The sequence below is a fragment of the Salmo salar genome, chromosome ssa08 (assembly GCF_905237065.1).
Source record: "Salmo salar chromosome ssa08, Ssal_v3.1, whole genome shotgun sequence".
Lineage (NCBI taxonomy): Eukaryota > Metazoa > Chordata > Actinopteri > Salmoniformes > Salmonidae > Salmo > Salmo salar.
In genome coordinates, this window is record NC_059449.1 from 1,791,852 (window position 1) to 1,863,940 (window position 72,089).

The 72,089-nt window shown below is 42.7% G+C and overlaps 1 protein-coding gene across 1 annotated transcript; it reads left to right on the top strand.

Annotated features, from left to right (window-relative positions):
- Positions 1 to 12,258: 12,258 nt before the first annotated feature.
- Positions 12,259 to 52,374, top strand: LOC106610026 (neuromedin-K receptor). The gene is made up of 5 exons (XM_014209136.2): positions 12,259 to 12,796; positions 18,136 to 18,324; positions 19,231 to 19,381; positions 50,165 to 50,361; positions 51,928 to 52,374. The coding sequence occupies exons 1-5, from the start codon at positions 12,423 to 12,425 to the stop codon at positions 52,232 to 52,234; spliced, it is 1,218 nt and encodes a 405-aa protein (XP_014064611.1). The 5' UTR covers positions 12,259 to 12,422; the 3' UTR covers positions 52,235 to 52,374.
- Positions 52,375 to 72,089: the final 19,715 nt, after the last annotated feature.

A 72,089-nucleotide genomic window follows, 5' to 3' on the forward strand; every position in this document is an offset into this window, starting at 1 on the left:
AATAGTTTTTTTATTTTTAATTTTGGCTTATTTATTACAAATAAAAAACAGAAATATTACATTTACATAAGAATTCAGACCCTTTACTTAGTACTTTACTGAAGTGCCTTTGGCAGCGATTACAGCATGAAGTCTTCTTGGGTGTGACGCTACAAGCTTGGCACACCTGTTTTTGGGGAGTTTCTCCCATTCTTCTCTGCAGATCCTCTCAAGCTCTGTAAGGTTAGATGGGGAGTGTTGCTGCGCAGCTATTTTCAGGTCTCTCCAGAGAAGTTTCATCAGGTTCAAGTTCAGGCTTTGGTTGGGCCACTCAAGGACATTCAGAGACTTGTCCTGAAGCCACTCCTGCGTTGTCTTGGCTGTGTGCTTAGGGTCGTTGTCCTGTTGGAAGGTGAACCTTTGCCCCAGTCTGAGGTCCTGAGTGCTCTGGAGCAGGTTTCATCAAAGATCTAACTGTACTGTGCTCTGTTCATCTTTGCCTTGATCCTGACTAGTCTCCCAGTCCCTGCCGCTGAAAAACATCCAAACAGCATGATGCTACCACCACGATGCTTCACCGTAGGGATGGTGCCAGGTTTCCTTCAGACGTGACACCCAAGTGTCATTTAGGCCAAAGAGTTGGTTTCATCAGACCCGAAAATCTTGTTTCTCATGGTCTGAGAGTCTTTAGGTGCGTTTTGGTAAACTCCAAGCTGGCTGTCATGTGGCTTTTACTGAGGAGTTGCTTCTGTCTGGCCACTCTACCATAAAGGCCTGGTTGGTGGAGTGTTGCAGAGATGGTTACTGTTCTGGAAGTTTCTCCCATCTCCACAGAGGAACTCTAGAACTCTGTCAGAGTGACCATCGGGTTCGTGGTCACCTTCCTGACCAAGGCCCTTCTCCCCCAATTGCTCAGTTTGGCTGGGCAGACAGCTCTAGGAAGAGCCTTGGTGGTTCCAAACTTGTTCCATTTAAGAATGATGGATGCCACTGTGTTCTTGGAGACCTTCAATGCTGCAGAAATGTTTTGTACCCTTCCCCAGATCTGTGCCTCGACACAATCCTGTCTCGGAGCTCTATGGACAATTCCTTCGACCTCATGGCTTGGTTTTTGCTTTGCCATACACTGTCAACTGTGGGACCTTATATAGACAGGTGTGTGCCTTTCCAAATGATGTCCATGTCACACCCTGATCGGTTTCACCTGTCTTTGTGCTTGTCTCCACCCCCCTCCAGGTGTTACCCATCTTTCCCAGTATCCCCTGTGCATTTATTACGGTGTTCTCTGTTTGTCTGTTGCCAGTTCATCTTGTCTTGTCAGGTCTTACCAGCATTCTTTCCCATCTTCCAGTTTTCTCAAGTTTCTGTTTCCTAGTTTCCCCAGTTCTGATCATTCTGCCTGCCCTGACCCCGAGCTTACCTGCCGTTCTGTACCTTTCTGACTCTGCCCTGGATTACGGACCTATGCCTGCCTTTACCTGTCTTTTGCCTGCCCCCTGTTTGGGTCAATACACATCTGTGATTCTAGCTGTCTGCATCTGGGTCTTATCCTGAGTTATTGATAGTCTGGGTCTTATCATCTGGGTCTTATCCTGAATTCAAGTGATAGTCCAATCAATTGAATTAACCACAGGTGGAATTCAATCAAGTTGTAGAAATCTCAAGGATGATCAATGGAAACAGTATGCACCTGAGTTCAATTTCGAGGCTCATAGCAAAGGGTCTGAATACTTATGTAAATAGTTTTTTTTTTAATGCATTTGGTAACATTTAAAAAAAAAATTGCACTTTGTCATTATGGGGTATTTTGTGTAGATTGCTGAGGATTTTATTTAATCAATTTTAGAATAAGGCTGTAATGTAACCAAATGTGGAAAAAGTCAAGGGGTCTGAATACTTTCCGAAGGCACTGTATATGCTGCTCACATAGCCTCCAAATGTTCAAGCCAAGATATAACAGAGCGTTACTTTAAATCGCATAGTATAATGACCTCTACCTTATGGTACTGCTTCCATTTTTAGTGTAACTATGTTCAGCTCCCCTCCCTTCTACTGTCATGCTGTATTTGGCCAATAACTTTAATGTGTTTAGAGGCAAGAACTGATAAATGGGAGAGAAGAGAGGAGAAATACTAAAAACAATTACCCATGACGACAGACGTGACACAGGGCATTAGGTCATGTCTCACATCTCATGGGAAGCCCAAATATGAATCTCATTAATTAATCTATATTCTTCCTCAATTGCCTTGTCATTATTCATAGAAACCAGAGAAAGCCCTTTGGTTCAATTAATTGTCTTATTAAAGTGTACTGTGAGGGAAAAAAAGTATTTGATCCCCTGCTGATTTTGTACGTTTGCCCACTGACAAAGAAATGATCCGTCTATAATTTTAATGGTAGGTTTATTTGAACAGTGAGAGACATAATAACAACAACAAAAATCCAGAAAAACACATGGCAAAAATGTTATAAATTGATTTGCATTTAATGAGGGAAATAAGTATTTTACCCCCTCTCAATCAGAAAGATTTCTGGCTCCCAGGTGTCTTTTATACAGGTAACAAGCTGAGATTAGGAGCACACTCTTAAAGGGAGTGCTCCTAATCTCAGCTTGTTACCTGTATAAAAGACACCTGTCCACAGAAGCAATCAATCAGATTCCAAACTCTCCACCATGGCCAAGACCAAAGAGCTCTCCAAGCATGTCAGGGACAAGATTGTAGACCTACACAAGGCTGGAATGGGCTACAAGACCCTCGCCAAGCAGCCTGGGGCTCCATGCAAGATCTCACCTCGTGGAGTTGCAATGATCATGAGAACGGTGAGGAATCAGCCCAGAACTACACGGGAGGATCTTGTCAAGGATCTCAAGGCAGCTGGGACCATAGTCACTAAGAAAACAATTGGTAACACACCACGCCGCGAAGGACTGAAATCCTGCAGCGCCCGCAAGGTCCCCCTGCTCAAGAAAGCACATATACATGCCCGTCTGAAGTTTGCCAATGAACATCTGAATGATTCAGAGGACAACTGGGTGAAAGTGTTTTGGTCAGATGAGACCAAAATGGAGCTCAACTCGCCGTGTTTGGAGGAGGAGGATTGCTGCCTATGACCCCAAGAACACCATCCCCACCGTCAAACATGGAGGTGGAAACATTATGCTTTGGGGGTGTTTTTCTGCTAAGGGGACAGGACAACTTCACCGCATCAAAGGGACGATGGACGGGGCCATGTACTGTCAAATCTTGGGTGAGAACCTCCTTCCCTCAGCCAGGGCATTGAAAATGGGTCGTGGATGGGTATTCCAGCATGACAATGACCCAAAACACACGGCCAAGGCAACAAAGGACTGGCTCAAGAAGAAGCACATTAAGGTCCTGGAGCGGCCTAGCCAGTCTCCAGACCTTAATCCCATAGAAAATCTGTGGAGGGAGCTGAAGGTTCGAGTTGCCAAACGTCAGCCTCGAAACCCTAATGACTTGGAGAAGATCTGCAAAGATGAGTGGGACAAAATCCCTCCTGAGATGTGTGCAAACCTGGTGGCCAACTACAAGAAACGTCTGACCTCTGTGATTGCCAACAAGGGTTTTGCCACCAAGTACTAAGTCATGTTTTGCAGAGGGGGTCAAATACTTATTTCCCTCAATAAAATGCAAATCATTTTATAACATTTTTGACATGCGTTTTTCTGGATTTTTTTGTTGTTATTCTGTCTCTCACTGTTCAAATAAACCTACCATTAAAATGATAGACTGATCATTTATTTGTCAGTGGGCAAACGTACAAAATCAGCAGGGGATCAAATACTTTTTTCCCTCACTGTACATAGTAATGAAGAAAGTCAAAAGACTGGTGTGCATGTGTCTGTATATGTATATTATTTTGCACTTCACATGAATTTTTACAACAAAAAAATCCCCAGCAAAAAACATGTACAAGTACATTGCTTTACATGGTTACACCCTGGCTGCATTCTTTCCTGTTTAAGGAAACATTTGATTGTTTATTCTACCCTGGCAGTAGGCCAGATGTGTGTGTGTTTGTTTTATTTCGGTGTGTGTGTGTGTGTGTGTGTGTGTGTGTGTGTGTGTGTGTGTGTGTGTGTGTGTGTGTGTGTGTGTGTGTGTGTGTGTGTGTGTGTGTGTGTGTGTGTGTGTGTGTGTTGTCTGTGCAGATGTGTGCAGGTGTGTCCATTGCTTTTGTCATTAGACAATACATTTTCAACACTGTGTGTTACAGACATGTGTAGGCAACTTTAGGACAAAGACTATGAAAGAAAACAGCAAGAAAGAGTGATTACCTCTCCCACCACCACTGAAATAAAACGCAATTCATCAGTGATGGTATCGCAACTCTGCTGCACTGCCAGGGGGTTTACCCAGGGGGTCCACGCCATGGGACCAAAAAACTAATGGCGACAAAACTGATAGCCAGGTTCTTACTTTCAGATCTACACTAAACAAAAATATAAACGCAACATGTAAAGTGTTGTTCCCATGTTTCATGAGCTGAAACAAAAGATACCAACAATTATCCATACACACAAAAAGCTTATTTCTCAAAAATGTTGTGCACGGATTTGTTTACATTTTAGTGAGAATATCTCCTTTGCCAAGATAATCCATCCACCTGACAGGTATGGCATATCAAGAAGCTGATTAATGTAAAACAGCATGATCATTACACAGGTGCACCTTAAGTTTTTCTCTACCATAAGCTGCCTCTAATGTCGTTTCAGAGAATTTCGCAGTACGTCCAACTGGCCTCACAACTGCAGACCACGTGTATGGCGTCGTGCGGGCGAGCGATTTTCTGATGTCAACGTTGTGCCCCATGGTGATGGTGCTGTTATGGTATGAGCAGGCATAAGCTACGGACAACGAACACAATTGCATTTTATCTATGGTAATTTGAATGAACAAAGAAACCGTGACGAGATCCTGAGGCCTATTGTCATGCCATTCATCCACCTCCATCATCTCATGTCTCAGCATGGTAATGCATGTTGCAAGGATCTGTACACAATTCCTGGAAGCTGAAAATGTCCCAGTTCTTCCATGGCCTGCATACTCATCGGACGTGTCACCCATATTTGGGATACTCTGGATTGAAGTGTACAACAGCGTATTCCAGTTCCTGCCAATATCCAGCATCTTCACATAGCCATTGAAGATGAGTGGGACAACATTACGCTGGCCACAATCAACAGGCTGATCAACTCTTTGCGAACGAGATGTGTCGCGCTGCATGAGGCAAATAGTGGTCACACCAGATACTGACTGGTTTTCTGATGCCCTAAATTTTTTTTAAGGTATCTGTGAAATCCATAGATTAGGGCCTAATTAATGTGACTGATTTCCTTGTATGACTGATTTCCTTGTATGAACTGTAACTCAGTAAAATCTTAGAAATTGTTGCATGTTGCGTTCATCATTTTGTTCAGTATAGATAACGGTAGCCTACGTGAGTGCAGCCGAGCATCGACTATGAGAGAAATAATGCCCATTCCATTTAACAGCCTATTTGGACAGTTATCCCTGATTTCTCGGCAGCTCGAAGTGAGACTCCACCAACAGAGTCCCTCTTCATCAATCAGACTGGTGATAGCAGCGCCAAACAGATATTAGCTCTTGCCAAGAAATATCTCATACCCTGTAATGAAACAGACAGGAGACGGACTCTAATTGAGCATACACAATTTCCACTCACCAATGTAGCATTTTAGCTTCCTAACTGAGCCACAGTAGGCCTAATAACTAACCACAACGGCACATAATTAGAAGTAGGCTAGCCTAGGCTAAAGGTAAGATAATGAAGCAGACAGGCGAAGGAGCCCACACAGGGACACTCATTTCATTCCACAAATGTATCGTTTTGGGGGTCGTTTGAGACACAGTAATAACCACAGCAGCACAAAATGAAAAGCAGCCTAGAAGGGAGTCTTAAGATCAGTAGCAGATATCAGTTGGGGCCAAGTGGGTTTCATATAGTTCTCTGAGTTCATATAGAGTCCACCCTTAGATTGAGTGTATGTGGTTCTTGGAAGACCCATATGCCTCCAATGGGAAAAGGGTTGTGTTCAGTAATGCATACCGTAGTAAAACCTTTTAAGAACAAAAAACATTTCTTAGTCCAGGTAGCCCCTCCCTTTTTCAGTCCGCTTTCTTCTGTTTGATGCCTGATGAACACAACCCTTATGCTTGACTACCTCTTTAATAAGACCAATGCTATCATAGATGCTGTATGTAGGCTTACAACTGGGCTATACAGTTTACATGCCCACATACAGTACACACAATATAGAAAGAGGTAATTAGTTGGCTCTGTTCTAGCCTATTTTTCTGTCCTTATTCTCATCACACTAAACTACTTTTTTTTCATCCATATAATCCTGCCTTGATGCAAAGGACCCAAACCATTTAAATCATTTTGTGTGTTGGTTAGTTAGCTAACAATGTTTCATTCGCACACTCCTTGTGGAAGGCCTTTGTGTTGTTAATAGAGAAATGCCCCAGTAGACCAGAATCGATTTAAACCATGGTGAGTGAATCATGGCTTCTCTAGAGTGTGGATAGGATAAAATGGTATATACAAGGTGATTTCCCAAAGGAGACCTAATTGCGTTCTCTTACAGTATGGATATGATTTGGTTTTGAGAGGGTGTTGGGTCTAGAGCACTACAACACCATTGGCAATTCACATTGAGGTAATACAGTATTTAACACCATGTATCCAATATCCATTGCGGAATATCTGTGAGAAAACCATAGTTAACACACACCGCTGCACAATATGGCCTTGGGCTTGTCATCGGTCTTAAATGTATTGAATGAATATAACATGACCGTAGCATTTGGGAAGTGAACTGAAAATCTGATCTTTGTAGTGGGGAGCAAGACCTGTAGTTTTAATGGCATCTCAAGACCAGTTAAGCCTTGTTCACACTGCAGGCCTTAATGCTCAAATCAGTTTTGTTTTTCAAAACCGTTTTGGATTACTGACTGTCCGAACAGCAAGTTACAAGTGATCAAATCGAAATTGTGTGTTCAGACAGCAGTCATTTGTTGACATGGCTAAACTAGTTGCCATAGTAACAACGGGTGTGTGCACAGTGGTGTAGGTTGATTGGTGGTGGTACTTATGCTTCCTATCATACAGAAGTTAGGTGACAACAATGCCTGCCATGGACGTTTCCCAGTAGCTTTGTATGTTCAAAAACCTAGTGTAAAACCACTTTTAAAGCCTCAAAGGATAAGATGATCCCACTTTTTTTTCATTTTTGGCTAGCCACAGCAGTCAACTAGCTATCTAGGTAGCTGTTTCGCTTTCTAGCACATTCACTTATTTGTTTGTAAACAATTAACAAGCTAGTTTAGCTACCACATGTTCTTGTCAAAACTGTCAACAGAGTAAATAGTAAACAACAAGATATGCTAAAAACCACTTGAGAGCAAATAAATCAGATTTGACTGTTCAGACAAGTCACACGGCCAGGAATCAGATTTGTATCTGATTTAAAACCACCTACGAAGGTGGTTTGAAATGTGGCTTGAAATATCTGATTCCATGTGCTTTTTGGCTGTTCAGACTGCTGAAAAAATAACAGATTCTTATCAGATTATTGTATTGTCCCTGCTTTATGCAAGTACAGAATGGCTTCTTCCAAGTGACCTGGTCCTTTATGGACTACACATTGACCCTGAAGGTATGGGTTTAAACCCGACAGCGCCACTGCAGCAAAATAAGTGGGTATTAAATCAGGGGGTTTTAAGCAATTATCCTCCTAACTCCCCTCCACTTTGGCGATTTCCATTTTGGGTAGTCAGTGCGTAACGAACGAGACAGGGAGGGAGAAAACTCTTGGCCTCATCAGAACCCCAAGTGACAGCCATGAAATCTCTGCCAATGCTGCTGTCACTTGCATTTACCACAGCGTTTCTGAAAGGAGGGGAAGCTCCCACCTCACGCCGCTTGGCATAAAGCCCTTGCTCACAGGTCGTCATGGCAATAAACCTTCCACCCAACGAGTCCCGAGCCAGTGCAGGTGCGCTGCTTTACAAAAGTGCTTGATGATTGGTTTTCCTCTTACAAATCGTGTAGCTTATGGTTCAAATCATTACCATCGAACTGTTCCCCAGCAATTACTTTGGATACTGTTCGAAAAGGCATTTGAGCCAGTGAAACATTGATCCCTCTTGTGTAATCATTCAATTAATGTGAGCATCACTCCTGTTATACCGAATGTGCGATTGTAATTAGGGTAGGCTACTCAGTAATTGTGTTTGAAAACAGCTGATGCATTTTTTATGAATTCATTAAGTCCGAGTTAGGTGAAGTGAGTAGACCGTATTCTGTTCATCAATTTATTGGTTCTGACCTGTTGCATCCTCTATTACCACTGTGATTATTATTTGACCCTGCTGGTCATCAATGAATGTGTTGAACATCTAGAAGAGCAATCTACCCTTAATGACCATGTAATCTTAGAATCTCCAACCGGCACAGTCAGAAGAGGATTGGCCACCCCTCAGAGCCTGGTTCCTCTCTAGGTTTCTTCCTAGGCTCCAGCCTTTCTAGGGAGTTTTTCCTAACCCCCGAGCTTCAACATCTGCATTGCTTGCTCTCTAGGGTTTTAGGCTTGGCTTCTGTGTAAGCACTTTGTGACAACTGCTGATGTAAAAAGGGCTTCTAAATACATTTGATTGACTGATTGGTGGGGAGACAAAAGGCGGGAAGAAGAGATGGAAGTAACGGAAAACATAATAGGCTTGACTTCAGATACAGAGATTGTGATATGTAGGCTATATGATATTCCCTCCAGGCTACAATATAATGTCCATACTTGCATAAACCTACCACATAGAACGCAGGGTCCAATACATTGCTTCCCTCTTAGGTAGTGTTATTCAAAGTTGGGGTCACGGGGGAACTGCAGTGAGGTTGCCAAAATAATTTAAAAAAATTACAATTTTATTGATTAAATGTATTTATTGGTTTCTTTTCATTTTGATAAGCGATTAAAATGCTGTGACAGCATGGGCAGCGCCATTGGGGCTATTTTAAAATATTCAATTTTCTTCTTCTTCATTGGCTGATTGCTCCCAACTCATAGGAATCCCCACCCAGTTGACTACTTTAAAATGGTGAAGCCCTCAATGGAAATGTTCATGCGATGAATTGGTGTGCCTGTTGTCATAAAGATTGATAAGTTATATGCATGATAAGTTCTCTATCTATCTCTATGACAACAGGTCCAACCCCAATATAATGTTATTTTTTTCAAAGTTGCCGAAATGCCACGTGTGTCCACTTACATCAGTGCATTCCTAACAACCTAACCATTACGAAACTTCTATTCGATCAAATGAGCCTCGCGTAGCAAATTAGCAATGACATTTTTTGTTGACCAAATTCGACCCTCTAGCATTGACCTCCATACAAAAATGAGTCACTTCGTGGGCTTATTTTGGTGGACAGATTTTGGGCGGAGTAAAACCTCTCAACACTATATGCCTGTAGTATATGCATAACTGGTTTATGTTTTGATTAGACAGCCCCTACCACTGATAATGGACCACTAAAAGGTGTTATTGTCTCCCATCCTATGCTTCTTCTTTTTCTTCTTAGCTCACCAACTTTCTAATTTCCAATCGTCTTTTTCGTAACACTTTACTTGACACCTAGCGTCATAATACGGTCATAGCCATGTTATAACAACTGACATAGCTTGTCATAACCTGTTATAATATGGTCATAACACTGTCCTGACACATATATTTAGCCCTGTTGTGACATATATTGTGTGATTTTATGGCTGGTTATGACACCTACATAAGAGTGTAAATCCAACAAAACCTACCATGGTAGTTATTTTACGGCTGGTTATGACACCTACATAATTTTACCCACAAAACTTACCACACAAGGCAAAACATTCCATTACACTATAGCCTACTTGTCAACAGTATGTTAATGTTATATACAATTTTCTGAAATTGACCATATTAAAATATCATTGTAATTGCGCACACATTGAAGGAATTTCTGGATTAGGACCTCTTCTGTTAGTGAGCAAGCCATTAGAATAAGTACACTGTTCTACCAGTGTACTTATTCTAATGGCTTGCTCACTAACAGAAGAGGTCCTAATCCAGAAATTCCTTCAATGTGTGCGCAATTACAACATTAACGTACATTGAATTCTTTTATTTAATTGTTCTTAGGCTACTAGGGTATATTCCTTAATGTCACAGTAAGTTGTACAAACTCCTGAGAGAGAAAAGCAGGAGTTTCAGGTATGAACAGGGAATAGTATTACTTTCATTGTAAATGTACCTCAAAGTCACGGCGTGGTTATTGTAATATACTATATTGTCTATAGGAACAGATAACTCATTTAGTGGAGAAGCGCCTATACTGTGTCTGGATTGGTGTACATGTAATTGAATTCTACAGTACAAATGCATTATCTGTTTTCAGAGGGAAACAGTTATGTAATAAGTTAACTGCACCAGTTAGTTGCAGTAACTGCATAGGCCCACAGGTTTTCGGGATCCTAATGTAAAGTGTGACTGGTATCCACAATAAAAGAAGATTACAGAAACTTCACATGCAGACCCGCATGCACATGCATGCATGCACGCACTTTCCTCACCTGGCATAGATGCACTACTCTTCTAAGGATTACTCTTGGGTGAGTGTTGTGTTCAGTATTCACACACCATCAAATGTTATTTTGGGTTTCATTATCAGGCAACTTAACAGCAAAACCCCATTGATTCAGTACATCATGAGGAAATCTTCTGGCATCAACTATTACTATGTCTGTCTAAACCTGGGTTCAGATAGTTCTTGTTTTCTTTCAAACACTTTATCTGTGCTTGATTGCGCTTGCCTGGTGCAATAGAACCAATGCACTCATCCCAAAAGTGCAAACCCCACCTATCTGAATCTACAGGCGGGCTAAATGAAACTCTCCAAAAGTATATAAAAGAAAGCAAATAACTACTTGAACCCAGATCATGTTTATCACGCTCACTCAAACCTTGTCATCCTAAAAGCAGTAACCCCTCACTCTGTTGGACTTCTTGATGATGTTGGAATAATACTGAAAAAGTTCAGGCCCAGAGTAAACATAACGGTACACTCGCAAAGCCGACTGAAAACGAGGGCCGGGGGGCTTACTTGCAAACTTCCCTTGCTTGGCTAATCATTTGGACCGGTCTCCAACATGGCGAGGGTAAGTGGACGAGGGTGTGTCTTTTAAGTGTTTGGACCTGAACCAAATGCATTTGTTTTCACGTGATTTTGTTGACGTTTCTTTTTTTGTAAGGGATGGGCTGCATCAACCTAAAAGGAGATTCATACCATGGTGGAAACATTTAAGGTATATAGCAGGCTACTGTTTGCACTTTGATTAGAACTGTTAAACATCCATATCTTTCCAAAGTAAATATTTGCAAAGATATCAGTAACAAATCGAATACCTAATTGTTTGACAGAATTAATCAAATGTAGTGAAAAGATAAAACATTCGAAATATGGATTTGCTGTCTGATATTTGAATGCTTGCGGAGTGATTCCCAAATATTCAAACATCGTGTTGTCACTCGGGATTGTGTTTTTTAGGTTCACTGAGCGTAGGCAGACGCCTGATCAGACCTATTTGTCCCTCACCGAGGTTAAAACCAGCAGTGCCAGTATGAATCGAGCTTTCTAGCCTGTTTGTGCCAGCTGAAGCTGGTGGTACGTCATTATGTGTGTGCACAGTTTATACTGCAGAGGCTTGGGGGCTCCGCCGTCCCATCGCGCTCACATTCAACAGGATGCGCTTGGAAACTATACTTCGCATCTTGCCATCTTTACCGAAGTAGTGGCGTGCACTCAAAGCTAAAATTCTAAATGGGATGCGCTCAGGCGACTGCGGTGCAGTGGCGGTTCTAGACCATTTCAACTGGGGGGGCCAAGCTGGGGCCAGTTGTACTGTTAGAGGGGCCAGTTACATTAGACGTTATTGTTGTCGTATCATTTTCTTCACTGCATTGCAGGCATTAGCAGGCAAAAGACCATGTTCATAATCATTAGTGTTCCGCGTTGCCACTGTCTAATAACGGATGTAAAAAAAGAAAGATAGCAAAAATGTGTTATGTAAAAACTATTTCATACTCCACATTTAGGGGGGCCACAAGGGGGTCCAAAATTGTTGTCACAGGGGCACTCACAGGGGCACTGCCCCCCCCCCCACGGAACCGCCCCTGCTGCGGTGGAGTCGAAGGTGACAGGTTGTTTTATTCAAAGTTGAGAGTATTTTTACTGGCGTTTTGCAGAGAGGTGCGTTGCGCGCGCAGTGGTGGGGCTATCTACTCTTTCTCCAAACATTTCAAGGACACAGCCTGAAAAAACGACCTGTTCCACAGTAGGAAGTGAACATTGAAGTCAGAATGGCAGCTGTGGCACTCAATGGATCGAACATAACTACGAGGAACTTTACGAATCAGTTTGTTCAGCCGCCTTGGCGCATTGCCCTGTGGTCGGTCGCCTACAGCTCCGTTTTGGCGGTGGCTGTGTTCGGAAACCTCATTGTTATATGGATAATTCTCGCCCACAAACGAATGCGGACAGTCACCAACTATTTCCTTTTGAACTTGGCATTTTCGGACGCATCCATGGCCGCCTTCAACACTTTAATTAATTTCATATACGCTGCCCACGGAGACTGGTACTTCGGAGAGGCTTATTGCAGGTTTCAAAACTTTTTCCCCGTCACCTCCGTGTTCGCAAGCATCTATTCGATGACTGCAATTGCCGTTGATAGGTAGGCAACTGATGCTGATCATGCCTACTTTTTAAATCACTAACGGTATTTATTTATTATGATATGATGATGATCTATAAACGTTATTATTCAACACTTCTCATGATTCTTTACAAGCATTTTCTACCAGTAAAAGAAAACAGGATTTACTCTACATGGTGACGCTGATGAGGTTCTGGAGAATTGGTATCCCTCTGTCTCCCTTAAATTGTTATTGAATTGAGATCACACACCATGGCTCCATTTTGTCATGTTTAAGGAAATGTGCATTTCATTGTTTATTCTATCCAGGTAGTAGGGTGTGTGTGTGTGTGTGTGTGTGGGGGGGGGCGGGGTATAGGCAGTATATTTCATGTGTAATCATGAGTATGTGGATGCCTGCGAAAAAGCATGTGTGTACGTTTATACCTTTATGTGTATGTGTGAAGCAGATGAGTCAGTGGAGAGGTTCAAAGCAGCACCGACCACAGAAGATAATGAAAAGATTAAAACTATTAGTAACCGTGAACTTAGTAATGCTTTTCATCTTATTCATGGAAGTCAGGGGAGGTGAAAAATATTATATTCCATCTTAACTTACCTTGGCAGTCATATCAAGAGACATAGAATATCCAGACTGCTGACATCAATCCAGAGCACAGCTATATTACAGGTTGTGTGTTGGAAATGTCCTTGTGATTCAAACTGTAAATCTAGATGAAGCTGGTGTCAGGCTTCTGTAGCATGTTCTGGCATATTAGTAATTGTAGGTTTGTCATCATTACGGCCCTGCTACACTATAGCCATCGGATATCTGGCGTTGCCATCAGCCATTGAGGGAATGATTCCTTTGAAATCAATGAAAGCTGCTATATTGTCCATGTTGTGCTCACTTTGCGTCACATCCAATGGCAGCGTCCAAGCTCAGGAATCTCTGAGGTTCAGTTCTCGATGGCTGACACACGTGTTAATTCTATCTTGTGAATTTAAATAATTAGAAATAAAGTTGACCTTGGTTGCGTATGGCCTCCACTAGACACCATTGGCTATTTTACTAAGATTTATGAAGCCAAGAAAATACTAGTGAGAAGAAACTCTAACTATCTAGCTACATAGATTATTTTCACATTGTATACAAAAGAAACTTGTATAATTACAGGATTGTTTAGTACAACCACTAGCAACAAGTTAATGAGTACTTGCATCTGTGTAGTGTGTGTGTGTGTGTGTGTGTGTGTGTGTGTGTGTGTGTGTGTGTGTGTGTGTGTGTGTGTGTGTGTGTGTGTGTGTACACATGCTTGTGAGTGCTGTGTGTGTAGGTATACACTCATATGACCAAAAAGGAAAAATACATTTTTCATCACAGAAATACCAGTATCCACTTTACTTACACTCAAGGAAACCAAAACCTACACATGGAAAACGCCCGGCCAAGACAGCTTGGAAATAACAAATTAGTCGTTTGACAAATAGGCACAAGCCCGCGCTATTATTGCTCATTTTCAGACGCTAATAACTTATTAATGGCGTCTTCAGGGGGTGTCACTGGGGAAGCCTACACACATCCATTCCAGTAATGGAGGTGCCTCGGAGGGTTGTGTTATTGTGCCTCCACTTCACATCAGTTGACCGTGCAGAGAAACACTACCCCTTAGATAAATGTGTGTATTTATAGTATGCTTCGGATCTGTGCTTTCTTGTCAACTCCTATGGTCATTGTTATGCCTTTGTAACCAGTGTGAAATGGCTAGCTAGTTAGCGGGGTGCGCACTAACAGTGTTTCAATCCGTGACGCCACTCGCAAACTTCAGACGGGCATGTATATGTGCTTTCTTGAGCAGGGGGACCTTGCAGGCACTGCAGGATTTCAGTCCTTCACGGCGTAGTGTGTTACCAATTGTTTTCTTGGTGACTATGGTCCCAGCTGCCTTGAGATCATTGACAAGATCCTCCCGTGTAGTTCTGGGCTGATTCCTCACCGTTCTCATGATCATTGCAACTCCACGAGGTGAGATCTTGCATGGAGCCCCAGGCCGAGGGATATTGACAGTTATTTTGTGTTTCTTCCATTTGCGAATAATCGCACCAACTGTAGTCACCTTCTCACCAAGCTGCTTGGCGATGGTCTTGTAGCCCATTCCAGCCTTGTGTAGGTCTACAATCTTGTCCCTGACATCCTTGGAGAGCTCTTTGGTCTTGGCCATGGTGGAGAGTTTGGAATCTGATTGATTGCTTCTGTGGAAAGGTGTCTTTTATACAGGTAACAAACTGAGATTAGGAGCACTCCCTTTAAGAGTGTGCTCCTAATCTCAGCTCGTTACCTGTATAAAAGACACCTGGGAGCCAGAAATCTTTCTGATTGAGAGGGGGTCAAATACTTATTTCCCTCATTAAAATGCAAATCAATTTATAACATTTTTGACATGCATTTTTCTGGATTTTTGTTGTTGTTATTGTGTCTCTCACTGTTCAAATAAACCTACCATTCAAATTATAGACTGATCATTTCTTTGTCAGTGGGCAAATGTACAAAATCAGCAGGGGATCAAATACTTTTTTCCCTCACTGTATGCACTGTATGACAGAGTCATCTCGGCTCTGCTCTTATTTTTATAAGTGATTGGTTGCAGTGAATTTAAATGATTCACTCATTTGACAGCAGATTGATTGGAATTGGCATTTTAACTGAATAGTATTCACTCAATGGGGTGTCAGTCAAACACTATGTTGCTGTCCTTCTGTTGACACCATTCTTCGATGGTCTGCTAAAGAGATGAGACAGACAAGACAGGAATTGTTTCCCAACACCACAAGCCTAAAGGGTTGTTTATACCCTAGCCAAAGCCAGATGCCAGACTTGGCTTGTAAAAATAACACACACACACACACACACACACACACACACACACACGCTTGCATTGACTACACACACATATACGCATGCACACACACACACTTCCATCAAAGGCATGCACATACTCTTGCATCAAACACAAGTGGCTTGGCACACACAAAACACGTACACATCCCTCAATGACTCTTCCTCTTCTGTGGTGTCACTTAATGAGATTATCATATCAAATGGGACTCTGGCTGATTCGATATTGATGAATATCCCTATGTTACATCATATACTGTAGAGCTATGGTGTGATAATGGAGAAGTAGTGAGTGTGAGGCGCTGGTATCTCCTGCAGCTCTGCGACAACACAAAAGGAGCACCCTTTAGGCTCTGCTCTCAATGACCTTCCTGCAGCCGAGGCAGACAAATTCCATCTTTTTAAGTGTCGCTTCGATTTCATCACCCAATACCAGAGGTAAAGAGAACAAGAGAACATAGATTTGATCCAGATTGAAACACATAACCTCCAGTCCTACTTGTTTCATGGCTGAACTGATGCGCAGCGCAATCCAGACAGTCTGTCGCCTTGGAAATGGCACCGGGTTGCAATGTGGGGGCCAACCCTACATGTGCCCCCCTTCCACCCCTCCATCCCTATTTCCTGTGGAAGTGAAACGCATTTGCTGTGTGAACAGCACTTCAGATAAGACTCCTACACACACCTTTGATTAAAAACGGCAAGACATCCTCCCACACACTCGTTTGGCGGGAAGAGTGTGACGAGGTGCCAGTCTGTCAGCAAGTGTATTTTTTGAGATGGGACTGATTTTAGATTTAACATTGTTGGTAGTTGACACTCTTCAAGCAAGTCTCACACTTCATTATTCTTCGTTATTCTTAGATGGTCATGTTAGGCACAGTAGCCTCTAACTGATGTTAATGGCTGAGACTATGCAAGTTTCAACTCTGAAAATCATTAAAGATCCAATGCAGATGTTTTTATCTCAATATCAAATAATTTCTGGGTAACAATTAAGTACCTTATTGTGAATATTTTCAATTAAAATGGTAAAAAAACAAAACAAGAATAGCTTCATAATAAAGAGCAAGTTAGCTGTTATTGGCAGAGAGGTGGTGTCATCAGGCAGGCCATCCTCCATCCTGCCAAACAGGCTGATTTCAGGCGGTCTTTTCAAACAGCTCTTTCACTTAAAGGTCATTGTCATCATTTTCACAGTATTATTCCAACCTCATAGTGTGGATATATATACATATATATATATATATATATATATATATATATATATATATATATATATATATATATATATATATATATATATATATATATATATATATACGTTTTTGACTGCACTGGGCCTTTAATGAATGAAACTCTCAAATTCTTGAATTGCTAATTTTGTGATGCAAATGAGGGGAACACAATTTGGAAGACGGATGTGTAGGCTAATGCAGTGTTTTCAACCTCTAGCCTTTTCATGCATTATTTCCATCCTTTACCCCTTTTATGCCTAAAGAAATGACTTAAATGCCTTATTTCAAGTATCTATTTTGGTCTTGGATGCCCTTGGGTATTGCTTTGTGGTACTTTGTACCTCACTTAAGACCTCAGGAAAACACCATCATGAGATTTCTGTGATGAAATACAATGAAGCACTGAAAGAGCATCCCCCTGCGTGGCACTGCACTGCACACACACTGCTACTGAAGTATAATTGATCAATTCTGAATTCCTCTCATCTCAATACCAGGACCCAAGTGCCACTCAGACTAAATACCAAGTGATTTCAGACGTGTTGAGGGAATGCTGTCTGGCCCTTTGGGAGTTTTCCAACCGTCATTGAGATGGCAGCCAGGGCTCTGAAAGTTATCAGAAACAGAGTCCGAGGTGCATCATTCAAGGAAAGGAGATGCTAATTATCATTAGCATCAACAAGCCGTGGCTCTCAGTAATGGACAGTCATAAAGTGAGGCAAACAAGAGGATGCAGCAGCATAATAAATTGTGTCCCCAGGCTTACAGCGTGTTCAGAGTAATCTCCTACTAATTTGGACGATCCATTGATTCAGCTTTGTCCGTGGCTTTGCCCCAAAGCCTCTTGTTTGATATGAATGAATCGACAATAGAAACTGCCAGACCACAAGTGGATTTCTGAACGTCTTTGTGTTTTGGAAACACAGGAGACAAAGACAGTCAATTCCTTCTCAATTCAGTACAGGAATTGAATTAAATAATTCAAATTGCATGTCAAAAATGTAAAATAACATTCACACATTCATTTATGTAATTTGCCACTACAAAAACTAAATTCATGATTGGGACTTCCAAGACTCCACACACCCTGAAAGAGAGGACTTACTCTGATTCAGAGGGGTTGGATTAAATGCGGTAGACACATTTCAGTTGAATGCATTCAGTTGTACAACTAACTACGTATCCCCCTTTCCCTTATCTTATGTTTGACCTTTGACCCCATTTCAACGTCTTGACCCCTGCAGGTACATGGCCATCATCCACCCTCTGAAGCCCCGGTTGTCGGCTACAGCCACCAAGGTGGTGATCATGTGTATCTGGGCGCTGGCCGTGGTGCTGGCCTTCCCACTCTGCTTCTACTCCACCATCCGCATCCTGCCCCGCCGGACCATCTGCTATGTGGCCTGGCCCCGCAAGGAGGACGACCCCTTCATGTGAGTAACAACACCTTTAGCCCTGTAGCCTCCTTTGTAGACTAGCCTCCTTCAAGCCGTTAAAAAAGTATACAGTATATATCTTTGAAGTATTTTGTTTTTTTATTGGATAGAGAGCGATAGAGGTGAAAGGTAGGAGAGTGCTGAAAGAGCAGTAGGCCAGATCTGAACCCATGCTGGCAGCGGTACATCGCACCAGGCCACCTCATTCTAGACTTCTATACGACTACTTCAAATGAGACATGTTTATCACACTAAGCCTCTTTTATCATCATAAGCCTCTTCATTTCACTCAGTTTTACATGGTTACACTTTATGGCAGCTTATGTATTATGGGAACACTGCCGCTAACTCGCTCTCCAACCAAGGCAAATTAATTAAGGAGCAAATTGAAGTGAGGAGGATATTCCGCAACTCTTGGAGGACAGTGGAAGTTGATAGAAAAGCGTATTTATTGTTATTTCAGCTCGTGGCCTTTTTCAGGGTTGTATTATGGAAAGATGTGACTGTACCAGTTGAGAGAGAGATCATTAGCTTGCCTGCTCTGGGCTAGCTTAGCATAGCCATTCTTTTCACTCCTCTCTCTACAACTCAATGTGTTATCTCACCTCATCCCTTTTTGTTGTGTTACAGTATAAACACATCATCTGACTAGCACTCTTCCCTCTTCCCTTCTGCTTTTCTCCTCTCTGGAAGTGCACACAGGTCCTCTCTCTCCTCTCTCTCTGAGATTTTAACTGCTCTTTTTATCATGCCTGTCTAGTTTGCCTCACTCTTATTTTCCTCCTTCCTCTCATCCCTTACTTCTCTGCCTGCATATCCACTTAAAAAATGGGCCAGTGCCATTTTGCTCATTGTTGTTTCATCTTTGTTTACATTCTGTTTTTTTCTCCCTGTCGTGCCCAGGTTTCATATCATTGTGATGGTACTGGTCTACCTGCTTCCCCTAATGGTAATGGGCATCACCTACACCATCGTCGGGGTGACTCTGTGGGGGGGAGAGATCCCAGGCAATTCATCTGACAACTACCACGGCCAGCTCCGGGCCAAGAGGAAGGTAAATCCAGAGCTGACCCGAGATTATAACCCACGACACAACGTACTTACGATGCTCTGTCGGTACCACTGACCCAGAGAAGGTATCTTTGTTTCTGGGGTGACAGCGCTTCAGGTCTCAGGAACTTTAAGGCAATAGCGATGCTATATAAGCCATCCACTAGGATTTTCAGAGATGGTCAAAAACCCATTACATAATAATCAATCGATCTTCAAAGTGCCAAAAAAATCACTCCAGTGAGTTGGTTAAGGGTTAGTGTACTACGGGACATATAATTCATCAAAACACACATACTACATACATACTGTACTATGGGTACAAACTCGGATTGCGTTTATAGCAAGATAATGGATGATTTACTGTGTCTTTATGTGTTTCGACATTCACAATAACTATTACGTTACATTCTGGGTCTCCTAATCCAGCACATTGGTCAATCTCTGCAGACAAAAACCTATCAACACAACCTAATCGCCAAAACACAGCACAGACCTTTAAGTCTATGAAAAAGGAATTTGAGACGTTTGTTTTTTCTGACCTGTGGTCACCGTTCCGCCATCGACCCTGTTTTTTTGACGTAGTGGCTTTTTGACATGCAGCGCTAGCTCTGAATGCTAATGGCCTCCTAAGGCACTGCGAGCTTGGCCCTCCATCTCGTACTGATGTCAAAAGTCAACACTTGGATATACTCTCCGGACTGTCTACTTTGTGAGTCACAGGCATACTCAGACAGTCAGAACAGGTGACTTGTCAGTGTAGGTTTCTGGTTTTGAGAATAAAACGTGCTTCCTAAGAAAATAGTCGTGTTAAACAGAAACCGGAAATGCGGCCTAGGCAGAGTTAATTGAAAACTGGTCCAACATTTCGGTACACACTCCATATAACAGATTACATTTTGCTTTGGATTTTGACCCATTTTGTCCCTAAGAAGCTTGTGCCAATACAATTCAGTATCGACCACAGTGGGTGGGTCAGGCCCTGTCCATTCTGGCACTAAGCCTAAGAGGCTCACTAAAGGGGCAATCTGGGATTCAAAGAACACAGCTGACTCCTTGCCACTTTTTTGCTAAACAGCTAAGAACTGGACATCCATTTGAATTAAAACATGTATGTACTAATTCCAGATTGCCCCTTTAAAGTCGGAGCCCTGCTGGGTAAATGACCTTAAGCCGACAGGAAATATGAGAGATGCACCTCCACTGGGAATGAATGAGTGATAAGGATTGGACTGGAGGCACTAGAGTGTCCACACTCTAAAGACCACAGAGACAAGAGAGCTGGAGTGTGAAGTTGGCTAAAACACGAACGGACTGGAGCACCAGGCTAGGCTATTGTATGTGAAGAGACCTTTCTATCTATTAGAACAATACCTCTGCATAAACCATAGAGTTTCAATAGTAAGAAGGTCACCTCCACACCCCAGGCACATATTCATACAGCATCTCAGAGTAGGAGTGCTGATCTAGGATAAGTTTTGCCTGTAAGATCACAATGAACTAGATGGTACCTTTACATGAAGTTAAGTTGTGGGACTTGCTTTAGCTCTTTAAAAGTATTTTTGTGGTAGTGGAAGAAGTTTTACTTGACTATGTAAAGAAAAGCAGTTACTGTACATATAGGCAAAGTTAAATGTAGAAAAATAATTGGTCTGATTTACGTTGATATACTACTATATCAACCTTGTTAGGCTGTATCCAGGCTGTATCACAACCGGCCGTGATTGGGAGTCCCATAGGGCGGCACACAATTGGCCCAGCGTCGTCCGTGTTTGGCCGCTGTAGGCCGTCATTGTAAATAAGAATTTGTTCTTAACTGACTTGGCTAGTGAAATATATTTTTTTATTAAATATTACTTTGGACTGTGCGGCAGTTAGATCACACATTCAATCAGAAATAACTACACTCTGACTACTACACTTGTATACACTCTGCTACTAGAATATGACAGTATATCTAAACTGTAATAATACAGCACAGAAGACAATGAGGCATTGTTTAACTTTTTATAGAAATAAACAAAAATGTCACAATGTATTTGGATGACAGCGAAGTCCTGTCTAGGCTGGAGGGAGATCAGTGAGAAGAGGACCCACTGGCCGGAAAAGGGGAACCCCTTCCCTCTGAGCACCTTTAAACCCAAGGGGGACACACAAGTTAACTGAGCATAGCATACATAGGGCCCTATAAAATCCACAACAATGCTTAAACCCACATCAGGGGCCGCTTTTGAGGTCTGGGGAAAAATAGAAATGTAGATTTAGGGTGTGTTTTGCATGAGTTTGCAAAACAAATGGCCATTTAGATTGATTTAAATAATCATATCATTCTACCAGGTATGCATAGGCCACTTCGTAGTTAGCATTTTAATTGAGAAGGTTTTTGGGAAAGCCTTTCCATCTCTACCAGAAGTAGTTTATCATTAGCATCATCGCTAACGGCTACACAAGTGTAGACCTACACGCACACTGCACACACACACACACAGACCGTGACATTCCTGTGCCGTTTCAGAAAGAAAAATACAAATCACTGATGCTGACCGACTGAACTGAATAGGCTACACAACTCTCCTTCATATTAAAATCTCAATGTTGATGCGTGTAAAAACAGACGTTTTCACACGCAATAAAAAAGAAAATAAAAAACTGGAGAAAGTTTCCCTACGTATCAGATTCTAGTTTGTTGTTGTTGTTGTTGTTGTTAGGGGTGTGACAACCTGGCTATACTCTTATTCGTAATCGTATCCATAAATTGACAGTTGATACTCGTGAACAGGAAAAAACAGAAGTGTTTTATTATGCCTAAGTAGATGTTGGCCAAAAACCTATTTGCAGATTTATAGAACAAAAAAGCTGCAGATTAGGAGCAGTGTGCAGAGGTGTGTGTGTGTGTGTGTGTGTGTGTGTGTGTGTGTGTGTGTGTGTGTGTGTGTGTGTGTGTGTGTGTGTGTGTGTGTGTGTGTGTGTGTGTGTGTGTGTGTGTGTGTGTGTGTGTGACTGTCTGTGTGTCTTGTACTCAAGACATAATATATGTTGGATATAATTCACATTGATAGCTGCTAGCAAACGTCCTCGCCTGATGATTTATCGTAGTAGCAGGCTGACAGGAAGCCGCAGTAATCTAAATGATTAGACCGAAACATGCGATCGGAAATGATTAGGTGAAATATGAAGCGAGTGAACGGAGACGGCTTCGCTCTATCTATCCAATCAGGGTAGCAGGACCAATGTACAACCCATCCTTCTCTTTACAGACAGGAAAACTAGCCAGTTGAGTTATTTAGAGCATGATGTATGATCCTGAGAAGGAAGTAGCTTCTTTCTTGGTGTTCACAATTGTTCATCGTCATTACACTATTGTTCTAAATTCAATCACACACTTCACCCTCCTAATAATATTTGCCTTCACTGCCCCATGTGCTCCTCTGTGTGTGGGAGAATCCATAGCAACGGCTCTGTTTGGGATCTCAGTGAAGAGACAGAGAGCTGTTCGCTGACGTTTGCTAGCTACTTTTCATCACTTTAAACTCCGACAAACTGCTGTAACTTTTGATTGTCAGCAGATATGTTTGTTCCGATTTGAATAGTAGAGAATTGGAGTAAGATTGCATATGCTCTAACTTTTTGCCTAAGTGGTTGGCAAAGAGGTAAATTTTACAGTCAATAAAATAGAATATTGGAAGTGATGTCACAATGGGGCCTTTAGAATGTTGAAGACAAAAAGTTTACTTTAACCTTTTCACATGTGAGTTTCAAATATCTCTAACGGTCGCCCCAGTGTGAGCTGTTTTATCCACTTGATGTCAGAATGCACTCACTGTTCCAAACTGTGATTGTTACGCAACAGGACAGTAAACACTTGTTACTTGCCAATTTCAAATTATTTTCTAACACGTTTTATTTTCTAACAATAGTGTGAATTGAGGTGTGTTCCGCCTCCTCATTGATTCACATAAAATTAGCCCATTTCAGTGTTGAGGACAATTTGTTAGGTTTTACTGAGCCAGACAAACTTCTCTCTTGGAGGGGAGCCCAAGCACTTCCTTAGTGTTTCCATAGATCAAGTATGCAGACATTTGAGGTGAAGGAATGGTTCTCTCATCTTTCGAGTAAACTTCTGGAATTGAATGAAGGGAGGTGAATGATCGTAGATGACACACCCCCTTCAACATGCATACTGGAAGCATCAAATTGTATTTGTCACATGTGTCAAATACAACAGGTGTAGACCTTATAGTGAAATGCTTACTTAACCAACAATGCAGTTTCAAGAAAAATAAGTGTTAAGTAAAACATGCAAATAAATAGTTAAAGAGCAGCAGTAAAATAACAGTAGCGAGGCTATATACAGGGGGTACCTGTACAGAGTCAATGTGGGAGGGCACAGGTTAGTCGATGTAATTGAGGTAATATGTACATGTAGGTAGAGTTAAAGTGACTATACATAGATAATAACCAGAGAGTAGCAGCAGTGTAAAAGAGGGTGTGTGTGGGGGTGGGGGGTGGGGGACGACAATGCAAATAGTCTGGGTAGCCATTTGGTTAGCTGTTCAGGAGTCTTATGGCTTGGGGATAGAAGCTGTTTTAACCTCACTAGAGTAGGGGGCAGCATTCGGAATTTTGGATGAAACGCGTGCCCAAAGTAAACTGCCTGCTACTCAGGTCCAGAAGCTAGGATATGCATATAGCAGATTTGGATAGAAAACACTCTAAAGTTTCCAAAACTGTTAAAATAATGTCTGTGAGTATAACAGAACTGATATGGCAGGCGAAAACCTGAGGAAAATCCATCCAGGAAATGCTTTTATTTTGAAATGGCTGTTTTTCCATTGAAAGCCTATCCACCATACAAAGACTTATGACCCAGTTCACGATCTCTATGGCTTCCACTACATGTGGCCAGTCTTTAGGCATTGTTTCAGGCTTTTACTCTGAAAAATGAGGGAGAAACACAACTTTCAATGAGAGGACAGTGGAAATTTCCAGCGCGTGACCGGGAGTGTGCTTTTCTTGTTTTTCCTTTTCTATTGATGAAGTTTTGTCCGGTTGAAATATGATCGATTATTTATGACAAAAACAACCTGAGGCTTGATTATAACATCGTTTGACATGTTTCTACGAACCTTTATGGTACTTCTTTGATTTTTCTTCTGTCTGTTGTGAACACGCTTTGTTCTATTGGATTACAAAACACACCAACAAAACGGGGGGTTTTGGACATAAAGAGGAACATTATCGAACAAAACAAACATTTATTGTGTAACATGGAGTCTTCGGAGTGCAACCATATGAAGATCATCAAAGGTAAGTGATACATTTTATCTCTATTTCTGACTTTTGTTACTCCTCTTCTTGGCTGCTAACTGTTTGTAATGATTTGTCTGCTGGGTGCTGTTCTCAGATAATCGCATGGTTTGCTTTCGCTGTAAAGCCTTTTTGAAATCTGACACAGCGGTTGGATTAACAAGAAGTTTATCTTTAAGCTGGTGTATAACATTTGTATCTTTTATGTATGTTTATTATGAGAATTTCTGTTTTGTTGAGTTTCACGCTTTGCAATTTCACCGGATGTTGTTTGAGACAGTGGATTACTGAACAAAACGCGCTAACAAAACTGAGGTTTTTGGATATAAAGAGGGACTTGATCGAACAAAACAAACATTTATTGGGTAACTGGGAGTTTTGTGAGTGTAACCATATGAAGATCATCAAAGGTAAGTGATCAATTTTATCGCTATTTCTGACTTTTGTTACTTGTCTACTTGGCTGGTTACTGTTTGTAATGATTTGTCTGCTGGGCACTGTTCTCAGATAATCGCATGGTTTGCTTTCGCCGTAAAGTCTTTTTGAAATCTGACACCGTGGTTGGATTAACAAGAAGTTAATCTTTAAACCGATGTATAACACGTGTATGTTTCATGAATTTTTATAATGAGTATTTCTGTTTTTGAATTTGGTGCTCTGCAATTTCGCTGGATGTTGGCCAGGTGGAACGCTAGCGTCCCACACCCCCTAGAGAGGTTAAGAAGTCTTTTAGACCTAGACTTGGCGCTCCGGTACTGCTTGGCGTGCGGTAACAGGGAGAACAGTATGACTAGGGTGGCTGGAGTCTGACAATTGTGAGGGCCTTCCTCTTACACCGCCTGGTATAGAGATCCTGGATGTCAGGAAGCTTGGCTCCAGTGATGTACTGGGCTGCACACACTACCATCTGTAGTGCCTTGCGGTCAGAGGCCGAGCAGTTGCCATACCAGGCAGTAATGTAACTAATCAGGATGCTCTCGATGGTGCAGCTGTAGAACCTTTTGAGGACCAATGCCAAATCTTTTCAGTCTCCTGAGTGGGAATAGTCTTTGTCGTGGCCTCTTCGACTGTGTTGGTGTGTTTGGACCACGATAGTTTGTTGGTGACGTGGACACCAAGGAACTTGAAGCTCTCAACCTGCTCCACTGCAACTCCGTCGATGAGAAAGGGGGTGTGCTCGGTCCTCCTTTTCCTGTAGTCCACAATCATCTCCTTTGTCTTGATCACGTTGAGGGAGAGGTTGTTATCCTGGCACCACACGGCCAGGTCTCTCCGTATAGGCTGTCTCATCATTGTCAGTGATCAGGTCTACCACTGTGTCATCTGAAAACGTAATAATGGTGTTGGAGTTGTGCCTGGCCATGCAGTCATGGGTGAACAGGGAGTACAGGGGGGACTGTGCACGTACCCCTGAGGGGCCCCCGTGTTGAGGATCAGCGTGGTAGATGTGTTGTTACCTACCCTTACCACCTGGGGGCAGCCCATCTAGAAGTCCAGGATCCAGTTGCAGAGGGAAGTGTTTAGTCCCATGGTCCTTAGCTTAGTGATGAGCTTTGAGGGCGCTATGGTGTTGAACGCTGAGCTGTAGTCACTGAATAGTATTCTCATGTAGGTGTTCCTTTTGTCCAGGTGGGAAAGGGTAGTGTGGAGTGCAATAGAGATTGCATCATCTGTGGATCTGTTGGGGCAGTATGCAAATTGGAGTGGGTCTAGGGTTTCTGGGATAATGGTGTTGATGTGAGCCATGACCAGCCTTTCAAAGCACTTCATGAGTGCGACGGGTCGGTAGTCATTTAGGCAGGTTACATTTAGTGTTCTTGGGTACAGAGACTGGTGGTCTGCTTGAAACATGTTGGTATTACAGACTCAGTCAGGAAGAGGTTAAAAATGTCAGTGAAGACACTTGCCACTTGGTCAGTGCATGCTTGGAGTACACACCCTGGTAATCCGTTTGGCCCCGCGGCCTTGTGAATGTTGACCTGTTTAAAGGTCTTACTCACATTCAATCTTATTCCTGTATTGATGCTTTGCCTGTTTGATTGTTTGTCGGAGGGCATAGCGGGATTTCTTATAAGCTTCCTGCCCCTTGAATACGGCAGCTTTACCCTTTAGCTCAGTGCGGATGTTGCCTGTAATCCATGGCTTCTGGTTGGGGTATGTACGTACGGTCACTGTGGGGACGACGTCATCAATGCACTTATTGATGAAGCCAGTGACTGATGTGGTGTGGTCCTCAATGCCATTGGAATATGTTCTTGGATTCTTCTGGTCTGTGCTCGCAAAACAGTCCTGTAGCTTATCATCTGCGTCATCTGAAAACTTCTTTATATTGACTGATTCACTGGTGCGTCCTGCTTTAGTTTTTGCTTGTAAGCAGGAATCAGGAGGATAGAATTATGGTCAGATTTACCAAATGGAGGGTGAGGGGGAGCTTTGTATGTGTCTCTGTGTGTGGAGTAAAGGTGGTCTAGAGTTTTATTTTGATTTTTTTTATCCTCTGGTTGCACGTTTAACATGTTGGTAGGAATGAGGAAGTTTCCCTGCATTAAAGTCCCTGGACACTAGGAGCGCCACCTCTGGATGAGGTCTCTTTCTCCTGCGAATGACGGCCTTGTTAGGTGTCTGAAGTAAATAATTTGCGTCCGACTCTTTAACCTCTATGGGCTAGGTGGGACGCTTGCGTACCACATACGTAACAGCCACTGCCAGCCTGTGGCGCGATTTTCAAAACCTTAAAAATCCTATTACTTCAATTTCTCAAACATATGACTATTTTACAGCCATTTAAAGACAAGACTCTCGTTAATCTAACCACACTGTCCGATTTCAAAAAGGCTTTACAAAGAAAGCAAAACATTAGATTATGTCAGCAGAGTACCAAGCCAGAAATAATCAGACACCCATTTTTCAAGCCAGCATATAATGTCACCAAAACCCAGAAGACAGCTAAATGCAGCACTCACCTTTGATGATCTTCATCAGATGACAACCCTAGGACATTATGTTATACAATACATGCATGTTTTGTTCAATCAAGTTCATATTTATATCAAAAACCAGCTTTTTACATTAGCATGTGACGTTCAGAACTAGCATACCCCCGCAAACTTCCGGGGAATTCACTAACATTTTACTAAATTACTCACGATAAACGTTCACAAAAAGCATAACAATTATTTTAAGAATTATAGATACAGACCTCCTCTATGCACTCGATATGTCCGATTTTAAAATAGCTTTTTGGTGAAAGCACATTTTGCAATATTCTAAGTACATAGCCCAGGCATCACGGGCTCGCTATTTAGACACCCGGCAAGTTTAGCACTCACCATAATCATATTTACTATTATAAAAGTTTGATTACCTTTTGTTGTCTTCGTCAGAATGCACACCCAGGACTGCTACTTTAATAACAAATGTTGGTTTGGTCCAAAATAATCCATCGTTATATCCGAATAGCGGCGTTTTGTTCGTGCGTTCCAGACACTATCCGAAATAGTAAAGAAGTGTCGCGCGCATGGCGCAATTCGTGACAATAAAATTCTAAATATTCCATTACCGTACTTCGAAGCATGTCAACCGCTGTTTAAAATCAATTTTTACGACATTTTTCTCGTAGAAAAGCGATAATATTCCAACAGGGAATCTCCTTTTCGGCAAACAGAGGAAAAAATCCCAAAGGCGGGGGCGGTCGGGGTCACGCGCATAAGCCCAGTGTCCCTTGATCGGCCACTTGAGAAAGGCGATAATGTGTTTCAGCCTGGGGCTGGAATGACGACATTCTGTTTTTTCCCGGGCTCTGAGCGCCTATGGACGACGTGGGAAGTGTCACGTTAGAGCAGAGATCCTTAGTAAATGATAGAGATGGAAAAGAAGTTCAAGAAATGGTCAGACAGGCCACTTCCTGTAAAGGAATCTCTCAGGTTTTGACCTGCCATTTGAGTTCTGTTATACTCACAGACACCATTCAAACAGTTTTAGAAAATTTAGGGTGTTTTCTATCCATATGTAATAAGTATATGCATATTCTAGTTACTGGGTAGGAGTGGTAACCAGATTAAATCGGGTATGTTTTTTATCCAGCCGTGTCAATACTGCCCCCTAGCCCTAACAGGTTAAAGAAAAAATCTTCATCCAGTAAGAGGTGCGTAATCACTGTCCTGATATCCAGAATCTCTTTTCGGTCATAAGAGTTGGTGGCAGAAACATTATGTTCAAAATAAGTTACAAATGTCGTGTCTGGACTATCATTAAATGTGATGACTTATTCTATCAATTCAATTCTCTATGTGTAATTATTATTACATGATTAAACTAATCATGTCAACTTTAATTAACTAGGAAGTTGGGGCACCACGGAAAATGTTGATTACAAAGTAATAATTTTCAGAATATAACTCTTCAGATATTTTATCTGATCAATTAGTCTTCTATTTAATGAATTATTAATTGTTACCTCATTAGTCTCATTCCAGACATTGTAAAAGTTATTGGTTATCTGCACGAACCCTAGTTTCCATAATGAATCAGCAATACACAAATTGGCTTAATTATTTATTTACTAACTAAATAATCACAGAAATACATAACAAACAAACAGTAGATATTGGTTACTAACAATGATAGGAAAGTTCCTAGTGGGCTAAGCCGATATGACGGCTTGGTAGACAAAGGGAAGGGGGTGTGGACCACTCAAGAGCGGGAAACTCATAGCTGATAACTACGCTCATAGAAATGAATACTTTACGTGAACGACCGCTCATTCGAAAATAAATTGCAATTTACATATTTACGAGTATGTCTTGTTGTCTCTCTGTTACAATCCTCAATCGTCCTATAGGGTTCATTAGAGTCTCTGGCTCACTTTCCCAGAAGTCACGATGTCTTTCGTGGTGGAGGTGGTTAGAATGGAAACCTTAGTGTACCATTTGGAAATGTTCTCATAGAATAGATGCTTCGGCGGTTGTCGGTATTCTCGTTCTAGACTTATGTAATTTCTAGCTGCAGACTATTAATTATAAATCTAAGATTTGCTCTTATTCTGTAGTGATCGATAGTCTGAGTTTAACCATTTGCAACCTTAGCTTACACCGTGGTCTTGAACATTCGAGACATCCGGCTTACCGTGGGTCTCTTTGGCATGAAATGTAAATTTCGTCAACGGCGGTTTTATACATTTCAGTAGAAAAGGGCGGTCCATGACGCCGACGTAATGTCTATGCTCTCGTGGGCGTGGTTACTGACTTGGTTAACTTTATATGAAAACCTATATTAAATCATTTAGAAGGTTAATGTCACATTACATCTTTTCACAAATAGTTTAATGTTTAATCACATGGGTTTCACAATATTTAGATGTAAACCTGACTGCTGGGAAATGTACACCTTTAAGAGATACCGTTATGTGTGTTTCCTGTCCATTTTAATTTTTTTTTACCTTTTTATTTAACTAGGCAAGTCAGTTAAGAACAAATTCTTATTTTCAATGATGGCCTAGGAACAGTGGGTTAACTGCCTTGTTCAGGGGCAGAACGACAGATTTTTACCTTGTCAGCTCGGATCATCAAAATAAACACACTCGTCATAACTGTCCCTTAAGTGTCCACAGACCATTCCAACATTCTCAAAAGTATAAATATTGTTTAATTCTCCCGTTTTGGGGATTTAGGAGTTTGGCCAAGTGAAGTCCTTTGTTCTCTCTCAATACTGCATGTCCAAAGGGGGAGAGTGTCCCTTCCAGGAATTTACAACCTGTCGTTAAGTCATAAAACTGTAGAGAGAGGGCCATGATCCTCCCCCCAGGGCACGTCATAACACAGAACGTGACAAAACACACAATCGCACAATTCGTTAACCCCTGTGCGGCCTCGCGGGACGGACATCCAGCGAAAAATCCTATCGCCATTAGCATAACAAAATTTAATAATTTTTATTTTTTTTAATTTTTTTCAAATTATATCGTTTTATAGATACACCTCTCCTGAATCGAACCACGTTGTCCGATTTCAAAAAGGCTTTACAGCAAAAGCAAAACATTAGATTATGTTAGAGGAGTATATCGTAAAAGTAGCCACATAGCTATTTTCCGACCAACCACATGCATCACAAATAACCAAAAAACAGCTAAATGCAGCACTAACCTTTGACAATCGTCATCAGATGACACACCTAGGACATCATGTTACACAATACATGCATTCTTTTGTTCGATAAAGTTCATATTTATATATAAAAACAGCATTTTACATCGGTGCGTAACGTTGACTAACTATTTTCCCTCAAATGCATCCGATGAAACAGCGCTACAATTTACTAAATTACTATTCGAAAACATTTTTAAAATGTAATATTGTCATTCTAAGATTTATAGATGAATATCTCTTGAAAGCACATGTAATGCCAGATTTAAAAATAACTTTACTGGGTAATCACACTTTGCGATAAAAGGGGATGCGATACTCAGAACAATAGGCTAGCAATACAGGTCAGCGCCATCTTGGAACAATCGCATATCAAGTCTAGTCTTGTATACTATTGTCAATAATCCCTTACCTTTGATTATCTTCATCCTTAGGCACTTCCAGGAATCCCAGGTCCACAACAAATGTATTTTCGTTCGAAAAAGTTCATCCTTTATGTTCCATTAGCTTGTTGTTGTTAGCGCGTTCTGAAGGCTGCACCAAAAGTTCCGACGTGCGCGGGGCTACTCTTTCAACAAAATGCATTTTTTTCTTATTTAGGTTTGTTCAAACATGTCAAACATTGTATAACATAAATCTTTAGGGCCTTTTTCAACCAGAGCTCCAACAAGATTCAAGGGGGACGATTGCATTGTCTTTATAAACGTTTCGAAAGGGGAGGGTAGCCAGGGGCGCCGGCGTCATAATGGTGATGGCCCTCTCCGTGTGACCACGTTCCACAGCGTGTCATTCTGTCAGTTTTCACAGTAGGAGACTCAAATCACTTTGTAAAGACTGGGGACATCTAGTGGAAGCAATAGGAAGTGCTCAATGAACCATAGCTCACGGTGTGATTAATAGGCAACGTGATGAAGTTGAGTCCGCAATTCAGAATTCCACTTCCTGTTTCGATCTGTCTCGGGGTTTTGACTGCCATATGAGTTCTGTTATACTCACAGACACCATTCAAACAGTTTTAGAAACTTTAGGGTGTTTTCTATCCACAAGTATTAATTATATGCATATCCTAGCTTCTGAGTTTGAGTAGTAGGCCGTTTAAAATGGGCACGAATTTTTTTCAAAATGCGCTGTGGCGCCCCCTATCCTAGGCGACCGTCAAGAGGTTATTAAGAGCCCATAAAACGGCAGCCATCTCCTTCGGCACCATTTGTCTCACCAAGCTCATCTTGTCTCCTCTTATCTGGCGGCTCGCATAAACTACCCATCGTTGGATTACTTTCGATTACTACTCCTGAACATTGCATCCAAAATAAACTGGTCACATTCAGGACATAACTTTGTTAGGACTATGTTTGTGCAAAATGTTTGAAAAAAAGTGGCCAGCTTTAATGCTGACTGTTGCGTCAATCGAAACCGGACGTTTTAAATAAGCATTATAATCACACCGGTTTGAGCGTTTTTAAAAAGTATAAGATCAGCACTTCAACTCTGAGGCGCTTTATAAATACGGGCCCAGGTGAATGGGGTTCAGATACGATTAGGTGCTCAGAGACAGTCTGAGTAGGGAGTTGGTGGCCTCAGGCACTGTTCTGCTCTGTCAGCCCACACTGAGCCTAGCACTGAGCCCACACTGAGCCTGTTTTCCTCTAAGTTTCTTATTATCCTGTTTTCCAAAATAAATTAACATTTGTTTGAGGAGTTGAGAGCACTGTATTTTCATCATCTGAATTAATTTGATGCGTACAGACTATCTTTACAAGCTTAAGGTACTGTAAGGCAAATGCCTGAGAAATGAAAAATTGTGGGTGTAACCATGGTGGTGATCAATAGGGACTGTGGATGTTCTTTGGCTTAAAACACTTCTAGAATTGAACTGGCGCCCTCTAAAAGTCTCCTCCTATTCCTCTATTCCGTGTAATTCTCTAGCTAGAGGACTCCTGAGATCTCCAGAATTGATAAGTATAATTTTTGTCTTTATATATTGTTGCCTGGTACTGTCTTTTTGCTAGATAGGGCCATCTACTTTTAGTGCTGCCTGTCTTCCCAGCAGTCTACTTGGTGAGTGAACTGCTGACTGTACAAAAGCTGACAAACATCCAGGCACTTTCTACAGGTGCTGGAGTTGCAGGCAAACTCATGGAAAACAGAAAGGAAAACGCTGCACACCGCTGCTCATGCTCCCAGGTGATATTTATTTATAACAACGTTTCGACCTTTAGGTCTTCATCAGGCATCCATATGCCAGGTGGAAGGTCCTATATATATATATATATATATATATATATATATATATATATATATATATATGGCTGTACTCAGTGACATCACTTCCTGAAACAGGAGGTACAAAAATGTATAACATAGTTTCACAATATTAACATTCAATGTATCAAAATATATGATCATACACAGGGACTGTGATCAATATTTACAGTAAAATACTTACACATACAATATTCAATTATGATTTTTTTTTAAAACACCAATTTGGACATATTGAAACTATAAAAATGGTTTCATGTCAAACTCCTCGTTAAGGCCAAGAGGAGACAGTGTGTTGAGCCTGTGGATCCAGAAAGATTCCCTTTGAAGAAGTTTCTTCTAAACGTCCCCTCCCCTGCAGGACATCTTGACCATTTCTATTCCAATGTATCTCAGAGAACTAATAGGATGTCCAGCTTGTACAAATGATCAGTAACCAGATTTTATATATATATATAAAACTTATTTTTAAATTATTTTTTCTCCTGTCTGTATATTCCTGCGGTGCTCACTGATCCGTGTCTTAAGGCTTCTACGGGTTTTCCCTATGTAAGACAGACCACAAGGACATTGCAACTTGTAAATAACATTGGTGGACATGCAGGTAATCAGGCCCTTGATCTTAAATCTTTGTCCTGTGTGGGGGTGGGTAAATGAGCTGCATTGAGCACATTGGCCATATTTGTAATTACCCTCCGGAACCTTGTCCAAGAAAGTTTCCCTTTTCGCAGATTTAACCACAATATCTCTCACGTTTGGGGGTGTTTTAAAGACCATACATGGGGGATATTTAAAAATGGGTTTCAATTGTGGGTCAGTAGCAATAATGTACCAGTACTTCCTGATGATGCCCTTTTAAATGACTTCCCCAATGGTGAGTATTGGGTAAAGCATAATGGGACATGTTCTGCTTTTTCTTTGACTTTTGGTTGAAGGCTTTCCATCTGTGTTAGTCCTTCAAAACAATCATTGGCATGTTTTACCCAATTGTCTTTGTACCCCCTTTCCTTAAATCTTTGTGTTGAGGTCCGTGGTCTGTTTCTAATAAGAGGCATCAGAGCTGCATATTCTTCTGATACGACTGAATTGACTTATAGGGAGACTTTTAATAAGTGGACGTGGAATAAAGCTGTCACATCTAAGGAGGGTATTCCTGTCTGTAGGTTTCCTATAGAGATTTGTAGCGAGGGAGTGTTTGTCCTTAATAACCATCACATCAAGAACTGATTTGTGATAGGTCATAGTTAATGGGAAAGTGAAGGTGTTCATTCATAGAGTTTAGATATGCATGGAATTCCAAAAGTTCTGCCTGGGTCCCTGTATAGATCATGAAAATGTAATCCAAATATCTCAGAATTAAGAGAATATTGGAGAGAAACGGGTTAAGGGTACTGTCACGCCCTGACCTGAGAGCCTTTTTTTTGTCTCTATTTAGGTTTGGTCAGGGTGTGATTTGGGTGGGCATTCTATGTCCTTTTTTCAATGTTTTTGTATTTCTTTGATTTGGCCTGTACATCATTGTCGCTGATTGGGAGTCATACTTAGGCAGCCTGTTTTTCCTTTGGGTTTTGTGGGTAGATATTTTCTGTTTAGTGTTTTGCACCTGACGGAACTGTTTGGTTGTTCTTTTGTTTTGCTTGTTGCTTTAGTGTTCAGTTGTACATTAAAATGACGAACACTTACCACACTGCATTTTGGTCTGATTTCTCTTCCCCTTCATCCGAGGACGACGAAGACCGTTACAATTTAAATTGACTGATATCCTTATATGAACTGTAACTCAGTAAAATCTTTGCAATTGTTGCATGTTGCGTATATATTTTTGTTCAGTGTACAGAAATACTTCAAAATTCAAGTATAACTGGCCCACTCTGTCATATTTTTGTTGATCATCCATCAGTTACATAGCAAACCATGTGGCAAACCATTTTGTTGTGGGCCTTTGTTTGAAAGGCTTTAAAGTCAGATTTCTTCTGATGTATTTTTAGGGGCATGCCATCGCGAGGCCATGAGAAAGGTGAACGGTATATACAGTGAATGAAATACTAATCTCGGGTCACCAGCAGCCTAGTTGATCTTTCTCCGCCAGGTGAGATGGACAGGTTATTATTCACATGAGCACAGGTCAAGTCGGAAGTGTGTCAGGAAGCATTGAATAGCTATAAAAGCCATAATTCCCTGACATTCATCATTATTATCTCCATTCAACTGAAATGATGTTGGAGGAGGCTCACATTTCCTTTTGTTGCTTGAACCTCCGCTGTGCAGACCAGGCCTGGTACTCCAGGTTATATTTGGTCCCTGTCTGGTGGCATACACACAAAATCTGGGAAAAATGACATTAGGCATTGGAGAAATGCCTCGTAATGACACCTGTGAATCCATTACCCCATCTGGGTATAAAGTGGAATCGCTCGAAGCATCATCGATTCAGTGTCTGTCAGCGACGCAGGATTCGAAAGAGGTTGGATGCATGTTGCTATTGACTTGTGGGTGGTGGATAGATGGATTACCTGGGGAGACCTGGATTTTTGCCTTTAAAAAAAATCCAATAAGACTGTTTCTTAATCCCCATGGTAGACACACGTGTGATACACAGGCTCTTTCTAAACTGGGCAGATAAGCGGGCAGGAGCAGCAGGGGTAATCCTCCTAGTCTGAATGTTCCTGTATTCCAAATGGTACCCTATTCTCTATATAATGTGCCTAGCGAAAGTCTAAACACCCGTTGCACAGTCTTCACATTTTGCTGCCTTTCTACCAACTTTGCACAACGTATATCTAGGGTTACAAAGGGTCGGAAACTTCCGGTAAATTTCTGGAATATTTCCATGAGATGTTAAGCTCGGGAATTTGGGGAATTTTGCTTAAATTCATCAAGAAAGTTAGCTTATAACAGTGAACTTTTTTTGTGGGATACACATGGCAACTCTAGGTCTTGTGGCATATTTTGGTTAAACTATCCCCAATTCAATGGTATTGCAACCCTCTGCATGCACAGTGCGTTCTTCCATCACATGTACAGCTGATTCTCAAGATCTTGCACACTAATGAGATGCTATTGAGCCCACACTACTACACTGTTTGAGCCAAGGACTACATGCTTTCTAGTAGCCTACAGCAAAGTGTGTTTAAATAATTTCTAACTTGCTAACAATGTCTGCTAGTTACTTTTTGCTACCATGTGGGTTTTAGCTTGCTTGAGCCTGCTGAGGAGTGTTAATTCACCTGTTTCCATACATGTTTCATTTTATAACATTTATCTTACAAAGGAGTTGTTTAATCTAACTGCTTAACAATTTATCTGTACATGGAATGTTTTTTTGTTATTTTTTTTCTTCTTATCTTTACAGGATAATGCCACGGGCACTATCTGATGTGTGGAGACATTTCACTGCAGCTAATGTAACAGGAAAAGCTGTGTACATTTGCAAATACTGTGCCAAATCATATGTAAAGAATGCAACAAAGATGCAGAATCATCTGACCAAGTGCATAAAGTTCCCTCAGCGCTAACAACAAGCAACCTCTGACAAAAGTCCCTCTACTTCTATTCAAGGCGAAAATGATCAATCGGACACCTTATCGATATGAACAGCTCATGGTCCTCCTGGAATCAGAAGTTTTTATTTGACACAATGGAGGAACATAGTCAGAGAAATGCTGATGAATGTCTTGCTCGAGCTGTGTATGCAACTGGTTCACCTCTGATGCTCACAGGCAATGTGTATTGGAAGAGATTTCTGAATGTTCTTCACCCAGCATACACCCCTCCAACCAGACATGCTTGATCTACTCATTTGCTGGATACAGAGTTCAAGTGAAGGTCAAGCAAATCATAGAGAAAGCAGACTGTATTGCAATCATCTCTGATGGGTGGTTGAATGTTAGTGGGCAAGGAATAATTAACTACATCATCTCCACCCCTCAACCAGTATTCTACGAGAGCACAGAGACAAGGGACAACAGACACACCGGTCTCTACATTTCAGATGAACTGAAGTCAGTCATCAATGACCTTGGACCGCAGAAGGTATTTGCACTGGTGACAGACAATGCTGCGAACATGAAGGCTGCTTGGTCTAAAGTGGAGGAGTCCTACCCACACATCACACACATTGGCTGTGCTACTCATGCATTGAATCTGCTCCTCAAGGACATCATGGCACTGAAAACAATGGATTCACTCTACAGGAGAGCCATGGAAATGGTTAGGTATGTGAAGGGCCATCAAGTTATAGCAGCAATCTACCTCACCAAGCAAAGTGAGAAGAATAAGAGCACCACATTGAAGCTGCCCAGCAACACCCGTTGGGGTGGTGTTGTCATCGTGTTTGACAGTCTCCTGGAGGGAAGGAGTCTCTCCAAGAAATGGCCATATCACAGTCTGCCAATATGGACAGCCCCATCAAGAGGATCCTCCTGGATGATGTATTTTGGGAGAGAGTGGTATGGATTGAGGGAGACAATGCCATCCTGTCTGATGTTCAGACTCTGCTTGCAGATGGAAGAGAATACATCCGTACTGCCCACTTCACTGTTGCTCCAAGCAGAGGAAACTGCAGTTCTGAAATACATCAAAAAGCGTGAAGACTTCTGCCTGAAGCCCATACACTTTGCAGCGTACATGTTGGACCCCAAGTATGCTGGCAAGAGCATCGTGTCTGGTGCAGAGATCATCAAGGCCTATGATGTCATCACTACTGTGTCTTGCCACCTTGGCCTGGATGAGGGCAAGGTTCTTGGCATTCTGGCGAAGTACACTTTCAAGCAAGGGCTTTGGGATGGAGATGCAATAACTACATATATTTAAAAAAATATATATTGGAAGGATTTAATCATTTGCAATTATGTCCACTTATGATAAGGTAAAAGGTTTATGTTTCTGTCTCCATATATGGTATATATATCCAATGCAAAAAACATCTACATTTAAATGGTATTAATTTACACATATTTCCATTAATTCCCATATATTCCCACGGAATGTTTCCACTTCTGAATATTCCCCAAAATGTGCAACCCTACATATATCCATTGTTTTGTTAACATTGCTGAGTACATTTGGTTGGGAATCATAACTGACTTGCCTAGTTAAATAAAGGTTGAATACATAAAAACCGGACAGCAATAGTCCAGCCTTGTCTCAGATTTTCAGGCAGATTTAAGTCAGGTTTGAGGCTGGATCATTTAGGAGCACTCAACACCTCTTGGAAAGCCATTCTGGTGTGTTTTTGGCATAAAGATGTATGTGATTGTTCCACTGAAAAACACAACTATTCCAGGATTAGGTATTCAGAAGTCTGAGGCAGGGTTTCCTCTAACTGTTTCCCTGGGCTTTGCTCCTTTCATTTTCCTTTTGATCCTGAAAATCACTTTGCCGGTGATAAGCATACCCATAACATGATGCTTCCACCACAAAACCTTTAAATGCTCTTTCTGTATCTCTTTTTTTCTCTCGCTATTTCTCTCTCATTGTCAGTTGCTCTACATAATCCGGTTTTCCTTTAGTCTAACCAAGACCGTTCAGCTTGCTTACTGAATAATTAAATAACCATTATACAAATGTAAATGATCATTAACATTCAGTATTTATAACACAAGGTTTCTCCCCCGGAGTTAGTTTAAATCAACAGATGTTTTTTTTCGTTCATTTTTTTACCTGCGTCCACGTGGTTATTGTGAAATGTGAGGTCTTGAGGGCGTAATATTGACAATAATAGGAATTAAAAAAGGATAGACACTTTATTTAGTGTAGCTTCTGGGTGTATAAATATGTATTCGTATATTCTCTGGTTATTTGAGTAGACTGTATGTATATTCAAATCAGTAGGTGTTCTCTAGGACTGAATTCAAAGTATTTGTAGCTTCTTTGGGTTGAGCCAGGGTGAATTAAATATAAAGTATTTGTTTTGGGCTTTTGAAGGATTTCATGTCCTCACCAGGACTTGTCTTGGAAATTAATTGATCCCACATTAAAAACAGTACATTTGTTTGACATACAGTATGTTTTTCTAGACTATGCTTTTTTTCTTCTATTTGCTTGAAGCTGTAATCAGCATGCCACATTCATAAATGTCTGTCAAAAAGTCACTCGAAGAGCAGAAAGTACTCTACAGTCTTTCACATCAGTTGCATATACAGTCGTATGAAAAAGTTTGGGCACCCCTGACAATTTCCATGATTTCCATTTATAAATAATTGGGTGTTTGGATCAGCAATTTCATTTTGATCTATCAAATAACTGATGGACACAGTAATATTTCAGTAGTGAAATGAGGTTTATTGGATTAACAGAAAATGTGCAATATGCATCAAAACAAAATTAGACAGGTGCATAAATTTGGGCACCCCAATAGAAAAATCACATCAATATTTAGTAGAGCCTCCTTTTGCTAAAATAACAGCCTCTAGATGCTTCCTATAGCGTCTAATGAGTGTCTGGATTCTGGATGAAGGTATTTTGGACCATTCCTCCTTACAAAACATCTCCAGTTCAGTTAGGTTTGATGGTTGCCGAGCATGGACAGCCCGCTTCAAATCATCCCACAGATTCTCAATGATATTCAGGTCTTCAACATTATTCCCAAGAATCTGCTGATATTGAGTGGAATCCATGCGACCCTCAACTTTAACAAGATTCCCAGTACCGGCACTTGCCACACAGCCCCACAGAATGATGGAACCCCCACCAAATTTTACTGTGGGTAGCAAGTGTTTTTCTTGGAATGCTGTGTTCTTTTGCCGCCATGCATAACGTCCCTTGTTATGAAATGAAGCTGGCTTGTCCAAATGTGCGTTTGCATACCTCAAGCGACTCTGTTTGTGGCGTGTGTGCAGAAAAGGCTTCTTCCGCATCACTCTCCCATACAGCTTCTCCTTGTGCAAAGTGTGCTGAATTGTTGAACGATGCACAGTGACACCATCTGCAGGAAGAGGATGTTGTAGGTCTTTGGAGGTGGTCTGTGGGCTGTTTTTGACCGTTATCACTATCCTTCGCCTTTGCCTCTCCGATATTTTACTTAGCCTGCCACTTCTGGCCTTAACAAGAACTGTGCCTGTGGTCTTCCATTTCCACACTATGTTCCTCACAGTGGACCTGACAGCTTACATCTCTGCGATAGCTTTTTGTAGCCTTCCTCTAAACCATAATGTTGAACAATCTTTGTTTTCAGGTCATTTGAGAGTTGTTTTGAGGCCCCCATGTTGCCACTCTTCAGAGGAGAGTCAAAGAGAACAACAACTTGCAATTGGCCACCTTAAATACCTTTTCTCATGATTGGATGCACTTGTCTATGAAGTTCAAGGCTTAATGAGCTCACCAAACCAATTGTGTGTTCCAATTAATCAGTGCTAAGTAGTTACAGGTATTCAAATCAACAGAATGACAAGGGTGCCCAAATTTTTGCATAGCCTATTTTTCACATCTGATTTAATTTCAAACAGCTTAATATTGCTGCACTAAAAATCTTTGTCTGGACAATACCCCAGTACTCTGCTTTTATTAGAAAATGATCATTTTCTGTGATGACAGAATACATTATTATGCAGCCTCAGAGGGGTGCCCAAACCTTTTCATACGACTGTATGTTTTTGAAAGAGCATTTTTCAGTACATTTTTTTTTTCTTTGAACAAATGAGCCTTTAAAACCAAAAAGACAAAATCGGTCAAATGCTATTGAAGACCTCAGGGAATGAGTTGGCCATTTATTTTCTTAATTTAATAACCACTATCTTAGTTCTTATATGCAAAGGAAAGAAAAACATGAAAATGGACTGCACTGAACATTCCTCTCCTAAGAGTTTTCTAAACTGTACATAACCGATGGCCTGGGAAGTGCTTATCTCAACAGAGACTCCTTTTGAGGTTTAAAAACACCCTTTAACTTACCCAGCTTACAGTGATGAGGTTTGTGTTTTACCTCACAATCAGTGGACCCTAAAACCAGTCTTTTTTTTTCAGAGAGAATTGCATGGGAAAACGGACCATTAAACACTATTTCTGAACATTTTCATCTGAGTTCCGGAGGCAGCGAGAGGCCATTAGAAGAAACGAAACCCACTGGGCACATACTGGTTGAATCATAGTTGGAGTGCCATGAGATTGGCGGTGTTTGGGACTACTTCATTGGTTCCATTGAATAAGGCTCAAGCTCAAACAAGTGCACCTGAAATGCTCTATTTGAAAGTAAACAAATACTATTTGAACCCAGGTCAAGCAGAGAGAAAAACCAAAACCACCAGGTCGTCAAAACCCTGTGTGGGGGAGTGTGTGTGTGTGTGTGTGTGTGTGTGTGTGCGTGCCTGCAAGGGGTCATGGGTAACCGAGTCACCACCAACACTAATGATTGCTGACAACAGGCGGTTCCTTCAGATTGTGTAAATGGGGAGTGCAAAAATGTGGCATAATCAACCCACCTCATCACCTACAGTGAGGGAAAAAAGTATTTGATCCCCTGCTGATTTTGTACATTTGCCCACTGACAAAGAAATTATCAGTCTATAATTTTAATGGTAGGTATATTTGAACAGTGAGAGACAGAATAACAACAAAAATCCAGAAAAACGCATGTCAAAAATGTTATAAATTGATTTGCATTTTAATGAGGGAAATAACTATTTGACCCCCTCTCAATCAGAAAGATTTCTGGCTCCCAGGTGTCTTTTATACAGGTAACAAACTGAGATTAGGAGCACACTCTTAAAGGGAGTGCTCCTAATCTCAGCTTGTTACCTGTCCACAGAAGCAATCAATCAACCAGATTCCAAACTCTCCACCATGGCCACGACCAAAGAGCTCTCCAAGGATGTCAGGGACAAGATTGTAGACCTACACAAGGCTGGAATGGGCTACAAGACCATCGCCAAGCAGCTTGGTGAGAAGGTGACAACACAAAATAACTGTCAATCTCCCTCGGCCTGGGGCTCCATGCAAGATCTCACCTCGTGGAGTTGCAATGATCATGAGAACGGTGTGGAATCAGCCCAGAACTACACGGGAGGATCTTGTCAATGATCTCAAGGCAGCTGGGACCATAGTCACCAAGAAAACAATTGGTAACACACTACGCCGTGAAGGACTGAAATCCTGCAGCGCCCGCAAGGTCCCCCTGCTCAAGAAAGCACATATACATGCCCGTCTGAAGTTTGCCAATGAACATCTGAATGATTCAGAGGACAACTGGGTGAAAGTGTTGTGGTCAGATGAGACCAAAATGGAGCTCTTTGGCATCAACTCAACTCGCCGTGTTTGGAGGAGGAGGAATGCTGCCTATGACCCCAAGAACACCATCCCCACCGTCAAACATGGAGGTGGAAACATTATGCTTTGGGGGTGTTTTTCTGATAAGGAGACAGGACAACTTCACCGCATCAAAGGGACGATGGACGGGGCCATGTACCGTCAAATCTTGGGTGAGAACCTCCTTCCGTCAGCCAGGGCATTGAAAATGGGTCGTGGATGGGTATTCCAGCATGACAATGACCCAAAACACACGGCCAAGGCAACAAAGGAGTGGCTGAAGAAGAAGCACATTAAGGTCCAGGAGTGGCCTAGCCAGACCTTAATTCCATAGAAAATCTGTGGAGGGAGCTGAAGGTTCGAGTTGCCAAACGTCAGCCTCGAAACCTTAATGACTTGGAGTGTCACATCCTGTCCATGGTAAGCTGTTATTTTCTATGGTAGAGTAGGTCAGGGCGTGACAGGGGGGTTTATTCTATGTGTTCTATTTCTATGTTGTTAGGTTCTAGTTTTTGTATTTCTATGTTGGTTTGTTTGGGATGATCTCCAATTAGAGGCAGCAGGTCCTCGTTGTCTCTAATTGGAGATCATACTTAAGTAGGGGTTTTTCTACCTGGGTTTTGTGGGTGATTCATTTTGAGTTGTGTTCATCTATGTGTTCATCTCTGCATCACGGTTTGTTGTTGTTTTCATTCAGTGTATTTATGTATTGCATAGTTTCCACAGTATAAATAAAATGTGGAACGACACACGCTGCACTTTGGTCCTCTTCTTCCTACGACAGTCGTGACAGAATCACCCACCACCAAAGGACCATGCAGCGTGATCAGGAGTGGACCTGGGATGACATTTTGAATGGAAAGGGATCCTGGACGTGGGAGGAGATCCAGGCTGGATGGGATCGCCTCCCATGGGAACAGGTGGAGGCAGCGAGAGCAGAATGGCAACATTACGAGGAACTAGCACGGAAAAGACGGAAGCACGAGAGGCACCCCCAATTTCTTTTGGGGGGGGCACACGGGGAGTTTGGCAGAGTCAGGGTGGAGACCTGAGCCAACTCCCTGTGCTTACCATGGGGAGCGAGTGAAGAAGCAAGCAACATGTTATGCGGTGATGCGCACTATGTCGCCAGTGCGCATTCACAGCCCGGTGCGATCTGTGCCCGTGCCCCACATTTGCCGTGCTACGTTGAGCATTCAGCCAGGAAGTGTGGTGCCAGCTCAGCGCTCCTGGTCTCCAGTTCACCTTCTCGGTCCAGGATATCCTGCGCCGGCACTGCGCACTGTGTCACCAGTGTGTACTCACAGCCCAGTGCATCCTGTGCCCGCGCCCCGCGTTTGCCGGACGAAAGTAAGCCTCCAGCCAGGACGGGTTGTGCCAGCTCTACGCTCGAGACCTCTGTCATGACGTTGGCCTCTTTGGGTACAGGAAGGACAGTTGACCCCCTCCCCTTCGTACCATCACCCAACCTACCTTCCCCCCAACCCAGGGTTGTAAAAAAAACCTCTGAGGAGAATCTCCTACCCCATGTTTCATAGAGAGACAAAGGAAATTCTTCCAACTCATAGAATTGGAGAACCGAGCAACATGGGTGTGCTGGAGAAGGTATGGAAGATTGGTGAAGAACCCAGCTACGAACTGATCCGCTCGGTACCATTTTGTGATACTCAGAAGAGACAATATAGCCATATTACCATAAAACTGTTTATATAATAGACTCAGTTTAAGACTTGCCTCATATGGGTGTATGGAATGTATTGATAAGGATAGAGCTTTTGTAAGACATTGAGATGCTATGTACTGATGTAATGTGATAGAATTGTATTTCTGTAACCAAATCTAACTCAGTCATAGGCACGCCCCAGGGACATATACAGGACCAGGCGTCATTTGACCAGCCTGTTCGATGGGCACTATAAAACACATTTCTCCAGACCAGGCCTACACTCTATGGCCAGAGGTTTGACCATCCAAGTACTCTACTGAAGTGAACCATACCACGTGGTTAACTTTTAGACTATTGATACCGACAGAATAAGAACAAGTCTTTGATATTAATTATTAGTCTGCAGCTAAGTAAATTATATCATCGAACGGGAAGACCAACGAAACAACCATTCTATGACGACATTAATGAATGTCGCTCTGAAAGATCCATTCTAACCGAGAGAGAGAGAGAGAACGCGGACAAAACTCCCCAACAGAACTACTCTCCAACAAGAATCAGAACGACACACTGAGCGTAAATATATATATTGATTGCAATTGTTCCCGAATGAGTGAGCCTTCAATTGTCAATTGTTAATGAACTCTGTGTAAACTTCTCAGCTGACCATTTATGACCCATTGTTCAACAGGCCGACCAGCCTGTTTAGCCCACAAGGGCACATTCCGATACCAATCCTTTGTTGACGATAATTACTGTTTGTATGTTTTTCTGTTAATTACTTAGTGTAGTAAATAAATGATTTTAAGACAATTGATGTATGGATGATTTTAGTAAAGACTGGGTTCGTGCAGATACAACAATTTACGACGTTTTGGAATGAGACTGGACTAGAGGTAAATACACCATTTAAACTAGGAGATAATCGGCCTATACTATAATAGAATATAATATTATAGTATAGGAAAGTTATATTAGGAAAATTATAGCTTTGTAATCTGAATATTCTCCTTGGTGCCCCGACCTCCTAGTTAATTACAATTAAACGATTAATCAGTTTAATCGCGTGATAATAATTACAGGGAGCTAATTAATAAACATATCTTCAGTTTAATGGTACCCCCAAAGACACGACACCTCCATTCCGCCTCCACGGTCCTGTATATCCTGTGCCTGCCCCATGTACCCGGCCTCCAGTCTATCCAGCCTGGTATGCCCTGTTCCTGCTCCTCGCACTTGCCATGAGGTGCGTGTTACCAGTCTGGCGCCACCTATGCTAGCCCCACGCATCAGGCCTCCAGTGCGCCTGCCCAGTCCGGGGTGTCCCGTTCCTGCTCCCCGCACTTGCCCTGAAGTGTGTGTTACTAGTCTGGCGTCACCTGTGCCAGCTCCACGCATCAGGCCTCCAGTGTGCATTCCCAGTCCAGAGCTTCCGGCGACAGTTCCCAGTCCGGAACCTCCTGAGACGGCCTGCAGTCCGGAACCTCCTGAGACGGCCTGCAGCCCGGAACCTCCTGAGACGGCCTGCAGCCCTGAACCTCCTGAGACGGCCTGCAGCCCTGAACCTCCTGAGACGGCCTGCAGCCCGGAACCTCCTGAGACGGCCTGCAGCCCGGAACCTCCTGAGACGGCCTGCAGCCCTGAACCTCCTGAGACGGCCTGCAGCCCAGAGTCTTCAGCGATGGCCTGCAGCCCAGAGTCTTCAGCGACGGCCTGCAGCCCAGAGTCTTCAGCGAAGGCCTGCAGCCCAGAGTCTTCAGCGAAGGCCTGCAGCCCAGAGTCTTCAGCGATGGCCTGCAGCCCAGAACCTCGAGCGGCGGCCTGCAGCCCAGAACCTCCGGCAATGATCTACGGTCCAGTGGCACAGAAGCAGAGGGATCAGCGGGCGGAGCGGGGGTTACGCCCCGAACCAGAGCCGCCTCCTCTACTGGAGGATGCGCTGGATGATAAGGTTCTGGATACTGCACCAGAGCCGCCATAGACACTGGTTACCCTCCCTACCCTCCCTTTTTGTTTTGTTTTTTTAGTTGCATTCGGAGTCTGCACCTTTGGGGGGGGTACTGTCACGTCCTGACCATGGTAACCTGTTATTTTTTATGGTAGAGTAGGTCAGGGCGTGACAGGGGGGGGTATTCTATGTGTTCTATTTCTATGTTGTTAGGTTCTAGTTTTTGTATTTCTATGTTGGTTTGTTTGGGATGATCTCCAATTAGAGGCAGCTGGTCCTCGTTGTCTCTAATTGGAGATCATACTTTAGTAGGGGTTTTTCTACCTGGGTTTTGTGGGTGATTAATTTTGAGATATGTATGTGTTCATCTCTGTGTCACGTTTTTTTTTTTCATTCAGTGTATTTATGTATTGCATAGTTTCCACAGTATAAATAAAATGTGGAACGACACACGCTGCAATTTGGTCCTCTTCTTCCTACGACAGTCTTGACATGGAGAAGATCTGCAAAGAGGAGTGGGACAAAATCCCTCCTGAGATGTGTGCAAACCTGGTGGCCAACTACAAGAAATGTCTGACCTCTGTGATTGCCAACAAGGGTTTTGCCACCAAGTACTAAGTCATGTTTTGCAGAGGGGTCAAATACTTATTTCCCTCATTAAAATGCAAATCATCTTATAACATTTTTTACATGCGTTTTTCTGGATTTTTTTGTTGTTATTCTGTCTCTCACTGTTCAAATAAACCTACTATTAAAATTGTAGACTGATCATTTCTTTGTCAGTGGGAAAACGTACAAAATCAGCAGGGGATCAAATACTTTTTTCCCTCACTGTACCTAATCAGTTACTCTTTCTGCGGCACCCATCGCTCCTTCCCTGCCACCCTACAGCGAGTGGCACTTATGAGTAAATATGTCCCACTGCTCTCCCTTTGAATGAATGCATACCTGATCCATTCTTGATAGCTACGCAGGCTTTTAGGTTGCATTTATCCTCACTTGTTTTTGAGTCTCTAGCTCCCCTGCTCTTCAATGTGTGTGCTCGAGTGTTGAGCGAGATGCCAGTTCATTTGCTTTTTACTAGGATAGTCATTGTGATGAATGATGGTTCATTCAGCTGGTTCTGGGTTATACTGTACTTTCCATTTCGTTTTGAGCTGCTGTGTGTGTGTGTGTCCGTGTGTGTGCACATTAGTATGCATTCTGGTGTGTTTGTGAGTGTGCGCTCGCATGTGTTTGTTGCTGTGACTGTGTCTGTCTTTTTTACCCAGTGGTCGATACATCCCCTAGCTCTTTATTTTCATAGCGTACAGATTATTAACAGGGAACTAAACCCACTTAACACAGACAGAATCCATATTGCTCCAGCTAACCAGCCCAGCAGTAGTGTCACTAACACATTCTGTGACCTCTCTGGTTTTCTCCCACGCCACAGGCTTTTGTTTTGTTGAGCTGTCCATTCATTTTAGCCACAAGTGTCCTCTAGCAAGTAAATGTCCTTTGTCCTTGTCAGAGAACAACCATCCTCCATTTTTATCTCCGCTTACTGACATGGAAAAGGAGAAAATAATTGAGTCTATCTATATTTCCTGATATTTAAGTGTAAACACTTCTTTAAGGCGTGTGTTGCTGTTATTTGCTAGGAGTAACATTTCTTTCAGATTACAAAGACCGATTGTCCTGGAAAAATCTGATGTGATTATTTTCCTGTATCTGAGATAAGTGATTGAAAATGGCTGTTGTCCGCTTATCTTACTAACACTTAAAAACCCTGACTTATCAACTGTCTCATTTGTTGTCCTCAACTGGTCAGAAGTAGCGCACTTTAAAGGGAATAGGGTTGGGACACCACATTTCTGTGACATGTTGACTACATGACCATTGTTTCTATTGGTTATTATAAGACATGACCACATGTAGCCATGGGCAGTGACTGGCATTTTACTATGAATGCTAGTATGGCTTCCTTATCCTTCCACGATACACTGAAAACAACACATTCCATGTACTGTCCTTAGGTACAATACCGTTGATATGCCAGCCAGACCTGGGTTTGAATAGTATTTGTTTTCACTGAAATGCTTTGAGAGTTTGATTTGGCATTGCCGGGAGTGCCAGGTAGGGTAGCGTTTGCATTGGTTCCAATGGCTCCATCAAGCCACACAAGCTCAATCAAGGACAGAAAGAAAACAAGTACTATTTCACGTCATGGACATGAGAAATATAAGATTGTCTTGCCTTGTTTCAATTACTGTGCAGGCATCCGTGAACTTTCGTCACTCCATATTGGCTGCCAGAAATAGAGATGAGGAAAATTGTATTTTAGTTCTCTCCGGGTGGTTTTCCTTCACTTTTTGCTCTCTGCCTGTCTGGGCTCAGTCGTGTGGCGCACTCTGAACTTTGCTCTTCTGGGCCTTTATGAAAAGCCCTTCTTTTCCCATGCTCGTCCAGAGACAGACAGACCACACCTGTCACTGTGTACGCTACCTGTATCCACAATGCTACAGGACGTGGGAAGATTGCTTTATTCAGGAAATCTACCTATCTTTCAATATTCAACAGTTTTCAGTGTTATTTTTAATTTGACAGTGACATTGCTGCTTTTGTACCGTACAGTTACTGATCCAGTAAGTCTTTAGGTGTAGATTTTCCTTGATGTTAATCAGTTTTTGAACAAGTCCGTTCAACCTTGAGCATGACCATATATTTTCCTACCACCATCTAGCAACCATACCATTGTGCAGTCTACCTACGCAAAGCTAAGGGTTTTGTCCCAAATTGCTACCTATTTAACCTAACTCTGGTCAAATGTAGCGCACTATATAGGGAATATGGTGCCATTTGGGACAAATCCAAGCTCTCTTCAGAAGAGAAGCCATGTCCTGGGGATTCAAAGGGTAGCTAAGCTCTTTCCTGCCAGTCTCTCGGTAGGCTGAATGGTCAGCCTCTGTTTCTTTCATCTTCGGGGCCACAGGTCCTTTTTGAGGAGAAGAGAGAGATGTGCAATCATAGCAGTCTTTCCGCAGTGGACACAAACGCATGCGCGTGCACGCACACACACATTAAGAAGCTCTGTTATTATCTCCTGCCTGTCGGATCTGACGCCCACCTGGAGAAAAGATCACCCCTTACTGTGAAGAGTATCGACCCTGAGACACATCTTCAGCCTCTGAAATACTTCTGGGATTGTAGTGCAGACTATAGAATACCACCAACTGGTGATAAGAGACTGAAAGCTGGAGTTCACTTCTTCCCATTTCAACTGTGTTGTTGATGTGTCTTTCAGAAACTGTTTTTGTCACCAGTTGCTCCCTGAAGAAAAAATTAAGGTTTTAAATGGCCAGTGAACTGGAGTGTTTAAAAAAAAAAAAATTTAAGCAAGACATCTAACCACCACTTATTTATTTATATATCTATATCTACAGTAACATACATTTAGTTTTCAAAAGTGCAAAGAGCAGACACACACTCACTGATGCACTTCTTCCCTAAGCCTGGCCTATTATCTTTGATCATTGTAGACCACCCGGTCACGCCCTGACCTTAGAGTTCCTTTTTATGTCTCTATTTTGGTTGGTCAGGGCATGAGTTGGGGTGGGCGTTCTATGTTCCCTATCTATGTTTTGTATTTCTGTGTTTTGGCCTGGTATGGCTCTCAATCAGGGACAGCTGTACATCGTTGTCACTGATTGGGAGCCATACTTAGGTAGCCCTTTTTCCACCTGTCTGGTGTGGGAAGTTGTTTTTGCATTGCTGTGAGAAGCCTGTGAAACTGTTCGTTCGTTGTGTTGCTTCTTGTTTTGGTTTTTGCTGGTTCACCCTTTATATTAAAGTATGATGAACCCAACCCACGCTGCGCCTTGGTCTCATTCCAACAACGGACGTTACAATACGTTTACTCATATACACTCCAGCTAGTCAGAGCTCCTACCAGGCTCATTAAAGCGCACACACACACACTGGAAGAAGGAAACCGCAAGCTAAAGCTTCATTTCCCTTCTCCAATTGAAGGATTGACAGCTCGCTCTGCTCTCCACAGAATAGTAACTGCAGAGTGCACTTTACAGGCTAATTAGCTTCATTTGTCTGGCTGATCGAGTGGCAGGAGAATTTGTCTGTTTATCAGCAGACGCCACACAGTGTCCAGACAGCTCGCCTCACGGGGTTGAACAAGAATTGAACTAATGTTCCCTCACACCTCCCATCTCCCTCCCTCACCTTCAGGTGGTCAAGATGATGATCATCGTGGTGGTGACCTTCGCCTTCTGCTGGCTGCCGTACCACGTCTACTTCATCGTGACGGGCCTCATCAGGGCTCTGATGAGGTGGAAGTCCATCCAGCAGGTCTACCTGTCAGTGTTGTGGCTGGCCATGAGCTCCACCATGTACAACCCCATCATCTACTGCTGCCTCAACAGCAGGTAAGGAGAATACACACGTGCACACAGGCAGGCAAGCAGAAATGGGAGCAGGCACAGGTATGCATGCGCGGAGGTACATACACCCACAAGTGCGTGCAAACGTAGGTACATGTGCACACACACGCACACACATACCCATGTAGCTATATTTTCATGGTCGATGGTTGGAAAGGGCATGGAAATTATATTTATGCTGTTGGCCTGCCTCTGTATAAGTTCATAACAATCCTTGAAAAACAACTAAGGTGCATGTCGAAGCTTTGAATATCCGGTAATCCTCCAAACACAGCACAAGAGACGTGCTTCAACAAAGGTCCAGGCCATGGCAATCCCGATAACATGTCCTTTTGTGATTTCCATGCACTCTTGAAAATGCAAAAAAAAAAGACAATTTTAGGACTGAGGATTGAAAGTAAAGCTACTTCAAGGACATCGTTAAGAAATGCTGAAGAGACCTGGAAATCAAAGCGTGATTTAAATTGGTTACCATTGTATGCTTTTTGAACATTGTTCTTTAAACCACTCAGTACCTGTGTGACTCATTCTTTCTGCAGGAACAATGCGGGTACAGAACCTGGAAGTATGACGTCAGGTGTAGTCCTATAAGACCCTCTCAGCGTCACCTCGTGTACACACACACAAACACTCACACACGTAGCTGTGTTTCCATAGTCAATTCATCCTAATGCCATGAAAAGAGCATGGCAATTGTATATCCATCTAGACAAGCTCTGTGCCTTAGTCTTTCCTTTGCCCGGCCTCAGAAATCTCATAACCAAATTAAATACAGAGCAAGACCTCCCTTGAAGGAGCTTCAGTGCTCTGAATCCAGAGTCTGAGCGTTGATGAATGCTAGCTTGTGAATGAAGCTCCCCAGTGCACTTAGGTACACGCAGGCAATTATCTAAAGCACATAGCACTCTTACCATCATCACAATCGGGCTATTCAAGAAGGATGTGCTGTGTGGTTGCTTTGCCCCCTTCATGATGTGTATATATAAAAACAACATCATTAAATCTTTCTTGGCTATTATTAAGTAAGCCTTGTCCGAGCCAAAATGGCCAGTAGGGCAGGAGCCTATCTCCTGTTTCGGTAGAGTGAGGTAGCTTGAAGTATACCCCTGGACAGGACTCTATTCTATTATAAAAAAAAATATTTGATGTATTTATTTATGTACTGTATTAAGTATGTATTTGTTGTTTATTATCTGGGTCATTAGCTGACTTTAAATTGATGGAGAACACAGGGCTGTGTATGTTGCAGTCGATTTAGATTTAGTTTCCTGTTGAATTGTTTATTTGTTCGTCTGTGTGCTTTCGGTTGATGTTTTATGTCAGTATACAACTCTCTCTTCAACCTCACTGCACTGTATACATTGGTATGTCATTTGTTTACTCCTGCCTTATGAAAATCAGATCATCATATGAAAACCTGGATTGTGTTCAGTAGGTGGAAAATGTTTTGGAAACGTAGTGACACAGGTACTGTGCTACTTTAACTCGTCCAATAGGAACACAGAGGGGTGTGTCATTCCCCCCTCTCTATTCGCCCCTTCTTCCCCCCAGGTTCCGGGCCGGCTTCAAGCAGGCGTTCCGCTGGTGCCCCTTTGTCCAGGTGTCCAGCTATGACGAGCTGGAGCTGAGGGCCACGCGCCTCCACCCGGCCCGCCAGAGCAGCATGTACACCTTGTCTCGCATGGATACCGCCGTGGTAGTGGTGTATGACCCTGTAGACAGAACAAACAACCAGAACCAGGCCAGGAAGAAGAGCTACGTCAACCCTAGAGTGGAAAACGGGCTTGGTTGCAATGGGAACGGGGCCAAGGCTAAGGCAGGCTGCGCCCCCAATGCTGAGGCTGAGGACTTCTCCTAAGAGGGCATACGAGAAAGCAACAAACACTGTCAGGCATGCGCAAACACACTGGCATGTGTTCACACACGCAGGCATGTATAGAGTGGTAACTTATACTGTGTACAGTACATGCAAAAACAGGTAGACATTGCAAACATGCATACAAGACATGCTGTCCCTGTCAATACACACACATGCAAACACACACTTTTCAACGAGTTCAGAGAAGACGGCAGAAAAACACATTTTAGATGAGAAGCAGGAATTAATTGTCAAATATAACCATCAGATAACATATTGTTGTACGGTCTGTAATACTGAGTGTACTGTGTATATAAACATGCATACGAAAAAATATACAAAAAATGCCTGGCCAAGTAACATCCTGAATGCAATGGCTACTGAGTGTTCAAAACATTATGAACACCTGCTCTTTCCATGACATGACCAGGTGAATCCAGTTGAAAGCTATGATCCCTTATTAAATCCACTTCAATCAGTGTAGATGAAGGGGAGGAGACAGGTTAAAGAAGGATTTTTAAGCCTTGAGACAATTGAGACATGGATTGTGTGTGTGCCATTCAGAGGGTGAATGGTCAAGACAAAAGATTTAAGTGCCTTTGAACGGGGTATGATAGTAGCTACCAGGCGCACTGGTTTGTGTCAAGAACTGCAACGCTGCTGGGTTTTTCATGCTCAACGTTTCCCGTGTGTATCAAGAACGGTCCACCACCCAAAGGACATCCAGCCAACTTGAATCATTGGAGTGAACATGGGCCAGCATCCCTGTATAATGCGTTCGACACCTAGTGTCTCAAGGTGTCGAACGCATTCTACAGGGATGTTAGGAAGGTGTTCTTGATGTTTTGTACACTCAGCTCCAAAAGTATTGGGACAGTGACAATTTTGTTTGTTGTTTTTGGCTCTGTACACCAGCACTTTGGACGTGCAGACTGTCAGCTTTAATGTGAGGGTATATTTATCCCTATCGAGTGAACCATTTAGAAATTACAGCACTTTTAGATATATGCCTGCTAGATACCAGAGAGAATACATTTTGGGGAGCGACCTATATCTTTAGGTAGTGTGTCCATAGTTACCATTTGTAGCAGTGGTTTTTAGCTGTAGTCTTACGTAATGTATAGAATGACTGGTCCCAGTTTAAACACACTACAATTTATAAAGGCTTCATATGGCATACATAGTCTTCATAAGCACTACAGATTCTACTAGATTCTACAAAGTCTTATGTCATGTAGTTACATCATGTATAGAATGACCAAAGTATCCCATCTATCCCTCCTGTCACACCCTGATCTGTTTCACCTGTCTTTGTGATTGTCTCCACCACCCTCCAGGTGTCGCCCATCTTCCCCATTATCCCCTGTGTATTTATACCTGTGTTCTCTGTCTGTTGCCAGTTCATCTTGTTTGTTCAAGTCAACCAGCATTTTATGTCTCAGATCCTGCTTTTTCCAGTCTCTCTGTTCTCGCCCTCGTGCTTTTGACCCTTGCCTGTCCTGACTCCGAGCCCGCCTGCCTGACCCTGAGCCTGCCTGTCTGCCGACCTGTACCTTTGCCCCTCTCTGGATTACCGACCTCTGCCTTACCCTGATTCTGCCTGCCACTCGGTACCGTTGCCCCACCTCTGGTTTACTGACCCCTGCCTGCCTTGACCTGTCTATTGCCTTCCCCTGTTGGAATATTAAATTATTGTTCATTCGACGTGTCTGCATCTGGGTCTTACCTTCATACCTGATACCTCCATTATGCCCCAATTGTAACCTCTATAGCCACTTAGTGATTTCCGTGTTAAGTGTTAGTGTGTATGCACGTTGTTTTTCCTCCTACATGGTCAACGTTAGGTCACCATTGGCAAAAAAGCAAACTAACGATTACACAAATTTGCACATAAATAACTAGCTAATTGTTTATTTAAAGCGGCATCATTGATCTGAATCTGAATGCATAGTACAGCGTAAATCTTTTTTACTGCTAATGTTTTAAAGCAGTATCCATGTTTTTCTATGTTTGAGTAGCTTTGTGGTTATGCACGCTATCAAATAAGAAAACAATTGCAGGAAAAACTGTTGTGGAATGGAATTAAAATAGCAGATGACCGTTTTTACTACTACTTTTCTTTTACCTTCATATTCCCATTGAGAAGTGCGTCACCTCCTGCATTGTACTTACATATAGTACTGTACCTTTGAACAAAATGCCCACAATGAGGTGTTAAGATGTGCTTGTGTGTGTGCCCACGTAGCAGAGTTTTCATGATCACAGTGTGTGTGCATCCACAGTGCAGGTGGATATGACCACAGTGTTTAGAATCTAGATGTTAGGTAAAACCTTGGGCCATCAATTAGATGGATACCATAGTGAAAGAGGGTTGCCATCCCATCACTTCCAGTAAGGGGTGGTATTTCTTCCCTGGGTGTGTGTATGTGTGCTTGCGTGCGCCTACTATATATATGTATATAATATATATGTGAGTGTGTGTATGTGTGTGTGTGTGTGTATATATATATATATATATATATATATAAGTATATATATAGTGTGTGTGTGTGTGTGTGTGTGTGTGTGTGTGTGTATATATACATATATGTGTGTGTGTGTGTGTGTGTGAGTGTGTGATCCTTCAGGGTTTAAATCAAGTGCTGGCACTAGCACCAGGCTTCTCTTCAGCCTTAGTATGCCAATAGAATGTCTTAAGCCTTTATGAAAGAATGTAAAGAAATACTATATTTGCGTCATGTATTTCATTACGTGTTGTCATGATGCGTTTTAGCTACTGTATTTATCATTCAATCCCAATGTTTTTGATAGTGCTGTTATTCATTAAGATATGGTTTGATACAACAAAGAAAATACGGAAAGAAAAAAAACTGTTGAGATGTCAGTCGTCCATTGTATATTTATGTTACTGAAGACAATGTTAAAGTTTAATGTATAACTAATAGTGCCTCTATCTTTTTGCTTTGCAGTTGTCCAGATGAACTGATTTGATAACACTTAATTGCAAAGGGCCCTGAATAAGGATATACCACAGGGTAATCAGTCATAACAGCTTCACAAACACGAAGTGCTAATGGCAGCATACAGTATGCAACAAACTCCCAGTTGACATATGCTGTGTAGTGATTTAACATTGGCATAAGATATTATGAATGTTCATGTAGTGCTTACAAAAAGTTGTAATGTGATGCTTATACATGTGGTACAAAGTATTTCTGCATAACTTCTAAAGTTTGATTTTATGGGCCAGTTTCATGGACCCAGATTAAGTTTATTCATGGAATCAGATTTTCCTTTGAATAGACTTCATCTGGGTATGTGAACCCAGCCTGTACTAAACAGTATTGTTGAAGCTTAATGTCAAGCTTCTGTCTACGCGCTTATCATGAATGCTTACATCTACACAACCCACCATATTGAATTTAAAATACTTTATTGTAATACATTCCAAATTGAAGAAACACACACTTGGAGAATCCTGTTTGCTCAGATTGAAAAGTGTTTTATGTAGTTATGCAGTTCATGTACATTTACAAGCACCATATGAACAGTGGCCAGCAGCATATGTATAACTTGCAGAGTTTCACAGTGATAACAGTAACACAGGCCTTACCAATTTAAGACATGTAATCATAAATCAATACATTCAATTCTGTACATTGTGAACACTTTTGTGTTAGCTATTTATGACCTACTGGTGGAGCTTTGGTTGACTTTCATCACAATGTGGACTTTGTCATTGTCGATGTAACGTGTTTGGTTTAACGTGATCCTGTAAATAAAATAGTTTTGTTCTTTATTAGGTGTCCCTACTAATTATTCTTGTTGATGCTGTGTCAACATTCTGTGGTATTTACATGACCATTGTGTAGTTGTGGAAAAAGTACCCAATTGTCATACCTGAGTAAAAGTAAAGATACCTTCATTGAAAATTACTCAAGTGAAAGTCGCCCACTAAAATACTACTTGAGTAAAAGTCTAAAAGGATTTGGTTTTAAATACACTTAAGTATCAAAGGTAAATGTAATTGCTAAAATATACTTCAGTATCGAAAGTGAAAATATAAATCATTTCAAATTCCTTATATTAAGCAATCCAGACGGCACTTTTTGTTTTTTATTTATTTAAGGATAGCCAGGGACACACTCCAAGACTCCATCATTTGCAAATGAAGCATTTGTGTTTAGTGTGTCCGCCAGATAGGTGTCCATAATAAGTGTAAATTGGACCATTTTCCTGTCCTGCTTAGCATTCAAAATGTAACAAGTACTTTTCATTGTCAGGGAAAATGCTTGGAATAAAAAGTACAATATTTTCTTTAGGAATGTAGTGAAGTAAAATTTGTCAAATTTAAATAGTCAAGTAAATAACCGATAGCCCCAAAAACTACTTAAGTAGTACTTTAAAGTATTTTTACTTCAGTACTACTGCCATTGTGTAGTGGAATTTAGTTACTGCAGTTTTCCTACAATAAAAGTGCTTCAAGGGTTGTCTGGGATTCAAACAACAACAACGTGTTCACCCCACCACATTTTGGTCATCCCTACTACTTCTTGTGGATGCTCTGTCAACATTCTATGGTACAGTATTTACATTACCATGGTGTTGCAGAATTTAGCTATTGTGGTTTCCCTTATATCTAAACTAATTGTTAAAGTGGCGTGGGGGACTGTCAAAACAAAGCAGATATCTAACCAATTATCCTCAACTAAAGTCAAACCGATGCTTTCCTACTAAGAATCAGTCGTGCATATGGTCGTGGAAGGGAATATTAGTCAATCGCTCATCCAATCGGAACTCACTCAGACGTGACTAATCCTCCAACTCAACCAGATGATCGTGGACTTCAGGAAACAGCAGAGGGAGAACCCCCCTATCCACATCGACGGGACAGTAGTGGAGAAGGTGGAAAGTTTTAAGTTCCTCTGCGTACACATCACGAACAAACTGAAATGGTCCACCCACACAGACAGCGTGGTGAAGAAGGCGCAACAGCGAAGCGCCTCTTCAACCTCAGGAGGCTGAAGAAATTTGGCTTGTCACCAAAAACACTCACAAACGTTTACAGATGCACAATCGAGAGCATCTTGTCAGGCTGTATCACCGCCTGGTACGGCAACTGCTCCACCCACAACCGCAAGGCTCTCCAGAGGGTAGTGAGGTCTGCACAACGCATCACCGGGGGCAAACTACCTGCCCTCTAGGACACCTACACCACCCGATGTCACAGGAAGGCCAAAAAGATCATCAAGGACAACAACCACCCGAGCCACTGCCTGTTCACCCTGAAGTTCATCCAGAAGGCGAGGTCAGTACAGGTGCATCAAAGCTGGGACCAAGAGACTGAAAAACAGCTTCTATCTCAAGGCCATCAGACTGTTAAACAGCCATCACTAACATTGAGCGGCTGCTGCCAGCATACTGACTCAAATCTCTAGCCACTTTAATAATAAAAATTGGATGTAATAAATGTATCACTAGTCACTTTAAACAATGCCACTTTATATAATGTTTACATACCCTACATTACTCATCTCATATGTATATACTGTACTCTATACCATCTACTGCATCTTGCCTATGCCGTTCGGCCACCGCTCATCCATATGTACATATTCTTATTCATTCCTTACACTTGTGTGTGGGTATAAGGTAGTTGTTGTGAAATTGTTAGATTACTTGTTAGATATTACTGCATGGTCGGAACTAGAAGCACAAGCATTTCACTACACTCGCATTAACATCTGCTAACCATGTGTATATGACCAATAAAATTGGATTTGATTTGAACTCCCATGTGAACATTTTTGGGACAGACATTCCTCTATGGATTTGCAAGGAGGCATAGAATTGGGCTCATCTTAGCATCTTCCATGTGCACCCTTTATGCAACTCTATGGAAGGACAGCAGACAAGCTGTGGAGGAAACTTTTTGACTGTAGTGTATTTCTTTCTTCCAAATACTTTTGAGCTTGCCAGGCACAGTGGAACCAATTAAATAGTTAAAAAGGTGCAAATCCCACCTAGCTGGCACCCCAAACATAGTCAAATAAAGTACATTATTTGAGAAAAAATAATAATACCCTTCGGTATCAAGCAGAAATATCATGTTTTTTTGTTTCGAAATGCCAGAGTTAGGCTACTATTGTGCTGTTACTGTCTACCCCTTAGTTCAGAGACTTGTGAATGTGTATTAATATTCAAGAAGCAGAACCAAGACCATGACTTCCCTTGGCTCGCAGCCCTTACAAGACAATACTGATAATTCACCTGCTTGCACTCCAAATGAAATCAGAACTAACTCCGTCATAAACGCCACTCGCTTCAAACCCTGTCTGTATCTCAAATGGCACCCGATTACTTATTAAGTGCACTACTTATGACTAGGGCCCATAGGGTGCTATTTCAGACACAGCCTCTTCCTCAGACTATAAGCTTCCTTATTCAATTGTCTTTACTTAGAGAGCTATTTACAAGATCTTCAAGATAAGATTGACCGACTGACAGACAGACAGACTGACAAGTCTTTAAGCTAATTGCCCACATATTTGTATCAATGTGTATTATTACCACCCAGGCATCCTTTCCTTTTAGTACATTGTAGTAGGTCAATTGACAGATTGAATTTTTAGGCATGCCTCACTGGGTATAAGCTGGGTGTTCACTGTTCATTAGCTGAGGTGAAAGCGTTTGTGTTGAATAATTTTTTTGAAAGAAAGTTAACTACACAGAAAAAGGTTGGAACAAGATATCATCTATGGTTTTTCTACTTAGTTTTCCTCCTTACATACAATTTCCTCTGACATTATTACATTTTGAGGTAATCAGATGTTTTTTTCCCTTTGTCTCAGTTCTAGATGCGTTAGCATTGACAGTATCATTGTCCTCAAACGTCATCATTTCAATATTTCTCTATGTGGTGATTCCCTGAAGAGGGCAGAATGAAGCCATGGGATGACGCAGGGTTGATGGCGTTGATCATTACGTTAGTGCAGTCTAAAGTGACATGGTTACTAATGTAGCGAAGAGACGTATTGTACTAGGGCCATCTTGTTTACCTCTTGCTGTCATTGAAGCTGTTGTTATTGCAGAAGTAATGAAGCACAATAAACGTATTTCTCCGTCTTTCCATTCGCTCTCATCTTCCCACACTTCACCCCCCAGCATGTGCTCTAGCTTGAGTATGTTCTTGTTTAAATTAATGTTTCATTTTAGCCCTAAACATTAGTGTCTACAGGAATTATTGGCCCCCCTTGGACTTTTCCCCCATTTTCTTGTTTTACAACGTGGAATTAATTAAAAAGTATATTTTTGTCCCTAAAGTTACTCCATAATGTTATATTAGATAGACTCAAAAAAGACAAAACATTTCCCTCGAAATTGAATGTGTATTTCAGAGGTCATATCTTCTTGGGTAGCGAGAGAAAAAAGAATACAAAATAAGAAACACATTTTCTACAAATAATAAAATGTACTAAAGTCGTTATTGGGGTATATGTACTTTACTATTTATATTTTTGACAACTTTTACTTCTACTTCACTACATTCCTAAAGAAAATTCTGTACTTTTTGCTCCACCCAAAAGTACTAGTTACATTTTTTGTGTTTAGCAGAACAGGAATATTGTCTAATTCACACACTTATCAAGAGAACATCCCTGGTCATCCCTACTGCCTCTGATCTGGTAGACTCACTAAACACATTTACAGTTTGTAAATGATGTCTGAGTGTTGAAGCATGGCCCTGCCTATCGGTAAATTAACAAAACAAGAAAATTATTCCATCTGGTTTACTTTTGATACTTAAGTATATTTTTGCTATTAAATTTACTTTCGATACTTAAGTATATTTCAATCCAAATACTTTTAGACTTTTACTCAAGTAGTATTTTACTGGGTGACTTTTACTTGAGTCATTTTCTATTAAGGTATCTTTACTTTTACTCAACTATGACAATTGGGTACTTTTTCCACCACTGATTGAAGGAGTAATTCAGTGATCTGGGCTCGTATCCATATAGTGTCTCAGAGTGGGAGTGCTGATCTAGGATCAGGTCCCCATCTGTCCATATAATCGTATTCATTTTCATTTAAAAGGGCCCACTGATCCTAGATCATCACTCCTACTCTGAGCAGCTTTGTGGATACGGCCCTGATGTCATTTTGGATAGCAGCTACTGTGTTTTTTTCAAACTCACACCAGTCATGGTTGGAATCACACCACTAAATAAGGCAATTGGCATGCAGAGGCTCTTCTGAGAGAACTGTTACTGTAGCAGCCTAGCAATATATCCTACCACCTACGTACCACATGGCAGAGCAGCGTGTGCGTGCGGACAGTTTGTGGCTGCTCTGTGTCAGTGCTCTTGTCAGGTTAAGTAGCAAGGTACAGTGCATTCGCAAAGTATTCAGACCCCTTCCCTTTTTCCACATTTTGTTACGTTACAGCTTTATTCTAAAATAGATTAAATTAAATGTTTTACACAGTACACCATAAAGACAGAGTGAAAACAGGTTTTAGCAAATTTATTAAAAATGAAAAACAGAAAGTTTTATTCAGACCCTTTGCTATAAGTATCGAAATTGAGCTCCGGTGCATCCTGTTTCCATTGATCATCCTTGAGATTTTTCTACAACTTCATTAGAGTCCACTGCGGTAAACTCAATTGATTGGACATGATTTGGAAAGGCACACAGTTGACACTGCATGCCAGAGCAAAAACCAAGCCATGCGGTCCAAGGAATTGTCCGTAGAGCTCCGAGACAGGATTGTGTCAAGGCACAGATCTGGGGAAGTGTACCAAAAAATGTCTGCAGCATTGAAGGTCCCCAAGAGGGCCTTGACACAATCCAGGCCTTTATGGTAGAGTGCCCAGACGGAAGCCACTCCTCAGTAAAAGACACGACAGCCTGCTCGGAGTTTGCCAAAAGGCATCCGAAGGACTCTCAGACCATGAGAAACAAGATTCTCTGTTCCAATGAAACCAAGATTGAACTCTTTAGTTTGAATGCCAAGCGTCACGTCTGGAGGAAACCTGGCACCGTCCCTATGGTAAAGCATAGTGGTGGCAGCATTATGCTGTGGGGATGTTTTTCAGCGGCAGGGACTAGTCCGGATCGAGGGAAAAATGTACTTTGCTCCGTTCAGAGATCCTTGATGAAAACATGCTCCAGAATGCTCAGGACCTCAGACTGGGCGAAGGTTCACCTTCCAACAGGACAACGACCCGAAGCACACATCCAAGACAATGGAGGAGTGGCTTTGGGACAAGCCTCTGAATGTCCTTGAGTGGCTAAGCCAGAGCCCGGACATGAAACCTATCGAACATCTCTGGAGATACTTGAAACAGAGCTTGAGAGGATCTGCAGAGAAGAATGGGAGAAACTCCCCAAATACAGGTGTGCCAAGGTTGTAGCGTCATACCCAAGAAAACTTGAGGCCTTAATCGCTGCCAAAGGTGCTTCAACAAAGTACTGAGTAAAGGGTCTGAATACTTATGTAAATGTGATATTTGATAAAAATTCAAAAAATATATTTTTGCTTTGTCTTTATGGGATATTGTGTGTAAATTGATTAAATCGTTTTTTTCTTCAGCAATTTTAGAATAAGCCTGTAACGCAACAAATGTGGAAAAAGTCAAGGGGTCTGAATACTTTCCAAATGCACTGTATACAGACAGGCCTTGCTGCCATAGGCAGATGTGGAAAATATCACATACCAGTCAATTTAGTTCCATGGCAGCTAGTAAGGCAGCATAGCTCGATGTACAGTACCAGTTACACCTACTCATTCAAGGGTTTTTCTTTATTTTTACTCTTTACTACATTGTAGAATAATGGTGAATACATCAAAACTATGAAATAACACATATGGAATCATGTAGTAACCCAAAAAGTGTTTAACAAATCAAAATATATTTTATGTGAAATTCTTCAAAGTAGCCATCCTTTGCCTTGATGACAGCTTTGCACACCGGATGTGATACAGCCTGGAATCTAACCAGGGACTGTAGTGATGCCTCTTGCACTGAGATGTAGTGCCGTAGACCGCTGCGCTGCATATTGGCATGCAATCTTTAAAAAAAAATGTTTATTCAGACCCATTTTCGTGAGACATACAACTGGAATCAGGGTGGTGCAATCTCCTACTTTCACTTCAGCCACTGGTGTGGAAATCAAAGTCCCTTTATATAAGAAAATATGTGTGTTTCTTCTCCTGGGATATTTTTTTTGCTTTAAAGGGGTGGGCTGGCCGGGGTGTAGTGGAAATATCCACCTTCATTCAACATTGGAGTCACCTCATGCCTCAGCTCAGACAATGGAATGAACTCTTTCCTGTCTTTTGAAAGACAGTTAGTTCCATCAGTCTCTCAAGGATCATATTTGTCCTATATTCAGGGGTCAGTTTTTCAAAATGTTTAATCCAGATCAAAAAGATCCTGTGTTGTCTTAATTCCATTCCATTCTTAAAAGAAACTGAAGGGGAATTTTTCAATCAAATGCCATGGGTTCATAAACACAGTATTTGTGGTTTCATAAAGATTTGGTTTACTTTTTTCTGAAAGGAGGAATAGAATTCAACACATCACACAATCATTAAGATGTGTAAGATGTTATGGGCCTTTGGGGGGTCCAGATAAGTCTTGTCTTTTTCTTTTATCAACTGCACTTGCAACCCTGCACACCTTCACATGTGTTTTACGAATTCAGAGTCAAGCATACAGATCTTTCATATTACTAGTCATGTCATACACTTTTCTCATACAGTATTCCATACAGCGCATCTTGACATTGCTACCTGCAATCCAAAAGAGATTGCTTTCATATTTGCTCCATTGTACATTAAAAGTTGGAAGCTTTCTCTGAAGGTATGTCCCTCATGTGAAGTATATATGCTGAGTCTTTATACAGGTGTAAGGGTTGTCTTCATGAATGGACCAAGGCGCAGCAGGTATGTGAATACTCATGGTTATTTTATTACCAAAAAAAGAGTAAAGCATCCACTTAAAAAAAACAATGACGGTGACAACAGTAGCAGTTTTACAGGCTATACACGCAGTGTAAAAACAACTACCCACAAACCCAAGTGACAAACATACTCCTACATATATGACTCCCAATCAGGAACAACGATCCCCAGCTGTTCCTGATTAGGAGTCACAAGACCAACACAGAACACAAGACTGCCACGTCCTGACCCCAAAACTACAACAACAGCTCCATCTGCTGGTCAGGACGTGACAGTACCCCCCCCTCAAGGTGCAGACCCCGGAATGCACCTAACAACGAAAAAACACCAACAAACAAAATCCCCAACAAAACCCATAAACAATAACCCCTAACAAAAAGGAACACCTAAACAATAAGGGAGGGAAGGGAGGGTGGCTGCCGTCACCGACGGCACTGTGCTACACCCTCCCTCCCCAACCCACCTATCCTGGAGGTGGCTCAGGTGCAGGACGTGGACCTCGCTCCACCTTCGGCGTCGCCCACTCTGTTGGCGCCGATCGCTGCGCCGGGCAGACGGGCCACTCGGGCTGACCCTGGCAGACGGACCCCTCGAGCCGGGCCGGAGGACAGGAGGGCCCCTCGGGCTGGGCCGGGGAACAGGAGGGGCCCCTCGGGCTGGGCCGGGGGCAGGAGGGCCCCCTCGGGCTGGGCCGGGGAGCAGGAGGGCCCCTCGGGCTGGGCCGGGGAGCAGGAGGGGCCCCTCGGGCTGGGCCGGAGAGCAGGAGGGCCCCTCGGGCTGGGCCGGAGAGCAGGAGGGCCCCTCGGGCTGGGCCGGAGAGCAGGAGGGCCCCTCGGGCTGGGCCGGAAGGCATGCGGGCCACTCGGGCTGGGCCGGAAGGCATGCGGGCCACTCGGGCTGGGCCGGAAGGCATGCGGGCCACTCGGGCTGGGCCGGAAGGCATGCGGGCCACTCGGGCTGGGCCGGAAGGCATGCGGGCCACTCGGGCTGGGCCGGAAGGCATGCGGGCCACTCGGGCTGGGCCGGAAGGCATGCGGGCCACTCGGGCTGGGCCGGAAGGCATGCGGGCCCCTCGGGCTGGGCCGGAAGGCATGCGGGCCACTCGGGCTGGGCCGGAGGGCAGGAGGACCCCTCGGGCTGGACCGGAGGGCAGGAGGACCACTCGGGCTGATCCTGACAGGCCGGGCACCCTGGCAGATCAGGGCAGGCGGGCACCTCTGGCAGATCAGGGCAGTCCGGCCACTCTGGCAGAACAGGGCAGTCCGGCCACTCTGGCAGAACAGGGCAGTCCGGCCACTCTGGCAGAACAGGGCAGTCCGGCCACTCTGGCAGAACAGGGCAGTCCGGCCACTCTGGCAGAACAGGGCAGTCCGGCCACTCTGGCAGAACAGGGCAGTCCGGCCACTCTGGCAGAACAGGGCAGTCCGGCCACTCTGGCAGAACAGGGCAGTCCGGCCACTCTGGCAGAACAGGGCAGTCCGGCCACTCTGGCAGAACAGGGCAGTCCGGCCACTCTGGCAGAACAGGGCAGTCCGGCCACTCTGGCAGAACAGGGCAGTCCGGCCACTCTGGCAGAACAGGGCAGTCCGGCCACTCCGGCAGAACAGGGCAGTCCGGCCACTCCGGCAGAACAGGGCAGTCCGGCCACTCCGGCAGAACAGGGCAGTCCGGCCACTCCGGCAGAACAGGGCAGTCCGGCCACTCCGGCAGAACAGGGCAGTCCGGCCACTCCGGCAGAACAGGGCAGTCCGGCCACTCCGGCAGAACAGGGCAGTCCGGCCACTCCGGCAGAACAGGGCAGTCCGGCCACTCCGGCAGAACAGGGCAGTCCGGCCACTCCGGCAGAACAGGGCAGTCCGGCCACTCCGGCAGAACAGGGCAGTCCGGCCACTCCGGCAGAACAGGGCAGTCCGGCCACTCCGGCAGAACAGGGCAGTCCGGCCACTCCGGCAGAACAGGGCAGTCCGGCCACTCCGGCAGTTCAGGGCAGTCCGCCACTCCGGCAGTTCAGGGCAGTCCGGCCACTCCGGCAGTTCAGGGCAGTCCGGCCACTCCGGCAGTTCAGGGCAGTCCGGCCACTCCGGCAGTTCAGGGCAGTCCGGCCACTCCGGCAGTTCAGGGCAGTCCGGCCACTCCGGCAGTTCAGCGCAGTCCGGCCACTCCGGCAGTTCAGCGCAGTCCGGCCACTCCGGCAGTTCAGCGCAGTCCGGCCACTCCGGCAGTTCAGCGCAGTCCGGCCACTCCGGCGACTGTTGACTGGCGGGCAGCTCCGACGACTGTTGACTGGCGGGCAGCTCCGACGACTGTTGACTGGCGGGCAGCTCCGACGACTGTTGACTGGCGGGCAGCTCCGACGACTGTTGACTGGCGGGCAGCTCCGACGACTGTTGACTGGCGGGCAGCTCCGACGACTGTTGACTGGCGGGCAGCTCCGACGACTGTTGACTGGCGGGCAGCTCCGACGACTGTTGACTGGCGGGCAGCTCCGACGACTGTTGACTCCTGATGCGTGGGGCAGGTATTGGACGTACCAGCCTGGAGACACGCACCTCCATGCTAGTGTGTCTAGCGGGAAACACCGGACCGAAAGGGCGCACTGGCGGTCTTGAGTGCAGGGTTGGCATCACCCCTTCCGGCTCGATGCTCCCCTTGCCCTGGCACCTGCGGGGCGCTGGTACTGGGCGCACTGGGCTGTGCTTCCGTATAGGCGAGATGGTGCGCACCTCAGCGTAACATGACGCCCTCCACCTCGTACGCACCTCCCTGTAGTCACGGGTAGCTGGCTTACGGCTCTTCCCTGGCCTGGCCAAACTACCCGTGTGCCCCCCCAAAAAAATCTTGGGGCTGCCTCTCGGGTTCCCTTAGCTCCCTTAACTTGTCCGCCCAGAATTTTCTCTCGTCCTGCCAGGTCCATTCTTCCATTTCCTTCTCCTGTGGCTTTCTCCTCTTCTGCTGCTTGGTCCTTTGGTGGTGGGTAGTTCTGTAAGGGTTGTCTTCATGAATGGACCAAGGCGCAGCAGGTATGTGAATACTCATGGTTATTTTATTACCAAAAAAAGAGTAAAGCATCCACTTGAAAAAAACAATGACGGTGACAACAGTAGCAGTTTTACAGGCTATACACGCAGTGTAAAAACAACTACCCACAAACCCAAGTGACAAACATACTCCTACATATATGACTCCCAATCAGGAACAACGATCCCCAGCTGTTCCTGATTAGGAGTCACAAGACCAACACAGAACACAAGACTGCCACGTCCTGACCCCAAAACTACAACAACAGCTCCATCTGCTGGTCAGGACGTGACAACAGGTCAGAGTGTGAGGTGGAAAATCCCAGAGAGAGATTTACACTAGAGACACAATATCTGGTGTGTGTACATTGATACTGAGCCGGGCCTCTTCTCTAAGGATTTCGATTATATAAGATGCATTTTGTTGACTTTTATCAAGTCAGAGACACAAGACCTCAAAAAAGCGACAACCTCTCTTTTTCAAATAAATAGAAATAGTGAAACAGCTTGATGCCTTTATGATGATGATTCCTATGAAATATATATGAGTCTATAACACAGGATTCCCTCCATTTACTTTCACAAGTCCATGGAAAACATCGCCCCACACATACACACGCAACACACACACCATTTCTTAGATGCATTTCTCGTTGCGAATGTACTCTTGATCATCAATACAATACCAGCACTTCTATCATATGCATTCATATCCCTTGCATGCTATCCAATTATCTGTTCTAATTTGCATATCTTTCAACATACACTGCTGTGTGTCTGTGTTACAGGATGTATTGATGGGCGGTATTACACCACAACGAAGCTTTGATAAAGATATATTATGTAGGCTATCATTTCTCCCCTTTTTTGATCGAAAGGTTACCCAGTGATTTACATAAGTTTCTATATGTATTTATGCCTTAACTTTCATAAATTAGATTTCTGGCAATGTAGCTCAATCCTATACCCTCTCTTTGGAGTCTGATTGACTGTTGAGATTTGCACATATTTGGTGTCTTTTTAAAGCCCATGTCTGTTTACCACAGCTGATACACTAGTGGGAGTATTACTTTAATTAAGTAGTTTTTATCAAATCACTTCTGGCTAACCTTATTGTAACAGATTTCCATTAAAATGGGCTAAAATCGATTTTTAGTAAAAAACGATTTCGCAAGCAATTATTTAGCTAGTACTGTCAGGGAGTGGTCTGAGTGGGGAGGGGAAAACTGAAAACTAGCTGTTATTGGCAGAGAGGTTTGGAACTCGGTTTTTGGTCTATTTACCAATTTACCGCATGGTGAGGTTACCGTGGAATGCCAAAACTGACACAAGTAATTTTTCCAACAACTGTTTACAGACAGATTATTTCACTTATATAATTCACTGTATCACAATTCCAGTGGGTCAGAAGTTTACATACACTAAGTTGACTGTGCCTTTAAACAACTTGGAAAATTCCAGAAAATGATGTCATGGCTTTAGAAGCTTCTGATAGGCTAATTGTATTTCAAGGCCTACCTTCAAACTCAGTACCTCTTTGCTTGACATCATGGGAAAATCAAAAGAAATCAGCCAAGACCTCAGAAAAAAAATTGTAGACCTCCACAAGTCTGGTTCATCCTTGGGAGCAATTTCCAAACGCCTGAAGGTACCACGTTCATCTGTAGAGACAATAGTACGCAAGTATAAACACCATGGGACCACGCAGCTGTCATACCGCTCAGGAAGGAGACACGTTCTGTCTCCTAGAGATGAACGTACTTTGGTGCAAAAAGTGCAAATCAATCCCAAAATAACAGCAAAGGACCTAGAAGATGATGGAGGAAACGGGTACAAAAGTATCTATATCCACAGTAAAACGAGTCCTATATCGACATAACCTGGAAGGCCGCTCAGCAAGGAAGAAAGCCACTGCTCCAAAACCGCCATAAAAAAGCTAGACTACGGTTTGCAACTGCACATGGGGACAAAGATCGTACTTTTTGGAGAAATGTCCTCTGGTCTGATGAAACAAAAATTGAACTGTTTGGCCATAATGACCATCGTTATGTTTGGTGGAAAAAGGGGGAGGCTTGCAAGCCGAAGAACAGCATCCCAACCGTGAAACACGGGGGTGGCAGCATCATGTTGTGGGGGTGCTTTGCTGCAGGAGGGACTGGTGCACTTCCCAAAATAGGTGACATCATGAGGGAGGAACATTATGTGGATATATTGAAACAACATCTCAAGACACCAGTCAGGAAGTTAAAGCTTGGTCGCAAATGGGTCTTCCAAATGGACAATGACCCCAAGCATACTTCCGAAGTTGTGGCAAAATGGCTTAAGGACAACAAAGTCAAGGTATTGGAGTGGCCATCACAAACCCACACACACACACCTCACCATGTGTTCACAGCATGTTCCTACATGAGTATGAGTGTCCCTAGCGACTACAGGAGTGTCCCTAATAGAAGATGTCCTTAAGCTGCACTTCCTGCATTTGTGTGTTTGTGATTGTGCTTGTGTGTCCGTGTGTGTGTGTGCTGTTAGGGGACAGATAACAGCTTCCCCACTGTGTTTTGTGCTCCACCACTCCCACAGTAAGACTTTCTGACGTATTTAGAGGATCTCTTGAAAGTAACCCTTGGGTGGGAGAGCATGGTAGAGGGTTATAGCGATTTGTGTTTGGTGGTGGTGGTAGGATTAGATGCAACAGATATGCAAGATCTCTCAGTCCATGTCAACCAGTTTGATATAGTGCTTGTATCTACTTTTAATGGAGAAGATGTAGACCAACTAGATTGTCGATCTATACCAATTATATTAAGTACACTTCCAATTAGACTAACATCTAAGACAACTAAAAGATGAAGCAAGCACACACATTTTCTTCAGGAAATGTACCTTTTCTAGTTGGATAAATATTCCAATGAGGTTGATCACAATATATAAGTTGAATGGAGACTTGTTTTGTGGACCAGATGCATTGGCTTATTCCATCTCTCTATTCCCCATCTCTCAAATCAAATGTTATTGGTCACATACACATGGTTAGCAGATGTTAATGTGAGTGTAGCGAAATGCTTGTGCTTCTAGTTCCGACTATGCAGTAATATCTAACAAGTAATCTAACAATTTCAGACCAACTACCTTATACACACAAGTGTAAAGGGATGAATAAGAATATGTACATATAAATATATAGATGAGCGATGGCCGTGCGGCATAGGCAAGATCCAATAGATGGTATAGAGTACAGTATATACATATGAGATGAGTAATGTAGGGTATGTAAACATTATATAATATATATAAAGTGGTGTCGTGTCTTTGGCATCATTAAATTGAAGACTGTTATTATATCAAATCAATTCTCTGTAATTATTATTACGTGATTAAACTAATCATGTAATTGTAATTAACTAGGAAGTCGGGCACCAAGGAAAATCTTCAGATTACAAAGTTATAATTTTCCTAATATAACTTTTCAGATATTTTAATATCTGATCAATTAGTCTTCTAATTAATGAATTGTTCTTTACCTCACGTTAGTCTCATTCCAAACGTCGTAAGCTGTTGGTTATCTGCACGAACCCAGCCTTCACTATGATTCATCTATACATCAATTGTCTTAATCATTTATTTACTAACTAACTAAATAATCACTGAAATGCATAACAAACAAACAGTAGATATGGTTACAAGGAAATGATAGGGGATGTGCCCTAGTGGGCTAAACCGATATGGCGGCTTGGTAGACAAAGGGACTGAGAAAAGCGCGAAAGACAAAAGACACAACACAGTTGATAATTATATTGATAGAAATACTAACCCTTTGCACATGTACTCTCACTCATTTGGGAATAATTGCAATCAATATATATATTTACGCTCAGTGTGTCATTGGGATCTCTGTTGGAATCGTCCGTCTTTCTGTTGGAAAGTTCATCTGAACTTCTGGTGTCCTGGTGTCTTTTGTGGTTAGAATGGATACTTCAGAGTAACATTCAGAAAGTTCTTGTAGAATAGATATGTTTGGCGGTTGTCGGTCTTCGCATTCAATGGTACATCATTCCTAGCTGCAGACTAGTAATTAGTATCGAAGATTTGCTCTTATTCTGTTGGTATCATTAGTCTCAGAGTTTAACCATTTCCACCAGTGTAGCCAATGCTCCACGTGGTTTGGTTAGGAATTCAAAAACCTTCGCCTCCTCTGTGATCGAGGTACGCATGGTCTACAGATGATTTCTCTAGGTGGGGGTTTTATTCGGAACAGTACAAATGGGCTGTCCCATGACGCCAGATCAACGTCTGTGCTCATGGGGCGGGCCAATGACTTAGTTAAACTTTAAAGGGAATTGGATTCTCTTTCATTAAACAGTTTAAAATCACATTACATAATTTCACAAATAGTTTCATCTTTACTCATTCATTTTATACAATAATTAGATGCAAAACCTCATAACTGAGGCTCCTGTATAAAACAGAGTTATGGTAATGTGGCTGTATTGTCTTTCCTGAGGTCACAATCATAAAACAAAACGGACCGGTCGTAGCTGGTTTTCCACCGACCGTTAACACATTCTCCAAAACATGGATATTGTTCAGTTCTCAAGTTCTGTGATGTAGAAGAAGTTCCTTTGTTCTACTGTGAAACCCTCTTTCTATACTGTCTGGCCCTGAGGAGAGTCTCCTCATGGAATTTATGACCTGAGATAACAGAACCTGGGTGTAGGAGGGAGAGAGAGGTGGTAAGAGAGAGGGGGAGGGTACTCGCTATACCCAAAGAGGGCCACGTCATGACAGTGGCATTGTCTAAAGTAACTAGTGATACATTTATTACATCCAATTTTTTATTAATAAAGTGGCTAGAGATTCGAGGCAGTATGTTGGCAGCAGCCACTCAATGTTAGTGGTGGCTGTTTAACAGTCTAATGGCCTTGAGATAGAAGCTGTTTTTCAGTCTCTCGGTCCCAGCTTTGATGCACCTGTACTGACCTTGCCTTCTGGATGAACTTCGGGGTGAACAGGCAGTGGCTCAGGTGGTTGTTGTCCTTGATGATCTTTTTGGCCTTCCTGTGACATCGGGTGGTGTAGATGTCTTGGAGGGCAGGTAGTTTGCCCCCGGTGATGCGTTGTGCAGACCACACCACCCTCTGGAGAGCCTTACAGTTGTGGGCGGAGCACAGATGTTGGTTCAATGTAATTTCATTGAAATTAAGAGGAAGGAATGTTGATTCAACCTGTGTGTGCCCAGTGGGTTCACCCTCGCCCTCTATCACTTTTTGATAAGCTTGACAAGAGCCCGTATCTATGAATATGCAATAATGTGAATATGCATGTCTCTTAATAATGCCTGTTGAAAATGTCTGTTTTAATTATCAGTAGACAAATGCCTATCGGCCAAGAATATTTTTTTTGAAAGGTCAATGAAATTGGAAAAAGGGATTAGTGTTTTGTTAGGACAAGCAAGATGTATTCTGAAATGTCCATTTATTTACAAGAGCAGCCAAGTGTTTAAATGTGAAGTGTAGGGGTTTGGCTGTCATTTGCGCAAAAAGGTGATCAACTGAGATTTTACCAAGGTGTTATTGTATTGTATTAACTCAATGTGTAATTATGAGATAATTGTTCAAAATGATCAAGTAATCTGTTACCTTCTGATGATACATTGACTAATTACTTTTCACCAGAAAACAGGGGTATCATTTGGCAAACGTCGTCAAGATAAATCCATTTAAAGGCTTAAATAAGTCCCATTTTTGTGCAGCAGATTTTACCTCACAATCAAGTGGAACAATCAATAGACACATTCAGTTAATGTCTCTAGCCTCACATAGTACATTCCCAGTGGGGAGAGTAACACACACAAACAAAAGAGAGTCAAGCT

Bases quoted from the DNA above. Each gene is read 5' to 3' on its own strand.
- LOC106610026 (XM_014209136.2), top strand. From the start codon at position 12,423: ATGGCAGCTGTGGCACTCAATGGATCGAACATAACTACGAGGAACTTT. The intron at 19,382-50,164 runs GTAAATCCAGAG...CCTCACCTTCAG, and splicing joins AGCTCCGGGCCAAGAGGAAG to GTGGTCAAGATGATGATCAT. The intron at 50,362-51,927 runs GTAAGGAGAATA...TCTTCCCCCCAG, and splicing joins TACTGCTGCCTCAACAGCAG to GTTCCGGGCCGGCTTCAAGC.